Raw genomic sequence first — 72,089 nt, forward strand, 5'->3', positions numbered from 1 at the left:
CCCTAACACATCTATGATAACTACGTTGCTCGCCATCAACAAGGCTTCAGTACGAGCAACGCATGAACAACGTGGAGCTTGTGCTGCCTAGATCGCAAGATGCGATCTAGGCAGCATGTCGCTTACCGGATAGAAACCCTCGAGACGAAGGAGTTGGCGATGCGCCGAGATTGGTTTGTTTGGTTGAACGTGTGTTGTTGTTTATTCCATAAACCCTAGATACATATTTATAGTCCAGGGGACTTTCTAATCGTGGGAATAATCCCCACCGTACACGATACAAACTCTAACTTCCAATCTAAGATGAAATCTACCATAATTAAAGATACACGGGCAATCTAGCCCAAATTCTTCGCACAAGGCCGCTTCAGAGATAATCCACGTGTAATCTTCCAAGCCCATCTCTCTTACGGCCCACCTCCTGATTTGGCCAAAATCTGGTGATAACACATGCCCCCCTGGTTTTGGCAATGATAATTCCAAAACCACTCTGCTTTTCCTCCGAAGGGTCATGTCGTGGCAGAGCAGAGCCATTTGCAGCATCTATCATCATTATGCCCTGTCTTCTCAGCTTCTCTGCAAAATTCAATAGCTCTGGCATCACCTCTTCGGAAACTATAATGGCATTAATTCCCACCAGGCTTCTCATTATTTAACCGTGCCGACTGATTAACTCTCTTTATCCCCTTCCTCTGTTCCAGCCATCGGCACCCAAAAAACCCTCTCCTCCTGTAGCCATGTCTTCCTCTTCCTCCTCCCTCTCAGGCCTCCCCCTCCAATCCTCGCCGAAGAGGAAGAACGAGGACAACCTTCACTCCGAGATGAACCCCCTCTCCTCCGATAATGAGAAGAAAGAAGGAGAAGTAGCGAAGGCCAAGGCCTCCCCCTCCGCCAAACTCCCGCCGAAGAAGCGCTCCCGCATGTGGGCGGACAGCGAGGACGAAGATGATGACGAGGAAGAAGAAGAGGAGGATGAATCCTCCTCCTCCATCGGGTATCCACCGACCAAGCGCTTCCGCTCTTGGGCGGACAGCGAGGATGATGATGATGACGAGGAGGACGAGGCTCCGGCCAAGGGCTGGGGCAGCAGCGACGAGGAGCTTCCTGGGAGCAGCGCCGACGACATCGACGGCGGTGATGACGAGGACAGCGACGACTAGTAGAATAGGACTAGTAGTAGCAGTGCACTAGGCACCAGATCCCTCTTTTGAGAGCCATCGGCTCTTTCTTGTAAAGCCGCTCCTTTGAATTAATGAAATTGTTCTTTCAATTCATCCTTCAATTACTCCAATTTCATTCCTTCCGCCTGTTATGCAAAGACCGATAGCAACGTATCGGATTTCTTTTCTTTTGGACGCCCGTGAAGCCGGACTCACATGCCGATTAGCCCGTCAGTCAAGCACTTCTCAATTTCAGACCGCGATTTTAATATCTGACCATAATTTTTCGCGATCCCTTAGCCGATGACTACTCATCGGCTATTTTGAGAATCCAGTCCCTTTCCTTCTCTTGCAGCGACTGGACGGTCCAAAACCCGTAAAAGCCGACGGCCTCCTCTCCCGATTCCTCTCCATAGCCTCAGCAATCTTCTTTCGCAACCTGAACTGCTTTCAGAGAGGATCATGATGCAGGGTCAGCCGATGCAACTCCAATCGGTTTCTTAAGAACCAAATATCCATGTAGTCCGTTGCCCCCCGAGCCTTCATCAAGGCGAGAACAGTAGTGAGCCAACCACATGCGCCACTATCGGCTTCCGAATCGTAATGCAGAACCAGCCGATTTCAACAAAATCGGCTCTCTAAAGATATTTTAGGGCGAGCTGCCCCCCGAGCCTTAATCAAGGCAAGAATACTGGCGAGGATGCACAGGTCGCTGATCAGCTTTCTTCTACTGAACGTCGATGTTGATGTGAACTTTGAGCATATAGCCAGTAGGCCTTGTGTAAGTGTACTAGAGTCGATGGCTGCGCATCGGCTTCGCCTCTTGCGCAAAAAAAAATTTGTTTTTTATCTGACCAATTTTTCTTAATCGGCCCCCCAATGTTTCACTGTACGCATGTTTACACATGTTTATCTGCACATGTTCTTTATCTGACTGTATGCCCCCCGAGCCGAATCTGCCAGATGACTGCAGATATCGGCTTTTATGGTTAGCCAGGGTACTGCACTTGCACGTCGGTTCCGCGAGGATTCGTGCTGACTTTCATCTGCCGACGTGGCCGCTGCCCAGTGGATCGACGCTGAACACAGGCAGAACACGTAGTGAAGATAATTTTGGCCGATTGCTGGAATCGGCCTCCATATCCATTGACTGAAGGTTCTGTAATGTTCCTTCATAAATTTTTGGGGCCGATCACAAGGATCAGCCTCGCCCCATTTGCTCATTGATTTAATCTTGCTATTCGGTCAGGCTGGTGGATAAAACCAGCCCAACCTCTGACTTGATACGCCTGCTGTCGTCCACCTTGAGTGCATCGTAGAATCGTGGAGCACTAAGCTCTGTCGGAAGGACGAGCACCATGTTCGTGCCAGCCGATGTTTCATCATCGGCTTTCTTTTGCCTGGGACGCCACTCCATTTTCCGTGGACGACCCTCTTCATCCAGGGTTCGCTGAACTTTCGCAGCCAGATCAGGCCGTGCCTTCCTTAGCGTATGCAGGTATAACCTTTCGGCTTCCTCCAGGCCGCGCAATCGCTGAACCCTGCGCTTTTGTGAACGGCTGAGTCCGTCAGGGCACCACCTCGGACGGTGGTACCTGTCTTCTTCCTCTTCTTGTCCCTCGTCTTCGGAATCCTCGAGATCTGCCCACCGAGGGGACTCAGCACGTTTGCTTTGTGGCGGGAGAGGCCCTAAGCGCTTGAACACAGACACGTTGGCTGCCTCCTTCTTCTTCTGGTTGCATTCTGGGCAATTGCCGATTGTGGGCAATCGGCTCATTCCTGAATCCCAGCAGTGTCTGAAGAAGGGGCAGTCCCAGTGCCTGGCGTTGTCATCTTGCTCCCTTGATTGTTCCGTGGCACGGCGCTCGTGCTCCTCCTCATCGTGATCGTGCCGACGATGTCTTCTGGCTTCTCTAGCCAGACGATCTCTTTCATCATCATCGCTGGATCGTCGGCGTCGGTCGTACTGACTCACATACTTGTTGAGGAGGTGATCAGAGAGGGGTCGCTGATATCTTATGTTTTTCACTTCTCCCTCTGTGACGTAGCGCTTGCCATCATGACGGAGCCGATCGCGTGGAGCGGCCTCCTCTGTGTCCTTGCTACGAGAGCAGCTGCCCTCGTCTCCATCTTTGCCAGAGTGGTTCCTGTGTCCTACCATGTTGATGCTGAACGAGGATCCTGGCTGGCAACCTTCAGGGTAAGTGCACTCCACCATATTAACGGCGGGAAAGGGCTGGGTGTCGACCTTCATGGCGTACTGGTTGAAAATTAGACGCCCTTTTTCTATCGCCGCTTGGATGTGCTGACGCCATACCCTGCAGTCGTTGGTGGCATGGGAGAGCGAGTTGTGCCATTTACAGTATGGCTTTCCGTTCAGCTCTTGCACCGTGGGGAATTTGAGACCTTCAGGAATCGTCAACTGTTTCTCCTTGAGCAGGAGGTCGAAGATTTGCTCAGTCTTGGTCACGTCAAAATCAAATCCCCTGGGTGGGCCTGGTGGCTTTACCCATTTGCAGGGCACGGGGGTTCCTCCCCGAGTCCATTCAGCCACTGCTACCTCTTGGTCTCCCGCAGGAACTTCGTCTTCCTCTGCATCGACCAGGACTACTGCACGCTTGAACTTATCTTGGTACAGGTCCGGGTGGCGCTGTTCATATGCTGACAGCTTCTGAACCATGTGCGCCAATGAGGGATAATCTGCTTGGGAGGCCATGTCCTTGAGCTGTGTTGCAAGGCCTGCTACTGCCAACTCGACTGCTTCCTTTTCAGTTATACGAACCGAATAACATCGGTTCCTAAGATTCCTGAAACGCTGGATGTACTCTGTCACAGTTTCTCCGCGCTTCTGACGTAGTTGTGCTAGATCGGCAATGCCGACTCGGAAGCCTCTCGAATGGTACCGCATATGGAACCGCTCTTCCAACTGCTTCCAAGTCCGTATGGAGTCCGGTGGCAAAGAGGTATACCATCCGAAAGCCGATCCCGTGAGGGACTCGTGAGAAGAGCCTCACGCGTAGCTGATCCGACACCGAAGCCGGTCCTAGTTGCGCCAAATATCGGCCGACGTGCTCGATGGAGCTGGAGCCATCCGATCCACTCGAATTTGGAGAAATCAGGGAGCCGATATTTAGGTGGCAGCGGGATCATCTCGTAGTCGTCGGGTACGGCTTGGAATAGCCGATTGCCCTCCTTTTCGGCACCATGCCGAACTGGTCTCTCAAGATGGTACCGATCTGATCCGCCGTGGCCGGGCTGCAGAGTTGAACTACGAAGATTCGCCGGGGTGGCGTACTTAGCCAGCCATGCTTGCTTTTCCAGCTCTGAGCCAACTGCAGGAGCTGAGCTCTGGAGGTTCGTCGGGGTGGCGTACTTAGTTAGCCACGTCTGCTTCTCAAGCTCTGTCGCTGACGTTCCTCCTGTTCTCCCAGAAGTCCCTGATGTTGTGGCCTGGTTTGTGAGTGCCCAGTTGCCACAATCTGGCACATACGTGCACGCGTACCCTTGAGGGATCTCCTTGGGCGCCTCGGGCAAGAACTGGTAGTCACTAGGGTCACCACCAATCTTGTAGACGACGAATGCCGGTGTAGCCGGCACTTCTGGTGCTGCCAACGCATATGGCAGCGGTGGACGGGACTTGAGTGGCAACTCCCCTTGATGCGTCCCGAGGGCTGGTCCTGACGGCGAGTACTGGTGCCTCATGATCTCCTGGATCACGCGAAGAGCGACACGCTCCAACGTGTTGACCAAGTTCTCAGAGTGACGGTGTAGCGAGTGAGCCACCAAGTAGTTGATCTCCTGCCGCAGGGACCTGGTGCGTTCCTCCGACGGGGCGGAGAGGTCTATCCCATCGAGTGCACCTTGTGGTGAGAACCCCTTCCATCTGATGCCATGGGAACGGGTTCTCTGAAAAGAGCCGATGAGGTCGGCTTCGAGGGTGACTTTGATCTCGTCATACCTCTTCTTGAGCTCGTCGGGCAGCTCCTCGTAGGTGACTGGCGTGCCGTCCGCCATCTCAGATGTAGATGGCGATGTGGTTGATGTAGAAGCTGGTCCCACCGGGCGTGCCAGAATGTGTTGACTGCCAAAACCCACCGGCGGGCAGCGACGGTCAACACTGTAGAGCCGGGAACAACCTAGAGCTGCGGCTGGCTGAGGTCCCTCCGAGCGACGGCCCGCAAAGCACTTCTGGTCACACGTCCGATGCTGAGTGCAAGGGCGTGCCACCTGACCTATACCTGGTCAGGAAGGTGATGGGGATGCCTCGCTTAGTTTCCTGCATGGCATACACGTAAACATTAAATAAGAGCGTCGATCGGCTCTCAGGTTATCCTGTGAATCGGCTCAAGGAGCCGATCCACCCATGATTCGTACGGGGTGCACGAATATATGGTGGTCCTGCTTGATCAAGATAAAGCTAAAACGATCTACGACGATCTGGGGTTTTCACCGCATAATCGGATCATCCTACTCACGATTGGGCCTCGCGGCCACGCACGGTGATCGTAAGCCGATCCTAGATAGGGCCTAAAAACCAACACGAGGTTGATCCCCGGAACATCCTGTCTAGGACTAGCGAACGACACCCTACGTGCCGCTGGATCCTCCAACCCTTTGTAAGGCCTAACTATTGCAGATATTAAACTAATCCTTGTAGAACAAGGAGCAACCGTAACGGATCGGATCTACTAAATTAAGATCAAGCGGGGTGCCGCCCCCACACCTGAGATAGGTGTGAGGGCGGCTAGATATGCAAGGGTTGCACTACGATAGCATATGATACGAAGAACAATGCTAACCCTAACACATCTATGATAACTACGTTGCTCGCCATCAACAAGGCTTCAGTACGAGCAACGCATGAACAACGTGGAGCTTGTGCTGCCTAGATCGCAAGATGCGATCTAGGCAGCATGTCGCTTACCGGATAGAAACCCTCGAGACGAAGGAGTTGGCGATGCGCCGAGATTGGTTTGTTTGGTTGAACGTGTGTTGTTGTTTATTCCATAAACCCTAGATACATATTTATAGTCCAGGGGACTTTCTAATCGTGGGAATAATCCCCACCGTACACGATACAAACTCTAACTTCCAATCTAAGATGAAATCTACCATAATTAAAGATACACGGGCAATCTAGCCCAAATTCTTCGCACAAGGCCGCTTCAGAGATAATCCACGTGTAATCTTCCAAGCCCATCTCTCTTACGGCCCACCTCCTGATTTGGCCAAAATCTGGTGATAACAGAACTCGAGCTCATGTTTCCAATGCATCCCATGCCTAACACAATCAGCATCATTGTAAGCCAAGCTAGCACCACTTTTGTATATTCCTAGTTGCAGCAATAGAAAAGATGTGCAACCTTATATTTTCACCTTGCAATCTTGATTGTTCAGATTATATTTGGGACCCGTGTTGGTAGGTGCAAATGAGTGACTCCATATTGTATTTATGTGAAAGTTGTTGATCTTACCATCTCACTATCCGCTTGTTCAAGTATTTCATTCCAAGTGTACAATTGGTATAAGAGCCAACACTTTATTGGCATGGACTTTGTTTTTGATACGTAGATCTGCCTCTGTGTAACGAGATGTAGTTATGCACATGATTTATGATGTCCCAATGGTGTTATTTCTAGTTATAAGCAATGGTTACAAATTGTGTAATTATAATTATGAATATATCTCAACTGCAATACAATTATGAAGACATATTGGTTGTAACCTGCCTTGGTACAATTATAATGGCCAATTATCTATTTAGTTACAATTATTATGATTAAGTGACTAAGATACAAAGCGATTTAGCTGACCGTGGTGTACTGTAAAAGGGTGCATCCATTATCAATCACATGCTATAATGATATCATGAACTATCATTTTTTCCTTGCAAAATGAACGACAATCTAGATAACTAAGGGTGATTTGTCTTTATTTGCATCATATCATATATTTGTAAGGTTCTGACTAAATATAATCACGAAAAAAATTAAGCCTTCCAGTTTTCCAACCATATGGGGCTCCTTCCAAGTGCAGCATCGGGACCCATCACGAGGTCCACCGAGGTCACTGCATATTCGACTCTTATGAATTTGAGCACGCCATTATGGAAGCACACCTCAAGCGATTACAAGCCATGCATGTGACACATGCATGGTGGCACGCTCGAATGCTGCCACAAATGCGTGGAACATGTCCCGTCAGATACAACCCCAAAACTCATGTTCCCAATACATCCCATGCCTAACACCATCATCATCCTTGTAATCCAATCTAGTACCACACCTGTATACTCCTAGTTGCAGCAACATAAGAGATGTGCAACTTTATAATTTCACCCTACAATCTTGAGTGTCCAACTCAATTCGGGACCATGTTGGGAGGTACAAAGGAGTGAATCGATAATGTATTTATGAGAATTTTTTATTTTACCATCTCAAAATTCAGTTGGCAATTATTTTACTTAGTGTGTACAATTGATATAATAGCCAACACTTTGTTGACGTGGAATTTCTTTCGATATGTATATCGGCTTGCGTTTAATGAGATGTAGTTATGAGCATGATCGATGATGACCAAGTGATGTTAGCTGCAATATTTTTCAGGTGCAATACAACTATAATGATAAATTATTGATGATTATAATAGATACAAAGAGATTTAGTTGACTAAGATCTAATATGAAAAGGGTGCAACCATTACAGTCATATGCTATAATGCTACCATGACCTAGTATTTTTTCCTTGCTAAATGATTGAATAAGGATAACTTAGGGTGATTTTTCTTTATTTGCATCATATCATATACTTGCAAGGTTGTAACTATATACAAAGAAAAAATATTTAAGCCTCCCAGCGCTCTCCTACCCTTGGCGGTTCCTTCCAAGCCCATCCACATGCCCCATCACGAGGTCCACCATGCGTTATTACATATCCAATTCTTCTGATGCCAGGTGCGCCGTTGTGGAATCACACATCAAGTGATGCCAACCTTGGTGCGCGGCACATGCATAGTTGCACGCTCGAATGCCGCCACAAACACATGGAATATGTCCGTGAGATACAACCCCAAAACTCATGTTCCCAACGCATCTCATGCCTAATTCCATCATTGTCCTTGTAATCCAAGCTAGCACCACGCCAGTGTACTCCTAATTGCAGCAACAGAAGGGATGGGCAACCTTATATTTTCACCCTGCAATCTTGCATGTTCAGCGACTATTTGGTACCGTGCTGGGAGGTACAAAGGAGTGAATTGATAATGTATTTATGAGAATTTTTGATTTTACCATCTCAAAATCCGATTGTGCAATTATTTTACTCTGTGTGTACAATCTTCTCTTTCTTAATAGATGGCCCCATTTTGCTGATCTCACAGCGAGGCACGTCACCTCATTAAAAATTTACACCTTCTCCTCATTGTTCCCACGCCGACACGGCAGGACTCCGGAGCTGCCATCAACGTCCACGCATGTGACTCGCCCTGATTTTCTCTTGCACGTGTGTTCCATCTTAAACATGGGCAATCACGTACAAACGTCGCGCACGTATCCCACATTCAACTTCAAGTCACTAACGGCTGATTATGAATCTATTAACGCCGCCATTGTTTCCGCCGGCCGTCAGTTATGTTCTCTATCATCACTTCCGCCTTTTCCTCTTCAATTTGCATGATCGGTGAGCCAGGCAAGGAGCCGGCCGCCTCATATTCTCCCTAGATACTCCTTCATAAAGCGCCGAAAGGAGTACAACCAGTTGGCAAACGGCAGAGAACCTCTTTCCCAAGTGAGCTTCTCCTGCTTCCATCGATTTGAACTTATGAATTTGTTGTGTAGGAACAAGTGTACGGTATGCTGGATAAGATTGATCTGGACTTGAAGTTCAATGATCCTGCCACCAAGGTATTTGTTACTTTATTGGATTTTCATGGTTGTAGTGGAAAGGATCAGATTTCACCGAAACAGCAAATCTGTTTTCTAAAAATCATGTATTACAGTATTTTTACTCTTGTGATTCTCAAGTTCTCCACAGAACCAGCAGTGAAGCTCGGGGATGACGGTCGCCTCTGCCGGATGGCCGAGTATTTCTTTGCCGACAGCTACAATTCTATTGCATGATCTTCAAGCTCTGGCCGCCGGTACGTCTATATTTTCTATACAGTTCAAGTTCTTACGTATCTGTACGTATAGAGCTGCCATTTGGTCACCGTGAGCCGGCGTGCAGGGGGGTCTGAATTTGATCCGCTTCACATATATTTTACCATTATCTTTTACTTCTCCTTGCATATCAGATCTGAACCCGCAGACGCTAGAGTGTCATAAATCAAGTCACTTAAAACATCATTATTTTCGTGCTTGGTAATGTATCCCTTTACTAATTCTGATGACTGCAAGAATGTTCAGATGCAATCCAGACTAAACCTGGATGGCTGCCAACGACAGGGAAGGTTCGATGATATTTCAACCCCTGCTCGATCTGTTCAGTCGTTTATTTTGGTTTCCTCTCAATGTAACCTCCCATGCAGTTAATCTGATGTTTTGTGCGTTACCTATAAAAAAACATTTTGTGCCTAAAATCAGCTGTCTGCCATGTCCTTACATGGTTTCCATTCTTTCAGATGGAAAGCATATGTATCTCTTATACATGTTATGTTTGAGGGGATATTTCAAGATCATACTTTAATTTCTAGATGCATAATTATACCTTCTGTGTTATTCTTTTGAATAGACATTTCTCGGTGTTCTATGTCGATCTTACAGAAATCATGCTAAATGGTCTCATTCCTTATATTATCATGAGCTTTTCTTGGTTCTACGATACAAGCTACAGTAGTTGTCCATTGGATATGTATGATTGAGTCTGCCAGATGTTATAAGTCCTCGGTACATTCTTATTTGTTGCCAATTATTTTGAGCAATCATTTTCTGTCCTTTTTCATTTTTTGTTTCAGAGTACAACATGGTTATGCGTAGAGTGAAATTACCTGCTATGTTTATTCAAAAGCTTACCTATGTCATTATCTTTGTTGGTTTGGTATTCTGAATCCTAAGACCTAGAGGAGACCATTTCAAGGAGAGCAATGCAGATGCATATTTAGCACGATCTTCCAATGATGTATCTTGACATACTTTATAACGAATGATCCGTTGATTTTCTGCGCAAGCAACTGTTTATTTATAGTGTTTTCTTTTCCTCTTTCTTAAACATTTATTATTGTTTAAATTTACAGATCTCAGATAGATAGTCAAAGATACTGATACAATTTTCTTTACAAGTGTATAGTTCGAAAAAGGACTGGTATAATTAATTAACAGGACCATTAGTAAGGTATCATCACATCCTATAAATGACTTTTTATATTATCCAAATATGTCGCATCAACGCGTGGGGTATCATCTAGTTGGTATAATAGCCAAAACTTTATTGACATGGGCTTTCTTTCGATATGTATGCGTGTAATGAGATGTAGTTATGACCATGATCGATGATGATCAATTTTTTTTTCCTTACAATGATTATAATTTAAAGACTTAGATACAAAGAGATTTAGTTGACAAAGGCTACTATGAAAAAGTCAGTTGCTATAATGCTACCATGAACTAGTATTTTTTCTTGCTAAATGATCGCAATAAGGATAACTTGAGGTGATTTTTATTTATTGGCATCATATCGTATCAGAGAGTGGATTATGTACACTCAAAAGTATTTCCGTATCATCATATACTGGTAAGGTTCTGACTATGTATATGCAAAGAAAAAAACTGAGCCTCCGAGCGCTCTCCAACCCTTGGTTCCTTCCAAGTCCATCCCCAGACCCCATCACGAGGTCCACCACTCATTATTGCATATCGAACTCTTATGAAGCTAGGCGTGCCATTGTGGAAGTACACATCAACTCTTTTGTACCGTGTTGGTATATGCAAAGGAGTGACTCGGTAATGTAATTACGAGGAAATTGTTGATTTTAAATTCTCACAATCTGGTTATTCAATTATTTTACTCTCTCTGTACAATTGGTATAAGAACCAACACTTTATTGACATGGAGTTTGCTTCGATATGTTGATGGGCCTGCGTGTAATGAAATGTAATTATGAACATGACCGAGGATGACCAAGTGATGTTGGCTGCAATATGTTAGCTACAATACAACTATAATGATCAATTATCTATTTAGTTACAATGATTATGATTTAATGACTTATATACAAATAGATTTAGTAGATGACCATGGTCTACTATAAAAAAGGGTGCAACCATTACAGTCAGATGCTATAATGCTACCATGAACTAGCATTTTTCATTGCTAAATGACAAACAATCAAGATAACTTAGGGTGATTTGTCTTTATTTGCATTGTATCATATACTTGTAAGGTTCTGACTAAATACAAAGAAAAAGATAAACCTAACAACGCTATCCAACCTTTCGCGGTTCCTTCCAAGCCAATCCCCATGCACCATCATGAAGTCCACTGCGGCGTCACTGCACATGCGACTTACGAACCCGAGCGCGCCATTGTCGAAGCACATCTGAAGCGATGTCAAGCCTGGTGCACAGCATGTGCACTATGGTATGCTCGAACACTGCCACAACCGTGCGGTACATGTCCTGTCGTTTACAACCCCAAAACAAAGGGTGACACAAGAGGTTCAAACATAACTTCTTTGAGCAAGAAAAATGATTTTGCACCAGAATGACATTCTTGTTAAAGAAAACAAAACCCTAGCTTTTCTAATTTTACGACTTTCTCGATATTGTACAGCTCTTGGGCATGTAATAAAGTTGCAGACTCAAGTTGGTGGGGAGATGGTGCATCAGCCTCAAGTATCACGGCCAGACAGTGCCCTACCTTCGCCCATAGTTATTTGGTTGTTAGGGTTCAGCTCGGCACTCTCATTAATTGAATTCAGATTTCAGTGAAAATTTGTAGCCGATGCCTGTATAATCCTTTATTATTGGTCGTCTTTCACTGAAGACCCGCTTGACTTGTTTCTTGAGTCATCTATCTCTGAATTTTAAAAGGTAAAATTTCACAGTAAGTAACCCATTTCTGCATATTGCAACCTGCACCTCAATTTACAAACCTGTTGACACAATATACCCTATTTAGCAAACTTGCTGGCACATTGTACTCCTTTTAGCAAAAATATGACCCCAGATCGAAAAGAAAGGCTTACTTGTCGGTCTTACTTGGTGAATTTATGACGAATGTTGCAGGTGCACATTTGTGTCATACACTACCTAGATGGCAGGTGGGGAAGGCTGGTCAATTTGGCTGCGGTTCAACCGAATCAATAAGACGTCTCGCTTGGTCAGTTGCTCCAGCACTTAAAGAACGATGAGCTATGCATGGCTCTGGAGATGGAAGCCGAGGCTCACCAATACAGGTGCCTATCTAGAGGCAGTGGCGGAGCCAGGACAACAACACAGTGTTGTCAGCTTAATGTTGTGTAGTCAAATACATGTATTTATGTAAATTTCTAATTATTTTTTGCACACATTTTAGCTTGTATTGTTGAAAAACTGTGTAGTCATTTGACTACACAGCTCAAGTGTGGATCCGCCACTGGCTAGAGGCCAGGTTGGCACGGACAATAGCCACGTAGCCGCCAATCACCGTCCCTCACGCTGCTCCATATAGCGCAAAAGGCCAGGGCTCATGGCGCGAAAAGTCGACACAAACGCCACCTCACATAGCGGCAAGCACCGATCAGCCTAACGCTAACCCTACCTAGCATGCGTGTGTCGTCGCTGTTGAAGTGGCGCCACGCCAACCTTATTGTTACATCGTGCATGTCAAATGTCATGTGTGATTGGTAAAAAGGGTACTTTGTGTCACAAAGATTTTTATGGAGTACATTAGTGAATTTTTCTTAGTTTTCTTTTCCTTTTTTTGGCTGTGTGCATCCGTAGTGCCATTAGGATGGTGCGTTGTTGCAGAGGCTGGGTGTAATTGATATCTTTTTGATATTAATATATTCCCTTTATCAAAAAATTAGTGAATTTTTCTTTTGAATGCAGTGGCAATTTTCAGGATGCAAAGTGAAAAAATTACTAAAGAAAGATCGATCCCCAAAAAAAAACGCCGGGGTGAAAGTTAGCTAGCTAATGTTACATCACTACATGTGCACCGTTGGAAAGTTGAACTAGATAGGAAAAAAGGATGGAGTGTAGGGCACGAAGACGTAAACACGATTAATTTGATGTCAGCATTGACGGACAATCACTCAGGTTAGAGTCGAAAGTGACAAGATAGGAGGAAAAACGGACGTGGCATGAATCTTTGTCCTTCACGTCGGTCGTTTTCGTTGGCAGAGAACTCGATCGCCTTTCCACGGGAAGAGGGCGAAATGGGGCCATTCATGTGACGCGCCTGACGCGTTAACCCAACCAACCTCCAAACCTGAAAACAACCTGTTAGTCAAGCGCCTAGCAAACCGATGAAACTAAAGTACCCAATCTTCATTTGTTGTCTGCAACAATAAAACATTTTTGGAAAAGGAAAACACTACACATAGGTTCTTGTTCAATCCATACGTGTATATGTCTTGCTGGCTGTGGCATCCTGGATGCAGATCGCAGATGCTCGAGGCTTGGACACTTATTTCTACTTTTCCCTTTTTGGGAAAGGTTGTTCACTTTCAGTGGTCAACTAATTAGATAACAATATAACTTTCCAGTAAAAAAGAGTTCACCAAATTTACTTTGTGGAGTACAATGCCAATATGTGACTAGGCGGCTAGGCGCAGATGAAAAGCTACGTAGAAGATTCCTGATCGTGTCAGTATGTAATTGGCTGAACGCATATGCTAATTGGGCAGTAGACAGTAGATACAGAGCACATCTGTGATGCAGAGTTCACTAATTACTTGATACCCCTGAAACAATTCTTCTAGACAGTCCTTCATGCGTTTCAGGTACCGTTGTTCAGTGTTCACCTGAAAGCTCAACCTGACGAAAACAGATAATAATCGTAACCTGGCTAGTGCTGAATCCATGTCTATCCTGATGATTGTTGACGATGTCTGCCAGCATTTCAAATATATACAGATTGCTTTAAAATTCAAGTGACAGGTATATCTTAGCTGAGAGAAATGCACACGCTTCTTCCAAATAATTTAGTTGCTGTGAAGGAAACTATTGTTTATGTTGAGCAAACACATGCGGATCAAGAAAAAACATACGAGCAAGCAAAGAGGAGCGTGTATATATCCTTTCCCGCCGTAGTTTGTCTGCGCGCCGCTTTCCCATGCACCATCTACACGGCACAAATTTTAGGTTTCCAGCTAACCGCCATCGCTCAATTAGGCCTAGTTTGGCAACAGAGTTTTTCTAAAACTGAAGTATTATAAAACCAGAGTATTTCAATGCCAAGCACCAGAATACTTTATTTTCTTGAAACCACAGTTTTCCTCAGTTTTGGAAAAACTACAGAGGTGTTTGGCAAGTGCTGTTTTGACGCATGGATAATCAAGTTTTGACTGACACCGTAGCTGCATAAGGCCCGTTGCATGAGTTGATGTATAGATTGACAATCAATTATATAGATTGCATGCGTGCAACCATGAATGATACATACACTTTTTTTTCCTTATCGTGATAGATCACGACATGCAAGCATACTCGCTCTTCTAGTTAACTTGCATGAGTTTAAGTACCCTCCTGTTAATTGAAGAAACTCGACATGAGTTTATGATCAATACGGCGTGCTTGTCAGGGACGGAAGCACAGTGATAGACCAGCGAGAAGATGAGGACGGCGTCGTTTCTCAGTTTTAGAAAAAAGAGGGTCGGACCTGTTTTTTAAAATACTTCAAAAAAACCACAGTTATGGGGATACTGTGGTTTTGGAAACTTCAATATCTGTTAGGGCCAAACACCTCAAAGTTTTGTATACTGTAGTATTTTCAGAAACTGCAGTATTTTTGGAATACTTTAAAAATAAGGAGCTACCAAACGGGGCCTTATTCATGCAGAAAAAGAATGATTATTATCTTACAACAGAAAGAGGGTGAGACAGGACACTGATTTGTCATGGTAGAAACAATGAATATTTTAAGTCAGTTTTGTTTATTGGTCTACAAAACTTTAGCTATATAATCCTCGGAGTACTATTTTAGCTAGCAAATAATGCTAGAAGTACTATTCAAGCTAGCTAGGTGTGGTCATGTAAATGCTGCCCAGTGTGTGGTTACTGTAGTAGTGCTTTGCAAGGTTGAAGGTTCCATTGCTACGTAGTTTGTGGTTACTATATACTAGTACTACTTTGCCAGATTCCATTCTTTTCCGATGACAAGTTCCTTGCTCCCCGATAGCTGAAATCTAAAGGTAAAATTAATTATTTTACAGTTTTGCTTTTGAAAAGCTGTATCCCAGCTTCATTAACGAAACTCAGGGTTGACTACAGAGTTTTACAGGTTATACATCACAACCATTTGCGATGCACATACAGTAGCATGAACCAAAGCAAAAATTACAAGCTGCTAAGCCAGTGAAACATATCCAAGCTAGCCTTTTGATCGGTTGAAGACATCGCCGATTACCAGTAGTACCTCGATGCAATAACTTTTTGCACCCTTCATTTCTGCAATTCACCCCAATAAACAATCCAATACATATTAGATACTCCATATCATAAGGGCAGTATAATCTACGGATGTAACGGATCGGCCCGCCAATGGTTACAAGCATTAGCACAGTTGCTACTCATGATTGATATGTACTACGCCTTTTTTTTGTTTTAGAACTTGTGGTTCCTCAGACTTGTGGACGGCTGTGTGCATCTTGATTATACAGAGACCGGATGTAATTGCTTGCTTTGAGTAATAAAGCGTTCATTATATAAAAAAATGCGACATAACATTAACAAAGCAAGCTCTATTTCTAGTTTTCCACAAGGACCAGAAAACACAGGTCAGAAACATCTTCCCCATTTCAACGACAGATTTTTGTTGCATAGGAGAGCCAATTTATATCTGAGTTAATCCTGTATTTCTTTTTTGATAGTTTTTTTTTTGTGTGAATTGAGGTTTTCCTAAAGAGTTGCGAGAGACACTACATTTTTTTCTCGGTGTGATTTTTTCTCCTGCCATTTAATTAAGGTTCTTGTCCCAGGTTGATTGCTTCCATGCCTGCAGGAACATCTTCGATTAGAGTTTGTTCTATGTACGGCGGGAATGAACGGCCGACCAGCCATGACATGCAAAGAGGGAAAACCTTCCAGACTCGGTTAATTCACCGTGAAGATAGCTATCGGCTGTGTGCGGCGGCCAGGTTGCTAGATTTCGGTGCACCTAGACCTAGCTATAATCCAAACCAAGGGCAAGACGTGGCCTGCCGGTCGGTACGGTTGCATGGAATTACAGGCCTGAGCTAGTTAGCGTGCATTGACCTCTGTGTGTACGTGTTTACGCGCGCGTTCTATATCATTCTGAGAGTGTTGTCTCGCCAAATGAAAAATGACTGTTGTACGATACCAAAAGCCGGCAAAACAAGCTAGGAGTGATCGTCGGGAATTTGAATCTTACAAAGAAAAGAAATTGTTTCGATCAATCGATCGTGACATTTTTTCGCAAAAAAAGAAAAGAAAATCGATCGATCGTGACATTGACAGATATATATAGTTCCTTGTTGGCTACCTAATGTCTGTATGTGACTGTCGATTGATCCTGGCAATTGGCGCCCAAAATGACACCCAAGGGGCCAAGAGTTGGTGCAAAAGTTGTACTTTGAGCCCGTGAATCGTCGATCAGCTACGAGGTGCGTGTGTGTTCAAGGGAATCACGTGAGTTCTACCGTGTCACGAAAAAAGGAGGTGCACACATTTGCAAAGCGGGGAGAACCAAACTATAGTTGTTGGATGGTTAAGAGATAGTGGCACGCCATAATTTAAATTACAGATTTAACACTTTGATGTCTCATAAAGATAGAATATTTTTTCAGACGATATTTCTGTTGATATCCAAGCGTCAGCGTTGTTTGCGTTCATAGAGGTGACTGTATATGTATGTGTAATATGTGAGCGTTTATGATTGTACTGTGTTTCGCAAATTTTTTTTTTTTTGCAAAATGGGATCGATCCTCACGTCGTGCACCCCATAGGCATGGCCCGCAACAATGGCCTCCAAAGATTGCCGGTACATGCCGCATCCTCCCGTTCCTGTCGTCGCCTCTCCATTGTTTGGAGTTGTAGCTACCGAGGATCCGCGGCAGCTTTCAAACATCGCCTAAGGCCCATTGCCACCGTCATCCGAAATGTTGAGCTGGAACGATGGAGAGACCTTCTGCAGGTCCTGGTTAGGCAATGTGAGTAACTCCTGTTAAGCTTCATGCACTAGCCACTTGAACCAAAAGTCCGAACAGATGGAAAGGGCTAGGCAATCTACTTGTACACTTCACAACACCCCCACTCGCGTGTGACAGGAGAAGAGAGTCAACACGTGAAAAAAGAAGAGCACACCGAAACACAACGGTGGCTAAAGAGGGGGGCAACATCAATTTTTAGGCTTAATTTCGAAAACCAGGATTTGTAGCTACCAAGGATCCGCGGCAGCTTTCAAACATCGCCTAAGGCCCATTGCCACCGTCATCCGAAATGTTGAGCTGGAACGATGGAGAGACCTTCTGCAGGTCCTGGTTAGGCAATGTGAGTAACTCCTGTTAAGCTTCATGCACTAGCCACTTGAACCAAAAGTCCGAACAGATGGAAAGGGCTAGGCAATCTACTTGTACACTTCACAACACCCCCACTCGCGTGTGACAGGAGAAGAGAGTCAACACGTGAAAAAAGAAGAGCACACCGAAACACAACGGTGGCTAAAGAGGGGGGCAACAGCAATTTTTAGGCTTAATTTCGAAAACCAGGATTTGAACTCGAGACCTGGGGCTCTGATACCATGTTAAGCTTCATGCACTAGCCACTTGAACCAAAAGTCCGAACTGATGAAAAGGGCTAGGCAATCTACTTGTACACTTCACAACAACTCCCTCATTTTCTTCCTCATTGCATTGTAAAATATTTAAGGTTTAGTACAATTTACGATACTTTTAGTATACAATGTGCCTAGCTTGGAATTTGGGCTATTTTCTCTAGTGTGTAGTACCCTGAGGTTGACTATACACCAGAAACAAATGTTGATCTAGCATTACCACATCCAGGGGCATCTGCCAGAAAAAGGCGTTGCTTTCGAAAGGACGAACATAGATGGATGGTTCTGTGCATGTTCACAACACAATGTAAGTAGTGTGCTATATTGTTTAAATTTGGTAGCATGTTGATTTGCTCAAACTTGTTTCACAATTTATATTTGTAGGACGTCATCAACTCTGTGTGTTTGTGTGTTGGGCTGCTCCTGAGTGTCCTTTACAATTACAACATGCACTATCTACACTATGGTCATGTATGAGAATAACAATGATGCTAGAATTCAGGAGAAAATTCATAATGCTAATTTTGGTAAGAATTTGATTGAAGAGAGAATAAGTTGGATAAGAAATACACTAGCTTATTGGTGGATGTGAAGAAGTGGATGGATAACACTGAGAGCCATGTGCTATAGAAAAACATGAAAAAAAAATTGAAGGAGAACTATGAGGAACAAGATGGGATTGAGTTATGCAAGATGGAAAAGGAGAGGAACTTGCTGCTAGAGAAGAAGAAGTAATGAGATGAAGAAAGGAAAAAATAACTGAAGGAGGAGAAGACAATGTTGGAATACATGTTGTTTGATCTCCTCAAAACTAGTGATGCAACCTTCTATCCTAGAATATAAGGCACGATTTTTTCGCAGTCTTTGATGAATAACTTTGACCATAAATGTATACTAAAATATATTGGTTGAGAATGTATGAATTTTATTGTAGCATGCATCTTGCAGTTCTCTTTTATTTCATAAATACAAAATATAATCAAAGTTGTAAATCACTGACCAGCAAAATTTAAGGGCACCTTATATTTAGAGACGGAGGGAAGAAAATGATAATGATGATCAGGAAAAGTGTGATGAGTGAGATGTTTGTTGAGCATGTGTGCTAAAAAAATGCATTTATCTAATCTATATGTTTTGTGTAATATTTTTTAAATTGTTGTAAGCAGACTAGCTGATATGGAATGATCGTTGGTAAAAAGTTATTTAGAAAACTAAAACAACATATATGGAGGAAGCCGGTGTGAGTAGTCGGCCCAAATCCACCTTAATTTTTGTCGTTGCTCTCAAAGACTTGTTAGTCGTGGTTACGATATTATAGGCATAACCACTCGATATGTCGCATAAATGATTTATTTCCATATATAGAGGAGTTATAAACCATGGAGCATCAATATATATGGAAGTAATTGAATTTCGCTACCCTATTGCAAGCAAAACCACTCGATATCAACAACATTAATGAATCATTTCCATATTTATATGCACTTATATTAGAGATGCAACACATTTCCCCGCCCTAATTCGAAGGGACAAACACGATCGGGAAGTTCTATGCATGTTCACAACACAAACATGTGCTATATTGTTTAAGTTTCATAAGATGATGTTTCTCCCAAATGTGTTTCACAATTTATATGTGTAGGATGCCATCAACTTTGGCTTCGTTTGTTGGCATGATCTTGAGCGGACTTTGCAATTACAACACGTGTTATCTACTTTGTGGGCATGTATGAGAATAGCAATGATGCTAAAATTCGGGGGGAAATTCAAAATGTTAAGTCAGTTATGAATTAATTTGTTTGAAGATAAGAATAAGGTGGAAAAGAATTACACCAACCCATTGGCGGATGTGAATAATTTGATGGATACCACTGATTGTCCTGTGCTGGACCAAAACATGGAAATGAAAAAGAACTATAAGGCGCAAGCTGGGAGTAAATTGGGAAATATGGAGAAGGAGAGAAACTTACTCCTCGAGGAAAAGAAGAAATGAGATGAAAAAAAAACTAAAGAACAAGAAGGGGTTGAAATACATGTTGTTTGACCCCTCAAAGCTGTTGGTGCAAACAAGAAAAAGGTAAAGATGATTAGGAAAATGTGTGATGAGTGAGATGTTTGTTGAGCATGTGTGCTAAAAACCATGCATTTATGTAATCTAGACGTTTTGTGTAATATTATTTAAATTTTTGCGTGCATACTAGTTGATATGGAATGGTAGTTGGTAAAAAGTTATTTAGAAAAATAATAAAAGAAACACATTTGGAGGGCATTGGTGTGTGTAGTCAGCCCCAAATCCACGTTAGTTTTTGTCAGCGCCCAAAGAGTTATTACTCATATTTCTTATTTTCCTGGCCACTATCAGTAACTCGTTTGGCTACGCCATTACACACGGAACCACTCGGTATGTCCAACATAAATGATTTATTTCCATATATAGAGGAGTTATAAACCATGAAGCATCAATATATATGGAAGTAAGTGAATTTCGCTACGTCATTGCAAGCAAGCCACTAAATATCTACAACATAAATGAATCATTTCCATATTTATCCACACTTATAATTACATATGCAACACATTTGCCAGCCCTAAACTCGAAGGGACGCACAAAAGCCGATTGCTCTATGCATGTTCACATCACAATGTGTGCTATATTCTTTAAATTTTGTAGAATGATGATTTGCTCTTGTTTCAAAATTTATATTTGTAGGATGCCATTAACCGTTGCTTTGTATGTTGGGATGATCCTGAGTGGACTTTGCAATTACAACATGTATTATCTACTTTGTGGGCATGTATGAGAATAGCAATGATGCTAAAATCCAGGGGGAATTCTGTGTGCTATATTATTTAAATTGTTGTAGGAGACTAGGTTGATATTGAATGGTTTGTTAAGACTTATTCAGGAATTTTAGGAAAAAACATATTTTGGTGGCACCGATGCGGCGGTCGGCTCCAAATCCGCAACAATTTTTGTCGGCAGCCCGAAAATACTTGTCCAGAGTTGTTGTCGGGCGATATTTGGGGTCGCCGGTGGAGATGCTGATTTTACTCCTTGTTCTTATTTTTCTGACCACCATCAATAATGACTCGTTTGCCTACGCCGTTACTACCAGCGGAACCACTCGATATCTCCAGCATAAATGATTAATTTCCATATTTATAGTATAGTTATAATCTTACAATGAAGCAGAAATATACGGAAGTAATTGAATTTCGCTGCGCAGCTGCAAAGCAGAACCACCCGGTATCTACAGCATAAATGACTAATTTCCATATTTATTCGCACTTATAATTAAGCAGGAAATCTCTCCCGATCCGCTGTACGTACGTACGTGCGTAAAGGAGATTGATACGCCTCGTAGTATATCTCCAAATTAATGGTCCTGACCGCCATTAATCGCCTATCGACAATGAACCAGGACACGGTCCAAGCGACCAGGTTAACGCCATCCGGGCCGTCGATCTCGTACGCGTGGCGCGCTGGCGCCGCCGCGTGGACCGTCCGTTTTCGTTTGCTGGTGATCTGAACGTAACCGCCGCACCCTTGAGGGCGAGGTGAGGCCGCATGCACGAAGGAGGCGCTTGTCGTGCGGTTTGGTGGCTTGCCATTGATTTTTTTTCGGCGCGCACGAACGCACGCCTCCCACCTCCCGCACGTAATCTAATTTTAGCAGCTTGCGCGCCATTGCCCTCGACTCTTGTACCATCTCTCTATATAAAGAGACCTGGAGCCCCACGGACTCCAAGAAAGGAGATCCAGCTTACAGCAACAGGTACTGCATATCGATCTCAGAGCTCAGAGATACACCACAGAGGGACAGAGTCCAGAGGAAGACGAGAGATCAATCATCATGTCTTCTGCCGGTGCGAGGACGGCTGCTGCAGCTGCCGGCGGCCGCGCCGGTGCGGCGAGGACGGTGGCGCCATGGATTCTCGCCTGCAGCCTCCTGCTCTGTGCGTCGTCCGTGCTGTTCCAGGGTGAGTTCAGTCGACGATCATCATCGCCCACCTCTCCTTTCTTCGTCTGTTTAATACCTTTAGCTCGTGATCCATGAGTATAGCTTGCTCATTCGTACACGCACATAATTGCTGTTTATATCTCACAAGTGCTCAGCTAGATCCGCGGCCAATTTATTCCAGCACGTCAATGCCCAGCTCTCACCTGTATTTTCTTCCGCTTTATCCCCTTTGTAAGTACGTACACGTCTATTTTTTGTGGATGTAATAGACGTTTTTTTTGTTTCTTTATTTAATAAGCGTGATTAGAAGCGTGGTTCATCCTCCCTTTCTTGTTTTACTACCGTCCCAGTACATTCTTGGCAGGCCTTACTATTTTCCATCCTGAACCAAAAAAATAAAAACACAGACCTAAATTGTTCATTGCGGTTTTGATCACCGAACGCCTACATGTATCTGTGCCGGTACACATCTGCCACTGTCCCAATACATTCTCGGCATGCCTTACGTGTTTTGCCATGCCTGCTACCGTCCAGTATATTCTTGACAGGCCTTGCTATTTTCCCTTCTGAACCACAAAACAGACCTTAATTCTCCATTGCGGTTTTGCTAGCTCCCTTTACTTTGTTGGCGAAACGAGCCTGCAATCAGTGTGTTCACATCAGTTCTTGGCTCAACCGATCGAGATTGCACCCTGGTTAGGATAAAGGATTTTCGTTTTCGGAGGGGATCCTTTAGGATAAAGATGGCGCCAAATCCGTTGCCTCCATTGTTTATGCCTTGCAGGTAGAGGCGTACCTAGACTGCTAGAGGTGGTTGTCAGGCCGATCTTATTCTTTGTCTTCTTGGTTGGTTTTTCTATAACAAAACAATCATGCTAGGGAAGCATATCATGCATGATTGGCTTCATTATGTGCATGGAATCTAATACTCTATAGTATAATGTTTTTTTTTTGAAAGTCTATAGTATAATGTTTCACACAATGGCAGAACCGGAAAAAATAATTTAACATTTGGTTATTTAATTTAATTAGCTCTGTATCATTGCACAAAACTTTCCTTATCAGAGCCCTCTATTCATATTGCAAGCATAGTTTATATTGGATATTATAAGTTGCAGCAAAGTACCTGTTTGTACCTCGTGGGCCTACTCTTTTCTCACTAGCTATCTATCGGCAAATAGACTAGTCGGCACAGGATTGTACAAGCGTACCTAAACATAATTTTGAATACTAGTATATGATATTTGCATTGTTTATTTGTAGTAGATGTTACGTCGCTAGCAAAAATAGTATCGTGCGCGTTGTATTTGTTTTTGCGTGATGGCTTCAAAAGGCAGAACTCTTTTCGTAGCTGATTAAATTAGAGTTAATTACTTGTTGATCTCATCTTAGTATGACAATGCATGACAGGAGGAAAAACCTTCTTTTCGTCTGTATTTGGCCATATCAGACACACCCTAAGCTCTAGGTCAGAAGTTTGTTGTAATAGATACCATCCTTTCTATACAGAAAAAAAGACACATGACGCAAGAGGGTTTTTTTCGTCTGCATTTCTGTGCAGCTCACAATTTGATTCCCATGCATCATTTATATAGCTTATCCTTGAGCTATCATGGACCAGCTCTAATTAGGCAGGATTAGAGATGCGATGAACTTAGCTGACGCATGCATATCAACTTGCCATTTTCTTTTTTCTCAACAACATTTCTGACTTCAACTTGGACGTTGACAGACACTGTTGACACCAAGTTGAAAAAGTGTACATATCCATTGCATGCTCAACTAAAGTTTATGAATATATGTTGATAGGGTTGGGCCATTTCTAGTACTAGGTAGGAAAACTTTACACAGACGTTAACTCGGTAAAGACTTAACTTAGAATTTTGATGGCCACGTACAACGACTAGGTTTCCGTCCTGTAAATTTGTTGGCTAGAACCAGTCGTCCTTCACTAATCTAGGGTGTCACTTCGTGTACGTAACCCAAGTTGCCTACCTACTGCTCCCTTCTTCATTTCGTAATGGCTTACTGTACACAAATATGATTTCAGACGGTAGGCATCCTACCTGTTGTAGAAACAAATGTCAAAATGGCTAGGTAACTTTCCCTAAAAAATGGCTGGCTAATGTGAATGCGAACACCGTTAATCAAAGATTGCATCATTCCTCATACAAATTTCTTCTTTTCTCTTCCCAACATTGTTAATTTCCAGCAAATAGGTAGTTTACTTGATCGTTTACAATTGAATTTTGATGCATGGTCGCTAAGTTCCTTGTGATGAAAGAACAATAGATTCTAATGCTTTTACATGTAAAATCTACAGGGGCTGAAGGCGCCATTGGTGTGAACTACGGCATGATCGCCAACAACCTGCCGTCGCCGGACAAGGTGATCGCCATGTACAAAGCCAACAACATCAAGTACGTGCGTCTCTTCCACCCGGACACCACCGTCCTCTCCGCACTCCGGGGTACTGGCATCGGCGTCGTCCTTGGCACGCTTAACGAGGACCTCGCCCAACTCGCCTCCGACGAGTCCTTCGCCGCCTCGTGGGTGGCTTCCTACGTCAAGCCCTTCGCCGGCACTGTCACCTTCCGGTACATCACGGCAGGAAACGAGGTCATCCCGGGCGACCTCGGCGTGCACGTCCTCCCTGCCATACGGAACCTCGAGGCCGCGATCAGGGCGGTGGGTGTCACCGGCGTGCCCGTCACGACGGCCGTTGCCACGTCCATACTCGGCGCGTCGTACCCGCCGTCGCAGGGCGCGTTCTCCGAGGGCGCGGCGCCGGTCATGGTGCCGCTCGTGGCGCACCTGCTGTCGAAGAACGCGCCGCTGCTGGTGAACGTGTACCCGTACTTCGCCTACGCGGCGGAGCCGGAGACGGTGCAGCTCGGGTACGCGCTGCTGGCCGGGTCGAGCGCGACGTCCAACTCCAAGGTGGTGTCCATCACGGACGGCGGGCTGGTGTACACAAACATGTTCGACGCGATCGTGGACGCGGCGCACGCGGCGGTGGAGAAGGCCGGGGTGCAGGGGCTGGAGCTGGTGGTGTCGGAGACTGGGTGGCCGTCAGGCGGCGGCGCGACGGGGGCCACGGTGGAGAACGCGGCGGCGTACAACAACAACGTGGTGCGGCACGTGGTCGCGGGCACGGGCACGCCGCGGCGGCCGGGGAAGGCCGTGGAGACGTACCTGTTCGCCATGTTCAACGAGAACCAGAAGGCTGAGGGCACGGAGCAGCACTTTGGGCTCTTCCAGCCGGACATGACCGCGGTGTACCCCGTCGACTTCGCCGGATCCTACTGAGACTGAGAAGAGGGACAGTATAGATTCAGTTTTACCACACACATATTAATTCATTTACCAGTTATTACCTTGCTACTCCGATTTACAAGTTTACAATTTACAGCTCTGTACAGCAGTAGTTCGTTGCTTTAGGTGTCACGAGTGCGTTGGATCTGATTTGTATTGATACTTATGATTTACTAGTCCAATGTGCTCATTCAGTTCTATTTAACACTTCTCTCACGGTGTAGTTTCACAATTATCAGTGCTTCTTTGTTGAAGGAAATTCCATGAAGCGAAATTTCTGAGCCTCCAATTACAGCTAGAAAAGAAATGAAAATCTGCACTGCCAATTTGCATACTTCTGTACTCTCTGCACTCCCGGTTGCAGATTTTCTGAACTTATTTTGAAGGGGAAAGGAAAATTTAGCTACTTTGCAAAGGGAAAATAAATCTAGCTACCTGAATCATTGGCCCAACTGAATGCAAAACGAAGACATAGTTCACAGGTTCCCTGCAACTGGTTAGCTCTGTGCCAGTCTTCTACTCCGTATCTGCTTTTCGGTTCTTTTCGACCCACATGAGTAGCATTCATGTACAGTTAGGTCTCTCTATTTATGCTGTAGGAGTTGCTCGATTTGTAGTTGCGCTGAAGGAATCGAGCAATAGAAAGCATGAGGCTTTGATTTATGCTCTACTTTGAGATGCATAAAGGAAGTTAGATTAATCTCGGCGCTAGTAGAAGTACACACACGGGCTAGAAATAGTGGAAGATGTAGTGCAAAATTTTATTCGTCCACTTAATCTTTTGAGATACAAAAAGAAAGTGGAAGATGTAGTGCAAAATTTATATAATTTTAGATCTCTAGCAGCATCGTTCCTGACAATTTCTGTATACACACAAGGGCGAAAAATAGTACTGGTGCGTTTCGGACTGAAATGGGGGTTAGGATGAGAACATATTTCCGTTGGAATTTCCATAGAGGTAATTGGAAGCTAACGGCGATGCTTGTCGTTGATGGGTGTCATAATCTTTACATGAAGCCGTAGTACCTCTGCCTGCACTTTGCCTTGTTGCAGTGCTTCCGAGGAGGACTGTAGTTTAGCTACATCTTGTCAAAGACTTCTGAAGTTCTGATTAAAACTAAGAATTTAAGCATGATACTCAGTAAATTAAGCCAGGTGCCCTGGCAGATTATCAGGACGTCCTGAAGCACACCGCAAGTTCTGATACCGAAAATGAGAAACAGAAAGTAGTATATTACATGCTTGCTCAACTTTTTTTTTTTTAGACAACCTGCTAGACTTTAATCAACAATAATGTTTACAGGAATGTTAATAGAATAGGGAGTGCCCAACCACAAATGGCGGGCAACTCCAAATGATAAACTATGTCTAGCTAGGTTATGAGCTTCAAAATTCGAAGCCTTTCCTTCAAAAACGATTTTGCATTTGCTGAAAGATGCAGATCGTGACTTGATCTCAGAAATAACAGTTTCATATCTCCTCATACCGCCATCGGATGTCTGTAACAACTGTCTTGCAATCAGATGCGATCAGGATTGTTGAGAGGTTAGGCTAAAGCCTCACGACTGCTCAACTTAATGGACAGAGATTTGGCGCACATGGGCACCAGTGATCTCGTTTTAAAAAAAAAATCAAAAATCATATTTTTGAGTTTCAAAAAATTCTGGAAAAAATCCGCACATAGTCAATGATGTATCCCACAAACATGCAAAAAATCAATTTCAAATACTTAATATTTTGAGCTACACAAAAATGACAAAATTGTAGATCTGAGTTGTCATTTTCAAATCTTCAAAACATATCAGATTTTGTCATTTTTATCTAGCTCAAAATAAAAAGAATTTCGGATTGGGATTTTGCATGATTGTGGAATGTATCAATGACAGTCTTCAGAATTATTTTCATGATTTTTATAACTTGTAAAAAAAATTTAAATTTTTTCTTAACATAGCGAGAGCACTGAATCCAAAACAATAGCAGAAGATGTCTGGCCCAGCCAAAACTAGCCCATTGGGCTCGTCTAAAAAAAAAACTAGCCCATTGGGCTCAAGAGAGGCAGAATGGTGCCACGTTACCCTCTTCTTCCGCTGAACACGTAGCCAGCAGCTCTAGAAAGTAGAAGTGCCCTGGCGAAGCGAAGAGGGGATTGGATTACCTGGGATTTCCTTCGCTGCGTGCAAGGCCCTTCAGTCTTCCGCGCTTCGTTTCTGCGCCGGCCGGATCTCCAGGAGGTGAGTGCGGCGGCGACTCGCCTTGCTGTAGGTTAATTTCGTCCTCTCTGTGCTTGATTTGTCACTCCGCGTCTGGTCTTCGGTCGATTTGTGCAGTAGTAGTGATGGATCTGCATGAGTAGCGTTCGTGCTGGTCTATTTCTGCACCAGAAGTTGTTTGATTTGAAAGCAGGACGCGCTGGAGAAATTGATTTATGCTCGTTTTGAGATAAAAATAACAGAGTCAGGTTATTCGCGGCGCTAGTAGAAGTAAGTGTTGGTGAAAGATGTAGTGGAAAAATTATAAGGTTAGGTCACTAGACACTAGCAACTTCATATTTGATGATTTTTGTGAAGGCACACCCAAAAAAAAGACCACTATGTTTCTGACTGAACTTGATGCTTAGGATGAGGACATTGTTCCGTAGAAATTTCCATTGGGGGCAACCGGAAGCTAATGTTGGATTAGTTTGATGGTGATACTTTATGCCATGTGCGGGTGTTGTAATCCTTCCATGAAGTCACAGTAGCTTTGCCTGCAGTTTCGGATGTTGCAAATAATATGGAATCAGGATAGCTTACCAACAAAGAGGACACTTTATTTGCGTCTTGCCAATTGGCATTTTGTTAAGAAAGACGAATTAAGCCTCATATTAGTGTGTGTACTGTGTTATCTTTCCATGGAGTTCTCATATATCTAGTAGCACATTTTTCCAGGCATGGATGGGAAGAACTTAAGCAGTGGGCAACAAGCTCAACAAGCTAAGTTAGATGCGTTGTCACCTGATCAGGGCACCCTGACGCACAATGCAGATTCTGTCACCGGAAAGGTGAGTCCGGTAAATGGTCATGAACCTGTAGATATGAACATGGAAGCTGCTATCTCTGCCGATGATGTCATGCGAGCCGGAGGCTTCGGTGCAAAAGACGACATTGGCAGCCTCCTACCAACGGCTATGGACTCCACCGACTTTGAGGCCTCGCTGCGGGATGCCCGCGACTTCGAAGACGAACAAGAGAAGCCATCACATCCTGGGCTGGGTTACAAAGCAACCGAAGCTGACGTCGGAAGCAAGCCATCGGAAGTGCCTCCGCAGTGAGCCTATCTTCCTTGCACAGTTTTAGCTTCTGAAGAACCTATGTTTTTGTTACACATCTGTAGTTTCCAGCTTCTAAACTGTGTGTTTAAGTCGGCAGCATTCTGTTGTTTCTATGATGGATGGACATGAGTTTATGAGTTCATGAGTAGTTTTCATTTTTATATGCGATTTGCTAGTTCTCAGCTAGCTGAGAATTAAGTTTGTGCTCTACACCATTTGATTTACTTCGTGATTCATTTGATTTACTTCGTGATTCGTGCTAGTCATTAGTTTCAACATGAGTTGCAACTAAGATTTAATAACATCATCTAACTAAGAATGAAGTTAGTTCTCAGTCAACTGAGAAATAGTGGCACCCTTTTTATATTGTTGTTGAATTATGGAAGTATGAGAAAATATATAGTTTTGGTGTTTTGTTGCCTCAAGTTTGCAGTTTGTGCTGTTTTCGCTTGGTCAGAACTTGGCTTCTCTTCTGAACCCAGTCAATTCGTCTGCCTGAAGATACAACAAATACTGCAATCCTCTATTGGGAACATCGACAAAAATGACCAGAAACCTAGAGCCGCAAGATGAGTATTATTAGGTATTTTGCACCGGGTACACTCAAGAGTTTGGAACGAGCTTAGGCCTGCTCGGGAGGAGGCAGATGCAGTGGTACACATTTCATAACTCCACCAGAACCAGCGTTGCAATGAGTGCAGACTTTTGGCTCCTGCGCACCAGTGCACAGAAATATTAAAAAAAAAACTTTGTATTTCAAAAAATTCTCAAAACAAGCATGCATGCAGATTTCAATATTCATAGCCATCAGAGGAAATTTCAAAAGATATTGATGATATTTGCATGGGAATTTAAAATTGTAAAAACATGGCCAAACTTCTTGTTTTTTAGCAGGTCATTTTGAATTACTCTGTGCAAATTTATCAGTCCAAAATACAATCAGAATACTGTGTGTTTTTTTTTGACAAACATATACCTTTTTAAATTTTATTTTCTGGCACCAGGAGCACTAATGTTTGGCAACCCCTATGCCGTATTGCTGGACTGCTGAAGTTGGCAGATGCTCAGAACAACGGAGGAGGAGATGCCCTCGCTGTCGCGATGCATACAGCAGAGAAAGTTCCAGAATGGAGGCGTGTAACAAAGGCTTGTTGAATCAGCTCGCCTAGGTGCTCTCAACTCTAACACATGTTCCCAGTGCATCCCACTCCTAGAGCTGATCATCGTCGCCATAGGCCAACCCGACACTAGTTTTGTGTACACCAAGTAGCAACCATGAAAAAGATAGGCAGCCTTACATTTTAGCTGCGCAGTTTCGAGTGTTCAGCTTATATACTCGTTGAGACTGTAGGTAGGTGCAGAGGAGTGATTTGATAACCTCAACAGCCGCTGAGCCGCATGTCCAATTATTTAACGCCGTGAGTACAGTTGATATAAGAGCAACACTCGTAATGACCCGCTGTTTTTTTTTTTGTGAAAGCTAGCTTGTCGATCCGTGTAGTCTAGGCAGACGAACATTAGTACTCCCTTCGTTTCTAAAAAAAAATTCTCAACTTTATCTAAATACAGATGTATCTGAATATATCTTAGTTATACTGATACATCCGTATCATGAAAAACTTGAGCAGCTTTTCAAAAACAGAGGGAGTAGAATAGGAATGATCCACCAGACAACAATGTGTCTAGATACTGTTTAGGTGTAGTTATACAAAATGGGTTATGATATGTATAATTATACTTATGAATATCTATCGATTAAGATTTTTTATATATATGATTTATCAGCTTCGAAACAATATATAAGATCTATTGACCTGGTCTACTACAACAAAGGTTAAACAATTATTGGCGCCCATACCATTTTTTCTGTTTTCCAGCTTCTAATCTCCATGCTATGGTGGACACGTGTTCTTGTTTCAGTATTGGATGAACATCGATTTGGTTTTTAGTTTTATTTGTCGACGGATTATGGAGTATTGAGGTATTTGCAAGTATGTTTTCCATGGTGATGTGATGCATGGGGTTTCTAGTTTGGCTTGTATTATTGGTACCACTTAGTCAGGATTTAGCTTTTCTTTCGGAACCAAATTATTCACCTGACTAGACAAGCAAACAATCTAGTCTAGATTTTCTTTAAGAGCTAGGGGATTTGCCTTACGAAAGACGCAAACAGTATAATTACTCTTTAAACAGTGACGAAAGATTTGCCATATTTCATTGAGTAAGGAGAGTTACAAATATGCACAAGGAGAGACCACCAAGAGAGAGGACTCAAAATGATAAGAAGCCTACTATCACAAGATGGGTGCTCCTGGGTCTTTTCCACAGTCCATACCCTTTGGGACTCCGCGTTATCCTGCTCGGGGGATGGGAGGCATGGTTGACATTCTAGAAGACCCATGTCAAGGAAATTATGAATATTAGTATCAGGGATTTACTGGATCAAGGGCTGGATGATGTTAAGGTGTAGTTACTAAAAATATTGAACGAAGAACCGTGTCCATGTTTTGTCAGGTTTCATCAGTTTCATGCATCTAAACAGTCAAAACTATGTGCTTCAACGTCCTATTTGTTCCATGCTTTCCGCTGGGGCTCACCTCGGCGGGAGTTTTTTCGGTTAGATCTATGTATCTTGATCTACTAGATGAACATACTAGGAATTTTAAGAAATGTATCTGGAAGATCAAAGTACCACTTAAAATCAGAATTTTTATGTGGTTCGTGCATAAAAAAGAAATACTTACTAAGGATAACCTCAAGAAATGTAATTGGCAGGGATGCTATAAATGTTGTTTTTGTGATCAAGATGGGACAATCCAACATCTCTTTTTTTCTTACTCTTTTGCTAAGCTCCTTTGGCATATAATCTATATAGCTTTTAATATTCCGCCACATGCTAATATCATAAACATGTTTGGTAATTGGCTAAATGGAGTGACTAAGACGGATAAAGAACACATTCGAGTGGGTGTATGTGCTTTATTATGGGAAATTTGGAACGTCCGTAATGATTTTATCTTTAACAAAAAGAGCTTTCCATCTTTTCTGCAGGTTACCCCTTTGGTTACTCACTGGATCCATATGTGGTCTTATCTCCAGTCGGAGGATGTGTGTCAGGACATGGATTTTGGGGGCGATGGTAGCACGAGATTTATACAGCCGGTGCGGTTGGCGTTCTGAGAGGCGACTTGCATGAAGATCTTGTGGCGCCTAATTTTTTTGTTCATTTTCCTTTGGCTTATCCATGTTGAGACATTGAATGATCCGTGATATGTAATGGTTTTGTAACTCGAATTGATAATAAAGCAATAAAAAGCCGTATGCATCAGGCTACCCCTTATCGAAAAAAATGTGTTCCATGCTTGATGAATATGAGTGTATGGGTGCATTTTCTTTGTAATTGGATTATGAAGGTCTGCCAATATATGGATCTATCTTGTACTATGTTGCATGCGACTTTTTTTTCAGGAACGATGGATTTTAACAACCTTTTATCCATGTGTGAACAAACAATGCAATCTGTGTGCATAAACTGACAAAAAAGTGGTATACTTTGATCGTGGAAGCTTAACCAATTGCATTTGAAGTTTGCATGAGCTAGCAAGGACGATTGCCCGTAAGAGCATCTCCACTCGTCTCCCCGAACAGGTCCTCGACGTGCCATTTTTTCATCCGGACAGCGAAAAATGTCCCAGCCGCGCCCCCGGTTTCTCGTTTTTCGCCGGATTTGGGCTTTTTCATCCATCCGGCGAGCCCACGCCAACCCCGGCCTACCGGGGAGCGCTCGGGGACTCCGGATGAAGCGAAAGCGCGCGAAACGCCGAGAAATCTCTCCCGCGCTTTCGTTTCGGCTTCGCCGCAGAGGTGGCCCCGACCGGTCAGCGACACGCGCATCGTCTTCCGCGCACGCATCGTCTTCCGCGCGCAGTAAAGGCTGCCGCCGGTCAGCTCGCCGCGGACGCGTCGCATTCCACGCGGCATTAATCGCCGGCACCAGCCGCGCCTATATACGCCGCTCCGCTCGCCGCGACGTGTATCCCTGCTCCACTCTCCCTCCACTCTCCCGATCCATGGCATTCAACGACGAATACGGCGCAGCCAACAACGGCTTCCCCCGCCGGTCGCTCCACGCGTGGGAGGGGCACCTCCTCCACCAGGCGGGGTACCCCTGCCCGCCGGACAAGAGGCCTCCCGGCGGCGGGTGGCGGCTAAGTGCTGGTGGCGTGCCAATCCCGCCGCCGCCCCAGGGCCACGCCCTCGACGTCGCCATCGAGGAGGCTCGGATGGCGATGACGGAGGAAGAACGCGCCGACCCGCGCCACCACCCCGAGAACTACATGAGGTGGAACTCCTTCTTCCTCCGGCGGTGGGAGTGGGAACTGGCGTCCTACGACGGCCCGCCGCCTCCGCCTCCACGCAACAAAGCCGCGGGTCGCCGGCGTTGGTGGAGCACGCCGAATAGGACGCTCCATAACGTCCTCGAGCACATCGAGGGCGGCAACTCCCCGGTGCTCACGATGCCCCCTCCATCGAGGGCATCGACCAGCCGCCGCCGGGGAAACAGCTGGCAGCCACGGCGCATGGCTGCCAGCTCGTCGTCTTCCGACACGGCGTCGAGGTCGCTCTCCAGGTCGGCACCATCCTTGGCGCCGGTGAAAAAGGAGCCGGCTTCCCCGCCGAGCAACCGCACGCGCGGCGGCGGCGGCATCGTCATCCACGAGCCCTCGACGGCACAAGGACGGCTCCGCCCGAAGCGCGAACAGGACACCTCCAGCGAGCGGAAGCGCAAGCCGGCGAAGGTGAAGGTGGAGGAGGCCGAAAGCGCCGAGGACGCTGCCATCCTCGAGGCCGTCATCGCGAGGTCCCTCCAGGACCTCGTCCCCGCTGAGAACTGTAGGGATACGTTGCATAGAAAACAAAAAAATTCCTACCGCGAGAACGCAATCCAAGCCAAGATGCAATCTAGAAGATGGGAGCAACGAGGAGATGATCGAGACTCACCCTTGAAGATTTCCAAAGCCTACAAGATGAGGCTCTTGTTGCTGCGGTAGACGATCACTTACCGCTTTCAAAAGCGCGTAGAAGATCTTGACGGTGCCACAATCGGGCAGCACCTCCGTACCCGATCACACGTTCGGTGTTGATGAAGACGACGTCCTTCTCCCCGTTCCAGCGGGCAGCGGAAGTAGTAGCTCCTCCTTGAATCTGGCAGCACGACGGCGTGGTGGCGGTGGCGATGGAGAACTCCGGCGGAGCTTCGCTAACCGTTGCGGGAGAGGTGGAGGAGTGGGGCGGCTAGGGTTTGGGAGAGGGGGTGGCCGGCCTCTATGGGGTGCGGCCAGCTTGTGGCTTTGTGGTGGCCGGCCCCCTCTCCTTGGCCCCTCATTATATAGGTGGAACCCCCAAGTGTTGGACTACAAGTCTTCGAATAAGACCCCAACCAAAACCTTCCATGTTGTAGGGAAACCTACCCAAGGTGGGACTCCCACCTCAAGTGGGATTCCCACCCTTCCATGTGGGGGGGTGGCCGGCCCCCTTGGTGGAGTCCACCTTGGACTCCGCCCACTAGGGTTGGCCGGCCATGGGAGGTGGAGTCCCTTCGGGACTCCGCCTTCCAAAGTGATTTCTTCCGGACTTTTCTAGAACCTTCTAGAACCTTCCATAAATGCACCGGATCATTTCCAAACTTAGAATATGACTTCCTATATATGAATCTTATTCTCCGGACCATTTCGGAACTCCTCGTGATGTCCGGGATCCCATCTGAGACTCCGAACAATACTTCGAACTCCATTCCATATTCAAGTTCTACTATTACAACATCAAACCTTAAGTGTGTCACCCTACGGTTCGTGAACTATGTGGACATGGGTGAGAACTCTCTCCGACCAATAACCAATAGCGGGATCTGGAGATCCATAATGGCTCCCACACATTCAACGATGACTCAGTGATCGAATGAACCATTCACATACGACACCAATTCCCTTTGTCACGCGATATTTTACTTGTCCGAGGTTTGATCATCGGTATCACTCTATACCTTTTTCAACCTCATCTCCTGATAAGTACTCTTTACTCGTACCGTGGTATGTGGTCTCTTATGAACTTATTCATATGCTTGCAAGACATTAGACGACATTCCACCAAGAGGGCCCAGAGTATATCTATCCGTCATCGGGATGGACAAATCCCACTGTTGATCCATATGCCTCAACTCATACTTTCTGGATACTTAATCCCACCTTTATAACCACCCATTTACGCAGTGGCGTTTGATGTAATCAAAGTACCTTTCCGGTATAAGTGATTTACATGATCTCATGGTTGAAAGGACTAGGTAACTATGTATCGAAAGCTTATAGCAAATAACTTAATGATGTGATCTTATGCTACGCTTAATTGGGTGTGTCCATTACATCATTCATATAATGATATAACCTTGTTATTAATAACATCCAATGTTCATGATTATGAAACTAATCATCTATTAATCAACAAGCTAGTTAAGAGGCTTACTAGGGACTCATTGTTGTTTACATATCACACATGTATCAATGTTTCGGTTAATACAATTATAGCATGGTATATAAACATTTATCATAAACATAAAGATATATAATAACCACTTTTATTATTGCCTCTTGGACATATCTCCAACAGTCTCCCACTTGCACTAGAGTCAATAATCTAGATTACATTGTAAGGTACCTAACTCCCATGGCATTCTGGTGTTTGTCATGCTTTGCCCTAGGGAGAGCTTTAGTCAACGGATCTGCTACATTCAGATCAGTGTGTACTTTGCAAATCTTTACTTCTCCATCTTCGATGTACTCGCGAATCGAATGATAACGCAGCTTGATATGCTTCAGCCTCTTGTGTGACCTTGGTTCTTGTGCATTGGCGATGGCACCCATTTTGTCACAGTAGATGACTAGTGGGTCCAATGCACTAGGAACCATACACAATGAACCTCTTCATCCATACCGCTTCTGATGAAGCCTCTGAAGCCGCTATGTACTCCGATTCTGTTGAAGACTTCGCCACCGTGCACTGCTTCGAGCTTGCCCAGCTTACTGCAGCACCATTCAATATAAACACGTACCCGCATCGTGACTTAGAGTCATCAGGATCAGTGTTCCAACTTGCATCGGTGTAACTGGTTACAACGAGCTCTTGGTCACCTCCATAACAAAGAAACATATCCTTAGTTCTTTTCAAGTACTTCAGGATATTCTTGACCGTTGTCCAGTGTTCCATTCCTGGATCACTTTGATATCTGCTAGTCAAACTAACAGCATGTGCTATATCCGGTCTAGTACATAGCATGGCATACATGATAGAGCCTACTGCCGAGGCATAGGGGATCTGACTCACCTTTCTCTTTCTTCTGCCGTAGCCGGACCTTGAGTCTTACTCAAGACCTTGCCTGGTAACATAGGTAAGAATCCTTTCTTACTTTCGTCCATTCTAAACTTCTTTAGAATCTTGTCCAGGTATGTACTTTGTGATAGCCCTATTAGATGTCTTGATCTATCTCTATAAATCTTGATGCCTAATATATATGATGCTTCACCAAGGTCTTTCATTGAAAAACTATTATTCAAATAACCTTTTACACTGCTTAATAGTTCTATATCATTCCCAATCAATAATATGTCATCTACATATAATATCAGGAATGCTACAGAGCTTCCACTCACTTTCTTGTAAATACAGGCCTCTCCATGACACTGTATAAACCCGAAGTCTTTGATCACCTTATCAAAGCGTCGGTTCCAACTTCTCGATGTTTGCTTCAGTCCATAAATTGAACGCTGAAGTTTGCATACTTTGTCAGCATTTTTAGGATCGACAAAACCTTTGGGTTGTACCATATACAACTCTTCCTCAATGTCTTCATTAAGGAACGCCGTTTTGACATCCATCTGCCAAATCTCATAATCGAAAAATGCAGCTATTGCTAACAAAATCCTCACAGATTTTAGCTTCACTACATGTGAGAAAGTCTCATCGTAGTCAACACCTTGAATTTGTCGGAAACCCTTTGCGACAAGTCGAGCTTTATAGACAGTAATATTACCATCAGCATCTGTTTTTCTCTTGAAGATCCATTTATTCTCGATAGCCTTGCGGCTATCAGGTAAGTCTACCAAAGTCCATACTTTGTTATCATACATGGATCCCATTTCGGATTTTATGGCTTCTTGCCATTTGTTGGAATCTGGGCTCATCATCGCTTCTTCATACGTCGAAGGGTCTTCATCATTGTTGTCCACAATCATGACATTTAGACAAGGATCATACCAATCAGGAGTGGCACGTTCCCTTGTCGATCTGCGAGGTTCAGTAGCTATCTCATTCGAAGTTTCATGATCATTATCATTAGCTTCCTCTGTTGTCGGTGTAGGCGGCACAGGAACAACTTCCGGTACTGCGCTACTCTGATCAACGAGTGAAGATTCATCAATCTCATCGAGTTCTACTTTTCTTCCAGTCACTTCTTTAGTGAGAAATTCTTTCTTAAGAAAGGTTCCGTTCTTAGCAACAAAGATTTTGCCTTCGGATCTGTGATAGAAAGTGTACCCTGTAGTTTCCTTAGGGTATCCTATGAAGACGCATTTCTCCGCTTTGGGTTCTAGCTTGTCCGGTTGTAACTTTTTTACATAGGCTTCGCAACCCCAAACTTTAAGGAACGACAGCTTAGGTTTCTTATTAAACCATAATTCATACGGTGTCGTTTCAACGGATTTTGATGGTGCTCTATTTAAAGTGAATGCGGCTGTCTCTAATGCATAACTCCAAAATGATAACGTCAAATCAGTAAGAGACATCATAGAACGAACCATATCTAAGAGAGTTCGATTACGATGTTCGGACACACCGTTTCGTTGTGGTGTTCCCGGCGGTGTCAATTGTGAAAGTATTCCGCATTTCTTTAAATGCATGCCAAACTCATAACTCAGATATTCACCTCCGCGATCAGATCGTAGAAATTTAATCTTCTTGTTATGTTGATTTTCTACTTCACTTTGGAATTCCTTAAACTTCTCGAAAGTTTCGGATTTATGTTTCATGAAATAGATATACCCATATCTACTCGGATCATCTGTGAAGGTTAGAACATAACGATAACCACCGCGTGATGCTACACTCATTGGTCCGCACACATCGGTATGTATGATTTCCAATAAGTCTGTAGCTCGCTCCATAATACCAGAAAATGGAGTCTTAGTCATTTTTCCCATTAGACATGCTTCGCATCTATCAAGTGACTCAAAGTCAAGTGATTCAAGTAATCCATCGGTATGGAGTTTCTTCATGCGTTTCACTCCAATATGACCAAGACGATAGTGCCACATATAAGTAGAATTATCATTCAATTTAATTCGCTTAGCATCAATGTTATGTATATGTGTATCACTACTATCGAGATCTAACAGAAATAAGCCATTCTTTTCAGGTGCTCGAACATAAAAGATATTATTCATAAAAATAGAACAACCATTATTCTCAGACTTGAATGAATAACCGTCTTGCATTAAACAAGATCCAGATATAATGTTCATGCTCAACGCGGGTACAAAATAACAATTATTGAGGCTTGAAACTAATCCCGAAGGTAGATGTAGAGGAAGTGTGCCGACAGCGATCACATCGACTTTGGATCCATTTCCAACGCGCATCGTCACTTCATCCTTCAATAGTCTTCGTTTATTCTTTAGTTCCTGTTTCGAGTTACAAATATGAGCAACCAAACCAGTATCAAATACCTAGGTACTAGTACGAGAACCAGTAAGATAAACATCTATAACATGTATATCAGATGTACCTTCTTTCTTCTTCTTGACAAGGCCGCTCTTCAGATCCGCCAAATACTTGGAGCAATTACGCTTCCAGTGTCCCTTCTCCTTGCAGTAATAGCACTCAGCATCAGGCTTAGGGCCAGTCTTAGGTTTCACAGGAGGCGTGGCAGCTTTCTTGCCACCCTTCTTGAATTTTCCCTTAGACTTGCCCTGTTTCTTGAAACTGGTGGTCTTGTTGACCATCAACACTTGGTGCTCTTTCTTGATCTCAATCTCAGCAGATTTCAGCATGGCGAAGAGTTCAGGTAACTCTTTGTTCATGTTCTGCATATTGTAGTTCATCACAAAGTTCTTGTAACTAGGTGGCAGTGATTGAAGGACACGATTAATCCCCAGTCTGTTAGGAATCACTATTCCCAGATCACTGAGTTTCTTCGCATGCCCGGTCATGGCGAGCATGTGCTCACTAACGGAGCTGCCTTCTTCCATCATGCAGCTGAAGAAGTGTTTCGATGCTTCATAGCATTCCACGGCCGCATGAGTTTCAAAGATAGCTTTCAGCTCATTGACCAACTCATGAGGATCGTGGTGCTCAAAACGTTTTTGAAGATCGGCTTCCAGACTGCATAGGATGGCACACTGAACTTGAGAGTACCGAGTTTTCCGAGTCTCGTAAACATTCTTTACTTCATCGGTTTCAGTTTCTGCAGGAGGGTCACCTAGCGGTGCATCAAGCACATATTGCAGATTTCCGCCAGCGAGGAAGATCAAACCTTAAGTGTGTCACCCTACGGTTCGTGAACTATGTGGACATGGGTGAGAACTCTCTTCGACCAATAACCAATAGCGGGATCTGGAGATCCATAATGGCTCCCACACATTCAACGATGACTCAGTGATCGAATGAACCATTCACATATGATACCAATTCCCTTTGTCACGCGATATTTTACTTGTTCGAGGTTTGATCATCGGTATCACTCTATACCTTGTTCAACCTTGTCTCCTGACAAGTACTCTTTACTCGTACCATGGTATGTGGTCTCTTATGAACTTATTCATATGCTTGCAAGACATTAGACGACATTCCACCGAGAGGGCCCAGAGTATATCTATCCGTCATCAGGATGGACAAATCCCACTGTTGATCCATATGCCTCAACTCATACTTTCCGGATACTTAATCCCACCTTTATAACCACCCATTTACGCAGTGGCGTTTGATGTAATCAAAGTACCTTTCCGGTATAAGTGATTTACATGATATCATGGTCGAAAGGACTAGGTAACTATGTATCGAAAGCTTATAGCAAATAACTTAATGACGTGATCTTATGCTACGCTTAATTGGGTGTGTCCATTACATCATTCATATAATGATATAACCTTGTTATTAATAACATCCAATGTTCATGATTATGAAACTAATCATCTATTAATCAACAAGCTAGTTAAGAGGCTTACTAGGGACTCATTGTTGTTTACATATCACACATGTATCAATGTTTCGGTTAATACAATTATAGCATGGTATATAAACATTTATCATAAACATAAAGATATATAATAACCACTTTTAGTATTGCCTCTTGGGCATATCTCCAACAAGAACGCCATGCCGCTCGACCAGGCTTGCGCCTGGTCGAGGGAGCAGTGGGAGAAGGAGGAGGCGGAGCGGCAGGCGAGGCTCCTCCAGGACGTCGCTCGCTACCGCCGGCCTGCGACTCCTCCATCCGGCGCCACCGTCCCCGTCATCGACCTCGAAGCCTCCGACGACGACCTGTACAAGCCATCGCCGTCCCCGCCTCGCACCAGTGGCCGGTGGGGAAACGCCGGCCAAGGCAGCAGCCAGGCGGCTTCGGCGCCGCCGCAGTTCGACGATGGCGGCGACGACGACTGATACGTCCCAAACGTATCTATAATTTCTTATGTTCCATGCTACTTTTATGATGATACTCACATGTTTTATACACATTATATGTCATATTTATGCGTTTTCTGGAACTAACCTATTGACGAGATGCCGAAGGGCCAGTTGCTGTTTTCTGCTGTTTTTGGTTCCAGAAATCCTAGTAAGGAAATATTCTCGGAATCGGACGAAATCAATGCCCAGCATCCTATTTTTCCACGAAGCTTCCAGAACACCCGAGAGCCACCAGAGGGGAGCCTTGGTGGGCCTAGATGATAGGGCGGCGCGGCCAGGGCCTGGGCCGCGCCCCCCTGTTGTGTCATCGCCCCGTCAGCCCTCCGACTCTGCTTCTTCGCCTATTTAAAGGTTCCTGACCTAAAACCTCGAGACGAAAAAAGCCACGGTACAAGAAACCTTGCAGAGCCGCCGCCATCGCGAAGCCAAGATCTGGGGGACAGGAGTCTCTGTTCCGGCACGCCGTCGGGACGGGGAAGTGCCCCCGGAAGGCTCCTCCATCGACACCACCGCCATCTTCATCAACGCTGTTGTCTCCCATGAGGAGGGAGTAGTTCTCCATCGAGGCTAAGGGCTGTACCGGTAGCTATGTGGTTAATCTCTCTCCTATGTACTTCAATACAATGATCTCATGAGCTGCCTTACATGATTGAGATTCATATGAGCTTTGTATCACTATTAGTCTATGTGCTACTCTTGTGATGTTATTAAAGTAGTCTATTCCTCCTTCACGGTGTAATGGTGACAGTGTGTGCATCGTGTAGTACTTGGCGTAGGCTATGATCATAATCTCTTGTAGGTTATGGAGTTAATTATTACTATGATAGTATTGATGTGATTTATTCCCCCTTCGTAGTGTGATGGTGACAGTGTGCATGCTATGTTAGTACTCGGTTTAAATTGCAAAGATCTATTATGCTCTAAAGGTTACTTAAATATGAATGTCGAATGTTGTGGAGCTTGTTAACTCCGGCATTGAGGTGCTCTTGTAGCCCTACACAACGAATGATGTTCATTATCAAACAAGAGTATATGTAGCACAAAGGAAGAGAACTTATTTATTATGTGATCAATGTTGAGAGTGTCCACTGGTGAAAGTATGATCCCTAGGCCTTGTTTCCAAATACTGCAATCATCGCTTGTTTACTGTTTTACTGCATCTTTACTTCCTGCAATATTACTACCATCATCTGCACGCCAGCAAGCACTTTTCTGGCGCCGTTACTACTGCTCATATTCATTCATACCACTTGTATTTCACTATCTCTTCGCCGAACTAGTGCACCTATACATCTGACAAGTGTATTGGGTGTGTTGGGGATACAAGAGACTTCTTGTATCGTGATTGCAGGGTTGCTTGAGAGGGATATCTTTGTCCTCTTCCTCCCTGAGTTCGATAAACCTTGGGTGATCCACTTAAGGGAAACTTGCTGCTGTTCTACAAACCTCTGCTCTTGGAGGCCCAACACTGTCTACAAGAATAGAAGCACCCGTAGACATCAAGCACTTTTCTGGCGCCGTTGCCGGGGAGGAAAGGTAAAAGGCACTCATACTCCGGTCCCAAGTAACTAAGTACTTTTCTGGCGCCATTGTGTGAGTGTTAGAAGATATTTCCTTTAGATCCTGCAATTGCATCTTTTTGTTTCTTGTTTACACTAGTAAGGCATAATGGAAAACAACAAAAATATGAGAGATCTTTATGAACTTTATCTTGAATTAGGACATGATGTGTTTGAAGAGAGAATTAAAAAACCCATGGAACTTTATATGCATGCTAATGGGAATGTTATTAATATGAATGCTTTGAACACTATTGTTGCTAATGCTATGGAAAATTCTAAGCTTGGGGAGGTCGGTTTTGATGAAAATGATCTCTTTAGTCCTCCGGGTATTGAGGAGAAAGTTTATGTTGATTATGATATGCCTCCCATATATGATGATTATAATGATAGTGGTCTTTTGGTGCTGCCTACTATGGAGGATAAAGCTTGCTATGCCTCCTATATTTGATGATAGCTACTTTGTTGAATTTGCTCCCACTACAATTAATAAGAATGACTATGCTTATGTTGGGAGTAGTAATTATTTTATGCATGAGACTCATGATAAGAATGCTTTATGTGATATTTATATTGTTGAATTTGCTCATGATGCTACTGAAAGTTATTATGAGAGAGGAAAATATGGTTGTAGAAGTTTCCATGTTACTAAAACACCTCTCTATATGCTGAAATTTTTGAAGTTACACTTGTTTTATCTTTCTATGCTTGTTGCATTATGCTTCATGAATTTGTTTATTTACAAGATTCCTTTTCATAGGAAGTGGGTTAGGCTTAAATTTGTTTTGAATTTGCTTCTTGATGCTCTCTTTTGCTTCAACTCTTATTTCTTGCGAGTGCATCATTAAAACTGCTGAGCCCATCTTAATGGCTATAAAGAAAGAACTTCTTGGGAGATAACCCATGTCTTTATTTTACTACAGCAATTTTGTTTTATATTTGTGTCTTGGAAGTTGTTACTACTGTAGCAACCTCTCCTTATCTTTATTTTATTGCATTGTTGTGCCAAGTAAAGTCTTTGATAGTAAGGTTGATACTAGATTTGGATTACTGCGCAGAAACAGATTTCTTGTTGTCACGAATTTCGATCTGCCTAGGTAGCTCAGAAAAATCTGCCAATTTACGTGCGTGATCCTCAGATATGTACGCAACTTTCATTCAATTTGGGCATTTTCATTTGAGCAAGTCTGGTGCCTCAATAAAATTCGTCTTTACGGACTGTTCTGTTTTGACAGATTCTGCCTTTTATTTCGCATTGCCTCTTTTGTTGTGTTGGATGGATTTCTTTGTTCCATTACCTTCCAGTAGCTTTGTGCAATGTCCAGAAGTGTTAATAATGATTGTGTCACCTCTGAATATGTGAATTTTTGATTATGCACTAACCCTCTAATGAGCTTGTTTTGAGTTTGGTGTGGAGGAAGTTTTCAAGGGTCAAGAGAGGAGGATGATATACTATGATCAAGAAGAGTGAAGAGTCTAAGCTTGGGGATGCCCCCGTGGTTCATCCCTGCATATTTCAAGAAGACTCAAGCATCTAAGCTTGGGGATATCCAAGGTATCCCCTTCTTCATCGACAACTTATCAGGTCATTTCTCTTGAAACTATATTTTTATTCAGTCACATCTTATGTACTTTACTTGGAGCGTCTGTGTGCTTTTATTTTCGTTTTGTTATTTTCATTCTCTGAATAAATACATGCTTGTGTGGGAGAGAGACACGCTCCGCTGTTGCATATGAACACATGTGTTCTTAGCTTTATCTTTAATGTTCATGGCGAAGGTTGAAACTGCTTCGTTCATCGTTATATGGTTGGAAACGGAAAATGCCGCATGTGGTAATTGGTATATTGTCTTGAATAATTTGATACTTGGCAATTGTTGTGCTCATATAGATCATGTTTAAGCTCTTGCATCATGTACTTTGCACCTATTAATGAATAACTACATAGAGCTTGTTAAAATTTGGTTTGCATGATTGATCTCTAGAGTCTAGATATTTTCTGGTTAAGGTGTTTGAACAACAAGGAGACAATGTAAAGTCTTATAATAGTTACAATATGTTCATATGTGAGCTTTGCTGCACCGTTTTATACTTGAGTTTGCTTCAAACAACCTTGCTAGCCTAGCCTTGTATTGAGAGGAATTCTTCTCGTGCATCCAAATCCTTGAGCCAAAAACTATGCCATTTGTGTCCACCATACCTACCTACTGTGGCACCCCCGGGATCAGGATTAGACAAATACCAGATCTTCGTCTGACATAAGCCTAACCTAGAGCTCGAGAGACTACAGTGAGAGAATCGGTAACACAACAGTGACTCTACGACTCAAGAAGTAATACAAGCTCATAACTGAGCGAAGAACCAAAGCATTACAAGCAGAGGTCACTGACCTGGCATACATCAATCAACGGAAGCAAAGTTATGCTATTATACATAGCAAGATAGCAAAAGGCCTAAGAGGCCAGGAGCATAACGGCGACGTCCCAGCCCATAGATTCCAGGCTGCCACCTGGGAACCCCAAGCTACTCGTCGATGTCGACTAGAAACCACCATCTGTTGGAGCGACTTCGTCTGAAACAAAGGCATGCAAAGCTGAGTACAGAGACTCAGCAAGACTTAGTACAACCTTTTAGCAAAGCGGGTATGCGGACTTTCTGTGGAGCTTCTTTTGCGTAAAGCCAATTTTCCTTTGTAAGATAAGAGAGAAGAGAAGCTCGACTACTTAGAACCTTTAAAAGGGGATAAGAGAGCGATATCTTTATCTTTATTGATCATCATATTGTCTCCACCAATCTTCATCATCTCGAACCACTATCCTCGGATCACCCCCTCAACACCCGGAGAAGGTATCCGTAAACACACATTGGTTGCCAAGTTTTACGATTAGGTTCATGTTCTCTATGATCTCCACGTCCGTTCCCAAGTCGTCCATAACCGTGGACACGGCTTTTCGAAAAGATTTAACCCTGCAGGGGTGCACAACTTTACCCACACGTGCCAACCGACTCTTAATGCCAAGCTATAAGCTCTCTTCCTTGGAAAGCCGGCAGAGGGTGGTTGACCACGACCTTTACCTTGCTGTCGCCGAGACCATGAGTCACGCGCTAAGGATTGTTCCGCCGTAACGGGTCAAGTCCCGAAGTCGGTCCTTAACGATGTGAGGCGAGGTGGGTTTCTCCAGGGACTCTAACCCCAGCCACCACGGCCACGCTTACCTACCTGTATGCTATGCACCTTTTCACAAACATTTTCAATGCATATGACCAAATAACGCGCAAACTATGTGACTCATGGAATCTACTAGGCAAGTTAGTGAGTCGAGAGGGTACCATAATAGGGCCTCGTGTGGTTGTACGCTCGGTCTTGGTTCAAGAGGCGAGAACTCGCATCCTAGGGTCGGCAGAAACGAAACAACCCACCACATCCCAATGTGGCCTCTCGTCTAAGCCTTTAATCATGTTTAACAACATCTCTATACTTACCACGTCAACCTGTCATGCTAGATTCATTTCATTGTAAGGCTCCAGTCCGAAGACCGGAGTAATAGCGTAACAAACTAAGCATAAAGAGATAAAGGCTCTAGCGATGCACACATGCCAAACCTAGTTATGCTAGGAGCAGTGGATCAGGTATTTGAGGCTACAAGGGTGGAACATGCAATTGATAGGATAACTCTACCTATCGATAAAAGACAGTTGAATCGTGTGCAATATGTAGGAACCAGAAGTAAAAGCATTTCGAAAACATATATGAACCAGGCTAGGGCTTGCCTTTGTCCCTGACAAAAATGAAGTGGATCTTCGAAGATCCCATGCTTGACTTGTTCGTCGGTGGACAATTATTGATCTTCGGTGTTGTTGATCTTCATCGTCTCGGACTCGTACTCTATCGATCGCGAAGAAGCAAACATTGGAAAGGTAAAACAATCAACACGTGGCATCGATGCAATGCTCATACAAGGATGATGATATGACATGTTAAAGGTATGGAAACTAACCCTAATACATCATCAATTTAAATGGAATTCAAGTGCATAAAAACATTGCATTTCGATGACTTCCATAAAGTGGTATTTCGTTATTCTAACAAAATTGTTAATTGAAGTTGTTCAAAAATGCATGATAATAACTTAAATAGGTAGGTTTCACTTTTCTGAACGTTATGATATCTGGTTTGTAATTTTCGGTTAAAGTATGAATTACTTATGGATTTTATCAGGTTTCACATTTCCTGAAATTCCTGCAACAGGGGGAAACGAGTTTCAAAGAAGGCAGCTACTAGGTACTCCTCTCAGCTCAGAAACCAGTAAGCGACATGGTTTAGTCTGGACTCGACTACACATGCCGAGGCTGTGCTGAACTTAGTGAAAACGTCACTTCCAGAAGGCATGGCTGTAGCTAACCTGACATCCTGAAACTAGCTAGGATAACTATATACAGAGTAACGATGCAGCAAGTCTAAGTTTAGAGTGTGTTTTTACTATTTTTTTCAGAGATTGACGACCAGTCCTGAAGTTGTATTAAACATCACTCAGAAATATGGTACTAGCAGATCATATTGACAGGAACAAGTGCTCACACGAAAAGTGTGAGTAGCCGAACTTTAGTTTCTACAGAAGGTGTACTAGCTGCCATGACAAACACTATGATCTGATACGTATTTGCAGGCCAGGAGCATGTAAAGCTGAACCTTCTTCTATCTCTGGCCAGGATTACTAACAGCAACATATGCGTGCTTACAAACCGGAGTATGTGTTTAGAAACTGATGTTTGTGTGTGCATCTTCTAGGCTTACATACACACGTACCAAACTGGTTTGCCTCTAAACCAACAGCAGCAGGCAAACAACGGAAACTTCTGTACGAAGATGATTCTGAATATGAAGTGGTCATTACCAGTTATACCTGATCGAGAGAGAGAGAACAGATAAGCTCGGGAGAACTGACTGCTCACCATGAACGCCATTGAGTGGCCGGAGAGGTCAGATAGCGATGACACGGCCAGCCGACGTTCGGGAAGACGCGGACGGCGGCGTCGATTCCTGGCCACCCGCGTCGATTCCTTCGGTGTGGAGGTAGCACCTGACAAGGCAAAGCCTCCAGGATGCTCGCCGGAGCTTCGGGCGGCCGGCAGCGGCGGTGCTGAACGGCAGCCGTGCTAGGGTTTCAGGAGAGCTCCGCGAGTGAGCGAGGAAGGGAAGGTGAGTGAGGGGAGAGGGCAGGGCGTCGTGGAGGCTTATCCCCGCCCAGGGGCGGCGAGCGGCGGCGCGAATCCCTTCGGGGATCGACGACGTAGGCGGCGACAGGCAGGAGCCTGTGTGGCTGTAGGTAGAAGACAAGGGGTGGGTTTTCAGAAAACCCCCTATGTCTTGGAGATTTCCGGGGAAATTTAAAAACAGGCCATATTTCCATATCATTTTCTATTTTCGCAACCTTTTGAGAGATTCAAAATAACTGCAAACTTTATATAAAATATTTAGTGGCCTTCCTAATAAAAGTTGAAAGTCCATACATTTTTGTTTTGAGGTTTTCAAACATGTGAACACATTTCAAATAGAGAAAGACTTGCATAAACCTAGGGTTTCCACTTTAATTTATTTGCAAAATTTTCTTAATGCAAATTACATGATGCTCATGATGCACAAAACAACTCCTAATTATGTTTAGCAAAACAGGGATGTTACAACTCTATCCCCCTTACAAGAATCTCGTCCCCGAGATTCCTAAGGTAGGAAAAGAGAAGGTAACAAGGACTACACCGTCCTTCAACAAGCTTGTCGATACCACGACGATCTTCTATGTTGAAGAAGTTGATCCACGACACCATGAATGAAGCGCTTCATTTTCTTCCCTTGAGGTTGTTGCTCAACTGCACCTAAAGGAAAGAGGGAACAACTCTGGAACGATGGATCTTCACGAAGATCGAGTATTTCATGGTTAACTCATGGAAGGAATGTTCAAAAACATCTCTTGAACTAACCAACATGAAACACGTCAAGGTAACGGAGGAGACAAAAGAAGTTTCAAATTTTGGTAGACAATTTCTCCACGCTTGACGAAGGGACAAGGTAGCGAGGAGTTAAATTGCCTTTGATACCATAACGAGGCACTCTTGGAGAGTGTAACTCGTAGAAGCACAAATGATTATCCAACGAGAGCAACTTTGAATTTCAAAATCATAGTCACTCTTTTGGTATGGGTACATGAAACGATTGAGGTGCATTCAAAAGGCTGGGGACCATAGATGGCTGACGGATTCACACAACGTGTGAATTGATTAGAAATTCAGGTACTGGCCAACAGAAAGGGAAGGGTACTGGCTAGAGAAGTGCCAAGGATCAGCGAAGATTGAAATTTCTCCGAAGGAAATTGTTGTCACCGGAGAAATAACTTCAAGGGATTGACCGAAAGACATTTAGCAACTTTGTTTGTAATGTTCTCCTTGATGTTTTAGACACCAATATTAGGCTATGGACCAGCCTTCAATAGATCATCAAGTGAAGGTCGGACTTCGGAATTGAAAAGGCATCATAAGGGCAACTCCTAGAATAAGTCGCAAAAGATCCTTATGGAGAGTGGTTATTCTTGTTACTTCAAGGATCTTGGCATTAGGTCTTCCGACTAATTGTGTTAACCACAACATCAATCTTACCGGATTTGCGAAGAGACCTATGTCAAAACTCCTTGAGAAACACTAACCATCGTTGCTGCTTGAGATTCAGCTTAGGTTAGGTGTAGAGATATTTTAGACTCATAATGTACGAATAGAAATTGCAACAACTACCACCAAGGTAAAGTTACTAGATTCTCAAGATATGGACCACAATGTCAAGCTCTAAAGGATTGAGCTAGATTGCATAACACATATGGATGCGACTGCCAAAGGTAATTGCGTGCATATGAATTTGCAATGTAACACAAGTGAGTCCTGATGGGGACATCAAAGAAGATTTTGAAGTTCTTAAGCTTCTTCTCTTTCTTGAACGAATCAGTCAGCGGCTTAATGTGCATAGAGGAACTTTTCAAGGAATGGAGGTAAAAACCTTGCATCTCAAGATAACTTTGCACTTGCCTGACCAACTTGTGATGATTCCCGAGGATAACAAAGGGAACTCAACTTAGATCCACGACGACATCTTTCAGCAAATGCACGTGAACCAGAGAATGTCACTTCCAACATCCAGAACACATACTTCGTGACAACACAAAGATGGTTCTTAAAAATTTCCAACATAGTGCCAAACATCCAATATGAACATGTTTAAACATGGAGAAAATAAGAATGCCATCGATGGGCTCAATAACAAACTTATCAAGATACTCCAATGAGGGACTCATATTCTCTATGAACTTGACAGAAATATTGATCAGACCAAAGACATGATGGTGTACGAAGGCGAGACACCATGAGTAAAAACATCATCAAGATAGTCCTTGGAACGGAGTTTGATTTGACGATAGCCCAAACTCAAATCAAATATGGGGAAGATATCATATCCATTGAGGAGATACTTTCAGACTTCAACACAAACAACACTAGACATCCCTTTATGAAGGAACAAAATTGGATAGAGCTCTTGTCTTTCAACTCTCCATGTTATTGTTTAAGCTCAACCAATTAATCCTGGGTATATTGTACGGTTTCTTGGAGAAAGGAGAAGTTCACAGAACTAACTAACTCATGAACTCGATAACACGGTCATGTAACAACATGGTAATACTTCTAGAAAGACAACTAGAATATCACGAACCACCGGTATATCACTGAGTTCGAGAGGGGATCTTGCTTTACAAAGCAACCGATGTGGTCTTAAGAGCTTTGGCATAACCTAACTCTTTGACCGAATATGTGAGCCTGAACAAATGAACTTGGCAACACAATCAAACTTCGCTTAGTAATTAGCGAACCAATCATGCTAAGAATGACACAATTGTCCTTGGATTTCAGAGCAATTAGAATTGCTAAGAATCTCGGATAGCCACATCAATAAGTACACCCCAACATTCCCAAGCACGGACAGCTCGGAGGAAGGTTGAGTAAAGATGTGCAAGAGAATCACTTCATCAATAAGGCCATGATATACAACACGACCTCATGATATAAAAGATGGTGATACTCTAAGGTAGAACAGAATAGAAGCTAACGAGACCTCTTAATCTGCGGATTACAAAACTTTGACCAAGTCCTAGAAATGGACAAGGTACTGGAGTTTGTTTCTCCTAACATATCGAAGTGGAATGTCCTGACGAACCACAAGAGTAATATACACTGAAGAACACCAATGCACATTTACAACTTGGCTGCTAACTAGCAGACAAGGTCGGAAAGCGACTAAAGAGGAGGGACACAATCAGGATCAGAATTCCTGAGATGTAGATGCACAAGTTAACACTTTTGTGAAACTCATGCTCAAAAAGGGAGGTGTGGCGGAGTTACAGGCATAGATGTGAGACTGACAAAGAGAACTCTTATCGTGGTCCATTTGGTTCAATGATAGAACCTCTGCGATAGCTAGTGGAAGGGAAAGATCTTTATTGCCGCAATTCAACACGACAATAACCACAAGCTTGAAGGCTAGAACGATTTGAATTTAGCCATCCCGATGTAATGTTTGAACATTAACACCAGTGTTTAATGGCATGGATCTTGGGTTAAAGGCCAGCTTCATGTACTAAGATTCAAACACTTGAATCCAGCACAATCGGGGACCTTCGGTTCAAGTCCAAGGGTTAAAACTGAGAGAAAGGAGTAACCACTAGATGAGTGACACAGAGGACGCTGCTGAGGTAGTGATCACTATGTAGCTTCTAGAAGACATGCATAGCTTCCAAAGTACCACGCAAATAGAAAGGAGGCATTCAAGGCGAAAGGAAACCTCGAAGCCGAGAACAGAATGATGTGGAACCCACAAAATAGAGGGATCAAGATGGAAAGGAATCTCTCTGTTGAAACAAAACAAAACAAAGAGGAAGCACAGAACACACACGACTCTAGAAAACTCTGCACTAGGTCAACTGGTTTAGAAACGACATGCCCTTGAGGCACCTAAGTTTGAAAGACTAGAAGAGATAGAAAAACTTTCAAACCAACACAAGGTAAGGCACCTTAGAATTAGAGTGATACCAGATAAGGAGTAAAAAGAAGCCTAATCAGATTTTCGCAAATACTTTTACCTTTCAAATAGTTTTAAAAAACACTAGACTCAACATCGACCAGTAGAAAGGGCTTCCTACAGGCAGTCCTGCTCTGATACCAAAACCTGTGGCACCCCCGGGATCAGGATTAGACAAATACCAGATCTTCGTCTGACATAAGCCTAACCTAGAGCTCGAGAGACTACAGTGAGAGAATCGGTAACACAACAGTGACTCTACGACTCAAGAAGTAATACAAGCTCATAACTGAGCGAAGAACCAAAGCATTACAAGCAGAGGTCACTGACCTGGCATACATCAATCAACGGAAGCAAAGTTATGCTATTATACATAGCAAGATAGCAAAAGGCCTAAGAGGCCAGGAGCATAACGGCGACGTCCCAGCCCATAGATTCCAGGCTGCCACCTGGGAACCCCAAGCTACTCGTCGATGTCGACTAGAAACCACCATCTGTTGGAGCGACTTCGTCTGAAACAAAGGCATGCAAAGCTGAGTACAGAGACTCAGCAAGACTTAGTACAACCTTTTAGCAAAGCGGGTATGCGGACTTTCTGTGGAGCTTCTTTTGCGTAAAGCCAATTTTCCTTTGTAAGATAAGAGAGAAGAGAAGCTCGACTACTTAGAACCTTTAAAAGGGGATAAGAGAGCGATATCTTTATCTTTATTGATCATCATATTGTCTCCACCAATCTTCATCATCTCGAACCACTATCCTCGGATCACCCCCTCAACACCCGGAGAAGGTATCCGTAAACACACATTGGTTGCCAAGTTTTACGATTAGGTTCATGTTCTCTATGATCTCCACGTCCGTTCCCAAGTCGTCCATAACCGTGGACACGGCTTTTCGAAAAGATTTAACCCTGCAGGGGTGCACAACTTTACCCACACGTGCCAACCGACTCTTAATGCCAAGCTATAAGCTCTCTTCCTTGGAAAGCCGGCAGAGGGTGGTTGACCACGACCTTTACCTTGCTGTCGCCGAGACCATGAGTCACGCGCTAAGGATTGTTCCGCCGTAACGGGTCAAGTCCCGAAGTCGGTCCTTAACGATGTGAGGCGAGGTGGGTTTCTCCAGGGACTCTAACCCCAGCCACCACGGCCACGCTTACCTACCTGTATGCTATGCACCTTTTCACAAACATTTTCAATGCATATGACCAAATAACGCGCAAACTATGTGACTCATGGAATCTACTAGGCAAGTTAGTGAGTCGAGAGGGTACCATAATAGGGCCTCGTGTGGTTGTACGCTCGGTCTTGGTTCAAGAGGCGAGAACTCGCATCCTAGGGTCGGCAGAAACGAAACAACCCACCACATCCCAATGTGGCCTCTCGTCTGAGCCTTTAATCATGTTTAACAACATCTCTATACTTACCACGTCAACCTGTCATGCTAGATTCATTTCATTGTAAGGCTCCAGTCCGAAGACCGGAGTAATAGCGTAACAAACTAAGCATAAAGAGATAAAGGCTCTAGCGATGCACACATGCCAAACCTAGTTATGCTAGGAGCAGTGGATCAGGTATTTGAGGCTACAAGGGTGGAACATGCAATTGATAGGATAACTCTACCTATCGATAAAAGACAGTTGAATCGTGTGCAATATGTAGGAACCAGAAGTAAAAGCATTTCGAAAACATATATGAACCAGGCTAGGGCTTGCCTTTGTCCCTGACAAAAATGAAGTGGATCTTCGAAGATCCCATGCTTGACTTGTTCGTCGGTGGACAATTATTGATCTTCGGTGTTGTTGATCTTCATCGTCTCGGACTCGTACTCTATCGATCGCGAAGAAGCAAACATTGGAAAGGTAAAACAATCAACACGTGGCATCGATGCAATGCTCATACAAGGATGATGATATGACATGTTAAAGGTATGGAAACTAACCCTAATACATCATCAATTTAAATGGAATTCAAGTGCATAAAAACATTGCATTTCGATGACTTCCATAAAGTGGTATTTCGTTATTCTAACAAAATTGTTAATTGAAGTTGTTCAAAAATGCATGATAATAACTTAAATAGGTAGGTTTCACTTTTCTGAACGTTATGATATCTGGTTTGTAATTTTCGGTTAAAGTATGAATTACTTATGGATTTTATCAGGTTTCACATTTCCTGAAATTCCTGCAACAGGGGGAAACGAGTTTCAAAGAAGGCAGCTACTAGGTACTCCTCTCAGCTCAGAAACCAGTAAGCGACATGGTTTAGTCTGGACTCGACTACACATGCCGAGGCTGTGCTGAACTTAGTGAAAACGTCACTTCCAGAAGGCATGGCTGTAGCTAACCTGACATCCTGAAACTAGCTAGGATAACTATATACAGAGTAACGATGCAGCAAGTCTAAGTTTAGAGTGTGTTTTTACTATTTTTTTCAGAGATTGACGACCAGTCCTGAAGTTGTATTAAACATCACTCAGAAATATGGTACTAGCAGATCATATTGACAGGAACAAGTGCTCACACGAAAAGTGTGAGTAGCCGAACTTTAGTTTCTACAGAAGGTGTACTAGCTGCCATGACAAACACTATGATCTGATACGTATTTGCAGGCCAGGAGCATGTAAAGCTGAACCTTCTTCTATCTCTGGCCAGGATTACTAACAGCAACATATGCGTGCTTACAAACCGGAGTATGTGTTTAGAAACTGATGTTTGTGTGTGCATCTTCTAGGCTTACATACACACGTACCAAACTGGTTTGCCTCTAAACCAACAGCAGCAGGCAAACAACGGAAACTTCTGTACGAAGATGATTCTGAATATGAAGTGGTCATTACCAGTTATACCTGATCGAGAGAGAGAGAACAGATAAGCTCGGGAGAACTGACTGCTCACCATGAACGCCATTGAGTGGCCGGAGAGGTCAGATAGCGATGACAAGGCCAGCCGACGTTCGGGAAGACGCGGACGGCGGCGTCGATTCCTGGCCACCCGCGTCGATTCCTTCGGTGTGGAGGTAGCACCTGACAAGGCAAAGCCTCCAGGATGCTCGCCGGAGCTTCGGGCGGCCGGCAGCGGCGGTGCTGAACGGCAGCCGTGCTAGGGTTTCAGGAGAGCTCCGCGAGTGAGCGAGGAAGGGAAGGTGAGTGAGGGGAGAGGGCAGGGCGTCGTGGAGGCTTATCCCCGCCCAGGGGCGGCGAGCGGCGGCGCGAATCCCTTCGGGGATCGACGACGCAGGCGGCGACAGGCAGGAGCCTGTGTGGCTGTAGGTAGAAGACAAGGGGTGGGTTTTCAGAAAACCCCCTATGTCTTGGAGATTTCCGGGGAAATTTAAAAACAGGCCATATTTCCATATCATTTTCTATTTTCGCAACCTTTTGAGAGATTCAAAATAACTGCAAACTTTATATAAAATATTTAGTGGCCTTCCTAATAAAAGTTGAAAGTCCACACATTTTTGTTTTGAGGTTTTCAAACATGTGAACACATTTCAAATAGAGAAAGACTTGCATAAACCTAGGGTTTCCACTTTAATTTATTTGCAAAATTTTCTTAATGCAAATTACATGATGCTCATGATGCACAAAACAACTCCTAATTATGTTTAGCAAAACAGGGATGTTACACCTACCACATGGTATTTCTCTGCCATTCCAAGCAAATACTTCATGTGCTACCTTTAAACAATTCAAAAGCTATTATCTCTTATTTGTGTCAATGTTTTATAGCTCATGAGGAAGTATGTGGTGTTTTATCTGTCGATCTTGTCATTTACTTTTGACAGACTTTCACAATGGACTAGTGGCTTCATCCGCTTATCCAATAATTTTGCAAAAAGAGCTGGCGCGGGGTTCCCAGCCCCCAATTAATTAACCTTCATTAATAATTCTCTTCACATGTTTTGCTCTGATTTATCAGTAAGCAACTTAATTTTGCAAATAGACACTCCTCCATGGTATGTGAATGTTGGAAGGCACCCGAGGATTCGGTTAGCCATGGCTTGTGTAAGCAAAAGGTTGGGAGGAGTGTCACCCATCAATAATGAAACTAAAATACATGTGTAAACAAAAGAGAAGAGGGATGATCTACCTTGCTGGTAGAGATAACGTCCTTCATGGGAGCCACTCTTGAAAGTCTGGTTGATAAGGTAGTTAGAGTACCCATTACCATTCGTTGACAACAACAAACACCTCTCAAAACTTTACTTTTGTACTCTCTATATGATTTCAAAACTTAAAAAGCTCTAGCACATGATTTAATCCCTGCTTCCCTCTGCGAAGGGCCTATCTTTTACTTTATTGTTGAGTCAGTTTGCCTATTCTTTCTATCTTAGAAGCAAACACTTGTATCAACTGTGTGCATTGATTCTTACATGTTTACTTATTGCACCTGTTATATTGCTTTATGTTGACAATTATCCATGAGATATACATGTTGAAGTTGAAAGCAACCGCTGAAACTTATATCTTCCTTTGTGTTGCTTCAATGTCTTTACTTTGAATTTATTGCTTTATGAGTAACTCTTATGCAAGTCTTATTGATGCTTGTCTTGAAAGTACTATTCATGAAAAGTCTTTGCTATATGATTCATTAGTTTACTCATTATCTTCATCATTGCTTCAAATCGCTGCATTCATCTCGTATGCTTTACAATAGTATGATCAAGATTATGATAGCATGTCACTTAAGAAATTATCTTTGTTATCGTTTACCTACTCGAGGGCGAGCAGGAACTAAGCTTGGGGATGCTTGATACGTCCCAAACGTATCTATAATTTCTTATGTTCCATGCTACTTTTATGATGATACTCACATGTTTTATACACATTATATGTCATATTTATGTGTTTTCCGGAACTAACCTATTGACGAGATGCCGAAGGGCCAGTTGCTGTTTTCTGCTGTTTTTGGTTCCAGAAATCCTAGTAAGGAAATATTCTCGGAATCGGACGAAATCAATGCCCAGCATCCTATTTTTCCACGAAGCTTCCAGAACACCCGAGAGCCACCAGAGGGGAGCCCTGGTGGGCCCAGATGATAGGGCGGCGCGGCCAGGGCCTGGGTCGTGCCCCCCTGTTGTGTCATCGCCCCGTCAGCCCTCCGACTCCGCTTCTTCGCCTATTTAAAGGTCACTGACCTAAAACCTCGAGACGAAAAAAGCCACGGTACAAGAAACCTTGCAGAGCCGCCGCCATCGCGAAGCCAAGATCTGGGGGACAGGAGTCTCTGTTTCCTAAGACGCCGGGACGGGGAAGTGCCCCCGGAAGGCTCCTCCATCGACACCACCGCCATCTTCATCAACGTTGTTGTCTCCCATGAGGAGGGAGTAGTTCTCCATCGAGGCTAAGGGCTGTACCGGTAGCTATGTGGTTAATCTCTCTCCTATGTACTTCAATACAATGATCTCATGAGCTGCCTTACATGATTGAGATTCATATGAGCTTTGTATCACTATTAGTCTATGTGCTACTCTTGTGATGTTATTAAAGTAGTCTATTCCTCCTTCACGGTGTAATGGTGACAGTGTGTGCATCGTGTAGTACTTGGCGTAGGCTATGATCATAATCTCTTGTAGGTTATGGAGTTAATTATTACTATGATAGTATTGATGTGATTTATTCCCCCTTCGTAGTGTGATGGTGACAGTGTGCATGCTATGTTAGTACTCGGTTTAAATTGCAAAGATCTATTATGCTCTAAAGGTTACTTAAATATGAATGTCGAATGTTGTGGAGCTTGTTAACTCCGGCATTGAGGTGCTCTTGTAGCCCTACACAACGAATGATGTTCATTATCAAACAAGAGTATATGTAGCACAAAGGAAGAGAACTTATTTATTATGTGATCAATGTTGAGAGTGTCCACTGGTGAAAGTATGATCCCTAGGCCTTGTTTTCAAATACTGCAATCATCGCTTGTTTACTGTTTTACTGCATCTTTACTTCCTGCAATATTACTACCATCATCTGCACGCCAGCAAGCACTTTTCTGGTGCCGTTACTACTGCTCATATTCATTCATACCACTTGTATTTCACTATCTCTTCGCCGAACTAGTGCACCTATACATCTGACAAGTGTATTGGGTGTGTTGGGGACACAAGAGACTTCTTGTATCGTGATTGCAGGGTTGCTTGAGAGGGATATCTTTGTCCTCTTCCTCCCTGAGTTCGATAAACCTTGGGTGATCCACTTAAGGGAAACTTGCTGCTGTTCTACAAACCTCTGCTCTTGGAGGCCCAACACTGTCTACAAGAATAGATGCACCCGTAGACATCAGCGACATGGACTACACGGTGTTCTACCGCCATTTCGGCATGTAGAGCGCCGTGTTTTAATATTTACAGTTGTATTCCCCTGGCCGAATTATGTATGAACTTCGCCCTCTATATAGTAAATATCATTAAATTTAGTCTAAATTCGACCGTTTTATGCTGTAGTTTGTCAAGTTTCCGTTTTTCAAATTTAGATCGCCGTCTTCGCCTGAGATCGCGGCTGGGAAACTAGTCCTCCCCACGCCAAATTTACGTCCAATCCGGACGTAAATTTCCCCGGATTTCGGCGTGGGGAGGGCAAACGAGTGGAGATGCTCTAACTCCCTCCCATAACTCCCTCCCGTGCCGCCCCCGCGCGACGGCCGGGGGGATCTCCACCGCGCCGCCGCCCCTCCTCCCCCTCTCCTCCTCCCCTCCCTCGCCGCTGCCAGGGGGCTGATGACCCACAAGTATAGGGGATCGCAGCAGTCTTCGCGGGTAGTAAAACCCAATTTATTGATTCGACACAAGGGGAGACAAAGAATACTTGAAAGCCTTAACAGCGGAGTTGTCAATTCAGCTGCACCTGGAAACAGACTTGCTCACAAGAGTTTATCAGTAGTAACAGTTTTATAGCAGTAGCAGTAGTGAAATAACAGCAGCAGAGTAACAGAGACAGCAGTGGTGATTATAGTAAACAACAGGATTAAAATACTGTAGGCACGGGGATGGATAACGGGCGTTGCATGGATGAGGGAAACTCATGTAACAATCAAGCAGGGCATTTGCAGATAATAATAAAACGGTGTCTAAGTACAAAGCAATCAATAGGCATGTGTTCCAATTATAGTCGTACGTGCTCGCAATGAGAAACTTGCACAACATCTTTTGTCCTACCAGCCGGTGGCAGCCGGGCCTCAAGGGAATCTACTGGATATTAAGGCACTCCTTTTAATAGAGCACCGGAGCAAAGCATTAACACTCCGTGAACACATGTGATCCTCACATCACTACCATCCCCTCCGGTTGTTCCGATTTCTGTCACTTCGGGGCCATTGGTTCCGGACAGCGACATGTGTATACAACTTGCAGGTAAGACCATAAACAATGAATATCATGATGAAATAATAACATGTTCAGATCTGAGATCATGGCACTCAGGCCCTAGTGACAAGCATTAAGCATAACAAGTTGCAACAATATCATCAAAGTACCAATTACGGACACTAGGCACTATGCCCTAACAATCTTATACTATTACATGACCAATCTCATCCAATCCCTACCATCCCCTTCAGCCTACAGCGGGGGAATTACTCACACATGGATGGGGGAAACATGGCTAGTCGATGGAGAGGCGTCGGTGGTGATGATGGCGATGATCTCCTCCAATTCCCCGTCCCGGCGGAGTGCCAGAACGGAGACTTCTGGCTCCCGAGATGGAGTTTCGCGATGTGGCGGCGTTCTGGAGGGTTTCTGGCGACTTCGACTTCCCTCCGTGCGTTTTTAGGTCGAGGCCGATAAGTAGTCCGAAGGAGGGCGTCGGGGGCCGACCGAGGCCGCCACACACTAGGGCCGCGCGGGCCCCTCCTGGGCCGCGTCGGCCTAGTGTGTGGGGCCCTCGTGCCCCCACCTGGCTTGCCCTTCTGGCTTCGTAAGTATTCTAGGAAAATAGGGCCTTCTGTATAAATTCCGAGGTTTTTCCTGAAAGTTGGATTTCTGCACAAAAACGAGACACCAGAACAGTTCTGCTGAAAACAGCGTTAGTCCGTGTTAGTTGCATCCAAAATACACAAATTAGAGGCAAAACAACAGCAAAAGTGTTCGGGAAAGTAGATACGTTTTGGACGTATCAACTCCCCCCAAGCTTAGCTTATTGCTTGTCCTCAAGCAATTCAGTTAACAACTGAGCGATAAAAGAACTTTCACGAACACATTTGTTCATATGATGTAAATATTCTCATGCTATGGCTAACACTTAGGCAGTTCATAATAAGATACATGCAAATAAGATCATCTAATAGCTATATCAATCATGGAAAGGTACCAATAATTAATAATAAGCATCATGAATCATGTATATAAGCAGGATTGCAATGTTCATAAAAGAGTATGATAGAGTGGTATCTCGCTTGCCCATATTTGATCAGCAAAACATAAATGCTCAGGCACCTCTGAAGTTCATAGAAAGACTAGAAATAGTGATTGTCAAAGATAAAAGCATCAAAGTTATACCACAATCAATCATATTTTGAGACAAGCATATTATACTAAGAATGGCAGTTGTGCTCTCAAGAAAGTGCTCAAAGAAAAGATGGAGACACAACATAAAAGTAAAAGATTGACCCTTCGTAGAGGGAAGCAGGGATTAACATGCGCTAGAGCTTTTCATTTGTAAAACAGGAGTAAAATTATTGTGAGAGGTGTTTGTTGTTGTCAACGAATGGTAATGGGTACACCAACTACCTCGCCAACCGGACTTCCAAGAGCGGCTCCCATGAGGGACGTTATCTCCACCAGCAAGGTAGATCATCCCTCTTCTCTTTTGTTTACACATGTATTTCAGTTTTATTATGGGTGACACTCCCCCCAACCTTTGCTTACACAAGCCATGGCTAACCGAATCCTCGGGTGCCTTCCAACAATCACATACCATGTAGGAGTGTTTATTTGCAAAATTAAGTTGCTTACTGATGAATCAGAGCAAAACATGTGAAGAGAATTATTAGTGAAAGTTGATTAATCGGGGCTGGGAACCCCATTGCCAGCTCTTTTTGCAAAATTATTGGATAAGCGGATGTGCCACTAGTCCATATGAAAATCCGTCAAGAGTAAATGACAAGGTTGAAAGTTAAACACCACATACTTCCTCATGAGCTATGAAACATTAACACAAATTAAGAAGCATTTTGAAGGTTTAAAGGTAGCGCATGAGAATTTACTTGGAATGGTTTGAAATGCCATGCATAGGTATTTATGGTGGACACTCTGGGATAACTTGGTTTTCATGTGTTTGGAGGCACGAGCAGCGTTCCCGCTCAGTACAAGTGAAGGCTAGCAAAAGACTAGGGAGCGACAAATCAAGAGAGCAGTAACTGTCATAATCATGCTTGCGGCAAAATAAATTAACTGAGGCATAAAAGTGATACAAGAACTCTGAAGCAATGTAAATCATCGAGGCTTAATTGACTTTTGTTCAGTCATATGCATGCGTGAGCATGTGCCAAGTTAATTCAAACGAATTATTCAGAGGAGGATACCACAATATCATACCTATCTATGAATAAAACAATGCAAGCAAACATCCATGACATGCTACTCATATTAATAAATTGGAGCTAAACATGAGAGATCATGAACTACTAGACTTTCTCAAATGACATATACCTCACATGAACCAACTAAGCATGCTCACATGGATGAGTATATGTACAAAAAATGAAAACAAATAGAGTTCATACCAGCCTCTCACCACAATCAGATTGTCGTAGATCGTCATTATTGCCTTTTCACTTGTGTAGCTTGGATAATATGAAATGAAAACCACGCTCCAGCCACCGAAGACCATTGAACTCATAATGAACTTTACAAACCAAAGAAGAACAGCAAATATTTTTGGTGTTTTCGAATTTGAGAACAAGAACAAAAGGAAACAAGCAAACAAAGCAAAATCTTTTTGGGTTTTCTTATAGCAAACTAGCAATAGCAAATAAAGCGAAGCAAATGCAAGAAACCAAGATAAACAAATGGTGAAGAGAAACAACAGAAATATTTTTGGTCTTTTTGTGTTTTAAGAAGGAAACAAAGCAAGAACAAGAAAATGAAAACTAAAAGAAACACAGAAAAGCAAGATGGCAGAAATCTGCCAAAACTTGACAGCAGTACAGAAATCGATTTTTACAAAAATCTTCCGTTGCTCAGCTCGAAAAGTGTTCAACTAATGAAAGTTAGATAACAACCTGGGGAACATGCACAAAAATTGGCAGCTCAAAATAACGTTCTGGCTGTGCGCACGATTTTTTTTGGTAACAGTCCAGAATCTGTTTTCAGGCAGCACTTCCCCAAATATCATCTCCCCCTCATTAGAAAACCACTCAAAGAAACTAAACAAGTATGTACAAGTATCCAGCAACCATAATATGCAAAGAATGAGTGATGCCGGTATACCTCCCCCCAAGCTTAGGCTTTTGGCCTAAGTGGAGATCAACCCTAGTGAGGGTCTGGGTTCCACGCCGGTGGATCATACATGGAGTAGTCATAATAAGGTACCGATGCAGAAGAAAAACGTGGAGGTTCCTCATACCCAGCCTGTGGATGCGAAGAACTCGCTGCATCGGATGACGAATCGAGGTGTTCCTCGGCCTCCTCCGTGTTGCCTCTTGCACGATGGCCTCCTCCCTCTATGTATGCATTAACTGCACTCTCCGTGACTGACCAATCCTCCCTGGAATCAAGGTTAAACAGAGAAGGTGCAGGCAATCCTACTAATTTTTCAACTTTCTTAGTTATTCTCCAAGATTTCTTGTAAATTGTTATTCTATAAGACAGGTTGCTCAAATTAGACAAATCAGAAACAAATTCATGCTTAATCATGGAGGCTATGTCAAGTTTCTCTAGGGGGAGCTGAATATCAAGATGGTGAGGTTCTACACCATGCATAGCTAATAAGCGAGAGGCGATGAGACCTCCACAAATTTCTCCCTTCTCACGGTTAGTAGCAAGTCTATTGGCTATCAAAGCACCCAAGTTGTAAGTCCTATCACCTTGTAATGCAGCAGCTAGAAAGGCTAGATCCTGGATAGATATTTTACTTCCATTCTTTCTTGCTAGAACGCACTTGGTGATGAAATAAGCAAAATAACGAATAGCTGGGAAATGAATGCTACTGATTTTACCACCATCCTCTGAGAAGCTTCTCCCATGACAAATCATCTTGAAGAGATCCAAGAACTCTTGCAGCGATCCCTTTATCTTCTCGCATGATCCCCATTGCGGCACTCTGATTGCTGCACAAAAATCATTGAATGGCAAGTTGACAGTTTTATTATAAATTTTGTACTGAACCATGGGGTTAGATCGTGACCAATTGAATTTAAAATCTTGCACTACTGATATAGTCAGTTTTGCATATTGGCATGGTTCACCATCAACAAAATCATCCAATCCTGCACGAGAGATTAGTCTTTGAACATCTTGTAAAATCCCCGCACTTCTCATAAAATCCACGCATGGGTAATAAGCGGGGTATACTCCTTCTTCTCGGTGAACTCTCATTACCTGTTGCACCTCTAATTCTTGTTGGTTGAGTTGGTGCCTACTCCCTTCCATTTTCTGAAATTTTTCAACAAACAATATAAAACTTGATTTGGTGACATATAATTGAGGGAAACTACCATAGGAACTTGCTAGAGTACTAATCATGCATCAAAACTAGTTTCTACCACTTAGAACAAGCATGCAAGCTCACTAAACATGTTACCTACAGTAGCAAAATATGCAAGATATACTCCACCAAACAAAATTCTACTTGGAGGGTTGGAGGAGTCACATACCGAAGAGCAAATGTGCCAAATTTCAGACAGAAATCTGGGCTGAGCAAAGAGATCGAGAAATCTAGAGTTTTTGAGCAAAAACACGAGTGAGAGGAAGCTGGTGTCGATTTTTTCGGGAGAGAGAAGAGTGTGGGAGGAAGAGATGCTAAAGTGGGGTAAAGGGGGGCCCACACACCAGGGTGGCGCGCCCCCCTTGCTGGCCGCGCCGACCTTTGTGGGGTGCCACCTGGGGTGCCCCACTGGTCATCCCAGTGTGCTCCTGTGTGCCTCGTCGAAAAATAGGACCAACGGTATAATTTTTGTGAATTTTTGAAAACTTTGAAAAATGCACATTTCTGGGTACTAAGTTTATTATTACTGGCCAGGAATTTTTTTGGAATCTCTAATCAACTAAGGAACTTTGCAAAATAAAAGTGCTACAGCAAGTAGAACAAGTGGAGGAAGAAAGAGATGTTGTTTACCTCCTCTATGCATATAAAAAGTATTTGTTAACAAGGTTGATCAAGTCTTGCCACCAAATAAATTTTACATAGCATAAGAAGAAATAAACCTCAAATCAATCATGTTACCTTGAATTGTATTGATATGGATCCAATCACAAGAGTTTGATATTCTTCTTTAGGCTCATATATAGGACAATCGATAGTTCCAACCTTGATAGTTCTCACATTAGAAATAGTATTAACTCCACATGCTTTTTCAATCCCCTTGGGGAAATAGACGGTGTGCTCCCTATCATCAACATTGAAAGTAACCTTTCCTTTATTGCAATCAATAACAGCCCCTGCGGTGTTAAGAAAAGGTCTCCCAAGAATAATAGACATATTATCATCTTCAGGCATTTCCAACACAACAAAATCAGTTAATATCAAGCAGTTATTAGTAACTTGAACAGGAACATCCTCACATATACCAACAGGAATAGCAGTAGATTTATCAGCCATTTGCAAAGATATATCAGTAGGTATCAACTTATCTAAGTAAAGTCTCTTATAAAGAGAAAAAGGCATAACACTAACACCGGCTTCCAAGTCACATAGAGCAGTTTTAACATAATTATTCTTAATAGAACAAGGAATAGTAGGTATACCTGGGTCGCCCAACTTCTTTGGAACCTTGCCATTGAAAGAGTAATTAGCAAGCATAGTGGAAATTTCCTCATTGGGGATTTTCCTTTTGTTAGTAACAATATCTTTCATATACTTTGAATAAGGAGGCAATTTAATAGCATCAGTCAAAGGTATTTGCAGAAATAAAGGTTTCATCCAATCACAGAATTTGTTATAGTGTTCTTCTTCCTTTGACTTTAGTTTCTTAGCAGGAAAAGGCATTTGCTTTTGCACCCAAGGTTCCCTTTCATTACCATGTTTCTTAGCAATAAAATCTTCTTTAGTATACTTTTTATTTTTATCTTGCTTTTCAGGTTCATCTTCAACTTCTTCTTTATCAGAAACATCATTCTTATCATTACCATTATTATTATCATGTTCATTACCACTTTCAATTTCAGCATCAGAAATAGAAATACTATTAGGATCATTAACAGGCTCAGAGGGTTCTACAACAGTTTTATGTTTCTTTTTATTTTTCTTAGAAGGAGCACTAGGTTCAATGCGTTGCGAATCTTGCTCAATTCTTTTGGGATGCCCTTTAGGATATAGAGGATCCTGGGTAGAGACACCACCTCTAGTTGTTACTTCATAAGCATGTTTCTTTTTAGAATTTTTTTGTAATAAGTCATTTTGCACTTTAGTGAGTTGATCAATTTGAGTTTGAACCATTTGAAAATGTTTAACAAGCATCTTAACATCATTGGAGGTTCTCTCCACAATATCATGCAAATTGCTAATAGCTTGAGAATTTTCCATTAGATGATTCTCTACTCTCATATTAAAATTTTCTTGCTTAACAATATAATTATCAAACTCATCTAAGCATTGCGCAGGAGGTTTTGAATATGGAATATCTTCCCTAGTAAAGCGCTGAAGGGAGTTTACCTCAATCATGGATGAAGGGGGAATTATCTCACATATATCTTTTATGGGAGGTAGATTCTTCACATCTTCAGATTTAATACCTTTCTCCTTGAGAGACTTCTTGGCTTCCCTCATATCTTCATCATTCAATTTAATTAAACCCCTCTTCTTCAATATTGGCGTTGGAGTTGGTTCAGGTGTAGTCCAATCATCATGATTCCGGCCTATTTTAGCCAATAATTCTTCAAATTTCGTCCTGAGGTTCTTTTCCAAAACACAACCAGCACAACTATCCAGGTATGCCCTAGACTCAATGGTTAGTCCACTATAAAATATATCAAGTAGATCATTCTTTTCTAAATCATGTCCAGGTCGAGCTCTGATAAGAGAACAAAATCTTGCCCAAGCTTCAGGCAATTTCTCTTCATCTCCCTGGTCAAATCTATAAATTTTCTGTAAAGCAACATGTTGAGCACTAGCAGGAAAGTATTTTCGAAAGAAAACATCACGCAAATCAGTTGGACTTTTAATAGAACCAGGAGGCAAATTATTATACCAAGCTTTAGCATCATCCTTTAATGAGAAAGGAAAAATTTTAGCGACAAAATAAGTACGCATCTTGATATCATCAGAAAACAAACTACTCATAGAAGAAAGTTCAATCATGTGTTCTACAGCACTTTCTTTTTCAGTACCACAAAAGGGTGCTTTCTCTACAATAGCTATATGAGATAGATCAAGAGAAAAATCATAATCTTTATCCTTAATGCATATAGGAGATGTGGCAAATTTAGGATCAGGAGATAACTTATGTCTAACAGTATATTGTTTGAGAATTTTTTTAATTTTACTTGCATCAGCAGTAGCATTGCATCTATTAATAAAATCATCATTAAGCTCCACATAATCTTCATCAGGATCATCACTAGAATAATCAAGTTCAGGTGAATTAACAGGTGTAGTAGCATTAGGAGTTTCAGTATTTTCAATTTGTCTAGATCTAGCAATTGTAGCATCTAAAAAGGATCCCAATGAACCACTATCATCAAGCACAGCAGAAACATTATCAATATCATAAGAATTTTCAGATTCAGCAGAAGTACCAGCAAATGAAGCTTGTGGTGGTGAAACAAGTTTATCAATCACAGATGGTGAATCAAGAGCAGCAGAGGTACTCAGAGTTGTACCTTTTCTTGTAGTGGATGGTAATATGGCGACTTTAGGATCGCGAGTTTTACCCATGATGGAGAATTTGCAGCGAACAATATCAATCCAAGTGAACTTCCAAATAAAGCTATGCTCCCCGGCAACGGCGCCAGAAAACAGTCTTGATGACCCACAAGTATAGGGGATCGCAACAGTCTTCGCGGGTAGTAAAACCCAATTTATTGATTCGACACAAGGGGAGACAAAGAATACTTGAAAGCCTTAACAGCGGAGTTGTCAATTCAGCTGCACCTGGAAACAGACTTGCTCGCAAGAGTTTATCAGTAGTAACAGTTTTATAGCAAAGATGTGAGTGAAATAACAAAGAGCAGAGTAACAGAGACAGCAGTGGTGATTATAGTAAACAACAGGATTAAAATACTGTAGGCACGGGGACGGATAACGGGCGTTGCATGGATGAGGGAAACTCATGTAACAATCAAGCAGGGCATTTGCAGATAATAATAAAACGGTGTCTAAGTACAAAGCAATCAATAGGCATGTGTTCCAATTATAGTCGTACGTGCTCGCAATGAGAAACTTGCACAACATCTTTTGTCCTACCAGCCGGTGGCAGCCGGGCCTCAAGGGAATTTACTGGATATTAAGGCACTCCTTTTAATAGAGCACCGGAGCAAAGCATTAACACTCCGTGAACACATGTGATCCTCACATCACTACCATCCCCTCCGGTTGTCCCGATTTCTGTCACTTCGGGGCCATTGGTTCCAGACAGCGACATGTGTATACAACTTGCAGGTAAGACCATAAACAATGAATATCATGATGAAATAATAACATGTTCAGATCTGAGATCATGGCACTCGGGCCCTAGTGACAAGCATTAAGCATAACAAGTTGCAACAATATCATCAAAGTACAAATTACGGACACTAGGCACTATGCCCTAACAATCTTATACTATTACATGACCAATCTCATCCAATCCCTACCATCCCCTTCAGCCTACAGCGGGGGAATTACTCACACATGGATGGGGGAAACATGGCTGGTCGATGGAGAGGCGTCGGTGGTGATGATGGCGATGATCTCCTCCAATTCCCCGTCCCGACGGAGTGCCAGAACGGAGACTTCTGGCTCCCGAGACGGAGTTTCGCGATGTGGCGGCATTCTGGAGGGTTTCTGGCGACTTCGACTTCCCTCCGTGCGTTTTTAGGTCGAGGCCGATAAGTAGTCCGAAGGAGTGCGTCGGGGGCCGACCGAGGCCGCCACACACTAGGGCCGCACGGGCCCCTCCTGGGCCGCGCCGGCCTAGTGTGTGGGGCCCTCGTGCCCCCACCTGGCTTGCCCTTCTGGCTCCGTAAGTATTCTAGGAAAATAGGGCCTTCTGTATAAATTCCGAGGTTTTTCCTGAAAGTTGGATTTCTGCACAAAAACGAGACACCAGAACAGTTCTGCTGAAAACAGCGTTAGTCCGTGTTAGTTGCATCCAAAATACACAAATTAGAGGCAAAACAACAGCAAAAGTGTTCGGGAAAGTAGATACGTTTTGGACGTATCAGGGGCGCGGTCAGGCAAGCCTGGCCGGCGGCGGGGATTGCTTCGTTCCCTATCGCGTGGGGGTCGGGTGTGGAGCGTCTTCCTCGGGCCAGGGCGCGGCCCTATTGTCGGGGGCCTCGATGGTGGCGCCTGGCCTCGGCTTGGCGACGGCATGACGGACGACGTGGCGGTGGTGTGCCCTGCCAGTGGCGGAGGGAGGGGTGGGGGTGGGCTGCAAGGGGAAACCCTAGGTCCCCTTCTCCTCGCCTCTCGGCGGCTGGCGGTGGAGGGTTGGCGTTCGGCTACGGCGGGGCCCATGTGTGTGCGGTGTCTCCGGACTACCCGATCTGCTTGGTGTCTCCGGCGGCAACCATGGCCAGCCAGAGATGGTCGCCGGCGTGGGGGCCCGACCTGAATAAAGGCGGCGGTCCTAGGGTCTCTTTTGAGTGAAGATGAAGAACTGCCGGAGGCCTGGCCTTCATGATCTGGCCGGAGTGTTGAGTTCCGGAAGGCGCCGCTGGCAGGTGTAACAGCGCTTCTATTGCCTGGAGTTTGCAGGATCGGTGGTATTCGGTCGTGCGCACTCATGCTTTTATTCCGACCGTTTGGTCTGGAGGGAGCGGCGCGAAGCTCTTTTGTGTGTTGACACCAAGTGACAGTTGATCCGTGGTGAAGTCAGAAGAAGAGAATATCATGAAGGCCAGATTGGAGGACTAGCTAATGGAGGTTCAAGTCTTTGCGATGTTGAGGGGCTTGCTTGGTGTTCCGAACTTCGCAGCAGTGGTATGAAAGTGGTGGCGGCAACACATGTGAAGTTCGGAGTCTTACCTTTCAGGGTGAAAACCCAAGGTATGGCCTTAACTGATTGTGCGTGGCAATGTCCTTGTTGAAGGCATTGTTTTGAGAGCGGAGACTATCTTCAGGACGAAAACCTAAGATCTTTGATCGGGCGACGACGGCGCTGGTGCACTGTTCCCTTCTTGGAGGCATCGCTTTTGAAGAGTCTGAATTTTAGGTGTTGTCTTGGTGGTGGTTTGTACTACTGTTGCTAGGGCTGGGATACTATAGCGGGACTTTTATTTTTTAGTTTTCTTTTTCTCTTTTTTGGCTGTGTGCATCCCTAATGTTTTTGGGCATTGCGTTGTTGCAGAGACTGGGTGTAATTGGTATCGTTTAATATTAATATATTCCCTTTATAAAAAAAATTGAAGTTTGCACAACGTCCTCAATTAACTCCCGGACTCTCACCAAATAGGGCAGTGGCTGGATGTCCTAATTCCACACTATCATTCTGGACTCGCTAACAACTACAGTTACCGGGCGCAAAGGTCTCCACATCTGACCGTCCGACACCTCCTTCCTCCTTCACAAGGCTGGATGTGTGAAGATCACCTGGGTCAGTTAAAATTAAAAACAAGTCCAAGTGCAGCCTATCGTGCATGCATAAGCTAATGTGGCAGAATAACAATAAACTCTCATTGCCAAACAATGAGCACATAAGTTTAACTCGTCATCTTTTTTAACAATGCCTTCTTGATCGGATATCCAAAACTGAGCTCGAGCTCATCTACTCCTGGAGAAATCAGCCAATCAAGTGCCTTAGCGTGCAGTCGTAGCCTTGTACTTTCCTATGTATAGTTCAGGTATTTCTTCTTTAATAGATAAATATTAAGTCACATGTGACTGTGTTGGTAGCACTCACTGACAGCAATTAATGACATCTCTGCTCTCACTCACCCTTCACCGAAAGAAAACTAGAGGCCAGTGGGTACATGCATCGCCAGGGATGTACTCCGTACAACTCTTTGTATCCATCAATTTCAAACGTCTTGTATTTGGCAAGCAAAATACACTGGCACACCTCCCAATGCTCCTCATGCCCAATCAACCTGTAGGAGCAGATGAGCTCGTGAGCAGAAACGCCGCGTCCTCCTTCTTGATCTGTTACATTTTGAGTTCAATTTTTCTATGTTGCACCTAGTGACGGTAATAAACTGCTGGCATTTGAACTTCAATAAAACTAATTTTATCACAAAGTAATGTTTCTAAAATATATAAGATGTTTTTTTAACAAAAGACATCGGTATGGGTCACAAGATGTCTTGTAAACCAAGTGGTAATGCACCAATTTGCGAGACCGATGCCAACATTCTCTACCTGTGTGCCCACATCCTGCGTTGGGGGCATCAATCGTCGACTTGTTATCCCCATCTCAGTCCAGGCTAGCACAAGCTCATTCAGATGTGTGGCGAGCTTTTGACCAGAAGGTGGTGTGGGGTCTTTCCCAGGTTTTGAGTGGCGTATGATGGCCTCTGCCTGTGGGACGATGATTGACAATTAACAACAAATTCTATTGACGGTGTGGTGGCATGGAAGGAGGGGAATGCGGGAGGGATTCACTGGAGGTTCATCATGCATGCGTGATCAGGAAATGATGCATGCCCCACTTCAGCTCTATGCGGCGTGTGATCGTCAATTCAGCCGCGCAGCTAGGCAGGCCCGGCTTACTCTCGAGCTGGGCCGTCAATTCCTGCCCGTAACCTCACATGAATCTTTGTTCCAGCAAGCAAGGCGAACAACGCACAAGCTTTCACATCCCTTTCTTCTAGCAAATACTCGCCACATGGAGTCATGTATGCTTTCTCAACCCGAAATCATGTTCCCAATGCATCCCAATCCCAGCGCTGCTCAACAACCTCGTGGACAATTTTCTTTATCCATCTAAATGGCAGCACAACGAACAAGTTTAGTTTTGGCAATGCAGCTTTGAGTATTCAGCTACTAACCTCATTGTTAGAGAGATGAAGGGGCGGGGCCATTGGTTGAGTTGTGTAGTGAGATGCAAAGGAGCGACTAGGAGTCTAGGAGTTGTATTTGGTGCTGGGTGTCGTTGCTTTATTACCTTACCGACCTTGTTGCTTTATTACCTTACCGACCTTGTATCCAGTTACCTAACTATGTAAGTATTTGCCCGGGTTTCTCTCGCGCCACGAGGTCGCCCGGGGCAGCAGCCTTGGGTACGACGGTGGAGGTGACCATCTTCTTCGTCGGAGAGGGTCGGCCTGCGGTTGGTGGTGGTGGATCCATCGATCTATCACCGCTTTCCGGCGGCAGTTTGGAGGAGCTTGGAAGCCGACGTCGGAGTCGCCGGTGGTGGGTTGGAGTGGCCAGCCCGGGATGGTCGCCGACGTGGGGGTCCGACCTGAATAAAGGCGGCGGTCCTAGGGCCTCTCTTGCGTGAAGAGGAGGACCTACCGGAGGCCTGGACTCGTGATCTGGCCGGATTGTTGAGTTCCGGAAGGCTCCGCCGATGAATGTAACAGTGCTTTTGCCTGGAGTTTGTTGGATCGGAGGTATTCGGTCGTGCGCATCCATGTTTTTATTCCGACCGATTGGTTCTGGAGGGAGCGGTGCGAAGCTCTTTTTCTTTGATTGACATCAAGTGACTATGGATCCATGATGAAAGTCGGAAGAAGAGAATTTCATGAAGGCCGGAGGGGAGGACTAGCTAAGGGAGGTTCAAGTCTTTGCGATGTTGAGGGACTTGCTTGGTGTTTCGGGCTTCACAGCAGCGGTATGAAAGTGGGGGTGACAACACAGGTGAAGTGCAGAGTCCTACCTTTCAGGGTGAAAACCCAAGGTCTAGCCTTAATTGGTTGTGCCTGGCAATGTCCTTAGTGGAGGCATTTGTTTTGAGAGCGGGGACTAGTCTGTAATTCAGGCGTTGTCTTGGCGGTGGATGTATTGCTGTTGTTAGGCCCGAGATACTGTAGCGGGACTTTTATTTCTTAGTTTTCTTTTCTTGTTTTTAGCTGTGTGCATCCGTAGTGCCATTAGGGTGGTGCGTTGTTGCAGAGGCTGGGTGTAATTGGTATCTTCTTGATATTAATATATTCCCTTTATCGAAAAATGTAAGTATTTGCCAGTGTAAATAGCTCTAACTAAAAACATAGGATGTTCCAGGCAAATAGCCCATTTGGCTCAAAAGAGGCAGAAAGGAGCCATCTTACCCCTTCTTGCAGTGAACACGTTGCGACTCGACCCTCGACAACACTACAAAGCACAAGTGTACTGCTAAAGCGAAGAGGGGATTGTATTACCTAGCAATACAAAGAGGATTCCCTTGGCTGCGTGGAAGGAGCGTTAAGAGGTACTTCCTAACGTTTCTGAGCTATGCTTCGGTGTCCCCCCCCTTACATAAAAGTTGAAGGGATAAGTGTGTGTTTGGTTGATGTACAAATACGTAGGGGGATGGGATGGACCAGATTTTGTGGATGGGGCGGTCCACGTTTGGGTGATCCCATTTTTCGTTTGGCTCATTGGATTTTATGGATGTTAGAGGTAATTAAGTGTGATTATTAACTTAACAAAAAAAATGTTGCCCTCAAAAAAAAAACTCAACAAAATGTTAGGAAGCGTTGGCTCATAGGCTGTCCCCCAGGAGCACGCGGAGGCGGGGCTCACCAGCCGTTCCCTAGAGCACGTGGAGGCGGGGCTCGCCGGCCGTCCACTGGAGAAGTGGAGAGCA

General features: G+C 43.8%; 2 protein-coding genes and 2 long non-coding RNA genes across 4 annotated transcripts; 2 read left to right on the forward strand and 2 right to left on the reverse strand.

Moving 5' to 3' along the window:
* Positions 1 to 21,794: 21,794 nt before the first annotated feature.
* LOC127327359 (putative glucan endo-1,3-beta-glucosidase GVI) lies at positions 21,795 to 25,570 on the forward strand. Its single transcript, XM_051354134.2, has 2 exons — positions 21,795 to 22,069; positions 24,374 to 25,570. Exons 1-2 carry the CDS (start codon positions 21,943 to 21,945, stop codon positions 25,357 to 25,359), a joined length of 1,113 nt encoding a protein of 370 aa, XP_051210094.1. The 5' UTR covers positions 21,795 to 21,942; the 3' UTR covers positions 25,360 to 25,570.
* A 1,870-nt stretch (positions 25,571 to 27,440) lies between these two features.
* LOC127327358 (uncharacterized) lies at positions 27,441 to 28,838 on the forward strand. Its single transcript, XM_051354132.2, has 2 exons — positions 27,441 to 27,596; positions 28,293 to 28,838. The coding sequence occupies exon 2, from the start codon at positions 28,295 to 28,297 to the stop codon at positions 28,673 to 28,675; it is 381 nt and encodes a 126-aa protein (XP_051210092.1). The 5' UTR covers positions 27,441 to 27,596; positions 28,293 to 28,294; the 3' UTR covers positions 28,676 to 28,838.
* A 15,448-nt stretch (positions 28,839 to 44,286) lies between these two features.
* On the reverse strand, positions 44,287 to 47,440 carry LOC139833410 (uncharacterized). The gene is made up of 2 exons (XR_011749108.1): positions 46,918 to 47,440; positions 44,287 to 45,850 (listed from the first exon to the last, which is right to left on the reverse strand). It is a non-coding gene; the product is annotated as an uncharacterized lncRNA (long non-coding RNA).
* A 3,898-nt stretch (positions 47,441 to 51,338) lies between these two features.
* LOC127327357 (uncharacterized) lies at positions 51,339 to 54,605 on the reverse strand. The gene is made up of 2 exons (XR_007868516.2): positions 53,970 to 54,605; positions 51,339 to 52,902 (listed from the first exon to the last, which is right to left on the reverse strand). It is a non-coding gene; the product is annotated as an uncharacterized lncRNA (long non-coding RNA).
* Positions 54,606 to 72,089: the final 17,484 nt, after the last annotated feature.

This window comes from Lolium perenne, chromosome 1 (assembly GCF_019359855.2).
Source record: "Lolium perenne isolate Kyuss_39 chromosome 1, Kyuss_2.0, whole genome shotgun sequence".
Classification (NCBI taxonomy): Eukaryota; Viridiplantae; Streptophyta; class Magnoliopsida; order Poales; family Poaceae; genus Lolium; species Lolium perenne.

Bases quoted from the DNA above. Each gene is read 5' to 3' on its own strand.
- LOC127327359 (XM_051354134.2), top strand. From the start codon at position 21,943: ATGTCTTCTGCCGGTGCGAGGACGGCTGCTGCAGCTGCCGGCGGCCGC. The intron at 22,070-24,373 runs GTGAGTTCAGTC...TAAAATCTACAG, and splicing joins GTCGTCCGTGCTGTTCCAGG to GGGCTGAAGGCGCCATTGGT.
- LOC127327358 (XM_051354132.2), top strand. From the start codon at position 28,295: ATGGATGGGAAGAACTTAAGCAGTGGGCAACAAGCTCAACAAGCTAAG.